The following is a 71,358-nucleotide window of genomic DNA, read 5'->3' as shown; positions in this document are numbered from 1 at the left end:
ATGACATGGCGGAACTCTTCCTTCTGCAGCAGCTCCAGGATGAAGTGCCACAGCTGGATCTGCCGGGAGCCTGGGGAGGACTCTGTTTTATAGGCCCAATCAGGAAACTGATACCCTTTAATGTGAAAAGGGCAAGATCAAAGTTGTCAGGAGCTAGGTACATGCATTCCAGTATCTCTGACTTCACATTCCAAAGCTCAGAATCTCTAGAGTGCTGTGCAAATATGCTATCAACACCCTGGGGCTAACCACAACAGGGGAGAGGAAAGCACAGAGGTTACCTTCCCTTAAGACAATCACCAAATCTGATAAGAGTTTGGTAGCAGCTACCAGGTGTCCTAATCTCTTACCCTTCCATACAGTACTTAACCTCACCCCTCCTTTCTACGAAGGCAGGAAAGTTCCAAAAGGAACAAACAGGAAAGATAAATGAATGTTTTAGGAAAATACAGCTGAAAACCCTTACCCCCATGACTAGAACTGTCTCTCTAACAGAAGAGAGATTCTGAAGCCTGGGATAAAAATGTTGTGACCAGACATGTTAGATATACAAACATGGGAAACAAGCCTACAACTGTCCTAGCAGGATCCACCCAGTCAAGAGGCTGTCAGTCATGGGCTGGCATTTGTGAACAGAGCCCAAGTGGAGAGAGAAAAAGAACCATGGAGGGACATTCCAAGTAGACCATAGATGATTCACTTCTGCTCACCTCCACCTCCTTCTGGCTTTTCCACGATGCTACAGCCCGCTTTCATTTTCACCCTCCTGCTGAGAGAATATAAAGCCACATCAATTACCTTTTCATTACCTTCCTAGGATTTCTGGCACAGCCTTTCCCCAACTTCCTTTCTTTATCTTTTCCTCCTTATGTAACCCCTCTTTCTTTCCAACCTGTCACCTCCAAATTGCTAATCCTCAAGTCATCAAATGATGGTCCTCAGGTCATCGGCTTCAAAGGTCATAATTATCTTTCACCTGACTTGAAACTACGTAGGGGGAATCACTATCTTTAAAATTTGCTGTCTTCTTCCCCATCAGCCCTTTGGAAAGTAAGGGTACCAGTTAAATGGGTCCAAAGAGGCAGCCAAAATAAGCCAGTTTGTCTTCCATTACTAGACAGGTCCAGATGCCAAGATATATATGCTTGAGCTCACCCAGATGTACCAGTTTAAAGAAGAGGGGCGGGGGGAATCTAAATACAACTGATTGCCATTCAGGAAAGAACATCTGATTTTGATTTATTTTACTGAATTATGTGAGACGGGAGAAGGAAAACTCTCAGTCAGAAACTGCCCCCTCCTCCTTGAAAAACATTCTGGGATACCGAGAGTAAACATATTGTGTGTACAGTTACTCTATACAAGAAGCACACACATTACCAAAATCTTTTTGAGAAAAAATTTACATTTCCTTCCTTTAATAGGGGGGAGGGGGAGAGAAAGGCAAGCATTTCTGAAAGCCTTTGTCCAAAAGGTGGAGGGAGTCTTAGTGTGATCTGAATTCACTCCGTCCAGATTTACAGCACCTCTATCCATTTCCCATTCCCGGCAGCGAGTAGCTTTGTATCAGTCCATCCTTGAGAGAGAGAGGTGGGCAGGAGAGGCAGATCTACCCTCCCTGCTCCCCAGGGTGGATGACAGGCCCTCGGCACCCACCTTTCCGGGGATCTGGAGGAAATGGAGGTGCCTCGATGGCCTCAGGGTGGAGTGGAGACAAATTCCTAGCCTTGGAAATTTCATCTAACCTAGGATTCCTCTATCCTTTGAATCGCGGCCTCCCCACCCCCCCCCACCTCAGCACACACATTAAGAAAACCAGCACGTTTTCTCCTGTTAGACAAGGGACAGAGGATGAGATAAACACCCCAGAGGAAGAGAACACTGACACACAGCCGCACACACACAAGACACACAATAACAAGGCCTCAGAAGCTGAGGCAGAAGCTTCCTCTCCAGCTGCTTCCATCTCCGTGTGACAATGAGGGAGGAAAAACACTCATTTCCCCGCGGCTCCAGGAAGCTGCCCTGGACGCCGACTCCTGGGTGGGAGGCTCCGTCCGATCGCAGGGCCTTTATCCGGCCGCAGGAATGGCCTTCCACCTCCGAGGCTCGGCCAAACCCCGCTGCCACAATAACTTGACCGGGAAGCTCTCTCCCCTGACAGCCCAGCTCCCGATCCCTAGGGGGTCGGTTCCCCCCCCCCCCCCTTAAAGATTCCCCTCCCAGGAGCCCGGAGGCGCCTCTGCAGAGGTTCATACATTCCCTTGGAGGACGCTGTCCAAGGAGGGCCACTCACCCCGACTCTGCACACCCCACCGAGGCCCCTTGCGCCCTGCCTCCGGCGCCGACCACCCCCGAGGAGTGAAGCAAGCACAAGCACAGAGTCTGGCTGGGCTGCGGCTCCCGGCTCGGCTCGCGGCCCGCACAGCCTCGTTTCCGCTTGCTTCCCGGGAGAGTCTCCCCAGCCCCGTGGCACGATCGCTGCCCTGGGTCCCCGCCGCCGCACAGACACCCGGGCGCCCTCCCTCCCTCCCCGATCCTCCTCCCCGCCCTGGGTGAGGCCAGCGAGGCTGGGACGTGGCCCGCCGGGCATCCCCGGCCCCAGGGATGCCGATCCCGCCGAGGTTCAGGGGGGCCCATCGGAGGGGGGTCGGGCGGCGAGGCCAGGACTCACCTCTCCCCGGCAAGGTCCGTCTTCGGTCCGGTCTCCTCCGCGGCGGCGTCTCCGGCTCCTCCTCATCCACCCCAGCAGGAAGTGACCTCCGCGGCTGCTGTCGTCACTTCCATCCTCCGCAGACGGGGCGGGGAGGGGGCGGCGCCCTCCCCGCGGGTGTCCCGGCCGCGCCTCCCTCCCTTCCCGACGGCGGTCGGGCGGACGCCGACTTCCGCCCGCACTCCGCCCCCCGGCGCCGCTCCGGCCCCGAAGCCCACGTCGCCGCCCGGCGCACGATGCTGCCCGAGAGGGGCGCGTGCGTCACGCTGCGGGGGCACGTTACGCACGCTCACGTCGCGGCCCCGCCCGGCCGGCCGCGGGCAAGTGTGTGAGGCGGCGGCGCGGAGGGTGTGTGGCCGTGACGGCTAACCCCGCACCGGCGAGGCGCGGCCCCGAGAGCCCCCCGGGGCCGCGGGAGGGGGCGTCGCCGATCTCCCGGGAAGGGTCCTGGTGCCGGGAGAAAGCCTGCCCCGACCGCGGTGACCTCCCAGAGGAGAGTGTGCACAAGGACCCCAGGCTTGGGGGGCGGGGGGGGGGGGGGCGTCCTCTTCACTCCTACCCCCTTTCATTTACCCCAACCCACTTTTCACTTACCCCCACCCCCTTTCATTTACTCCCACCCCCCTTCCATTCACTGAGGAAAGAAGCCGCGGAGCTTTCTCTGCGGAAGGAAGTGTGGCCAATTCCCCTCGTATCCCCATATCTCTGCATTTAGGTTTTAAAAGATATATCTTACTGATTTTTACAGAGAGGAAGGGAGAGGGATAGAGTTAGAAACTGATCAGCTGCCTCCTGCACCCGCCCCCCCCCCCGCCCCCAACCCCACAGGGAATGTGCCCGCATCCAAGGTACATGCCCTTGACCAGAATCGAACCTGGGACCCTTCAGTCCGCAGGCTGATACTCTATTCACTGAGCCAAACCGGTTTCGGCTGCATTTAGTTTTAATGTGTCCACATCTAAGCAATTTGAAAGTCTCCCTCGGTCATTCACAGACCTCTACCCTTTCTCTCCCCTCTACCTGTCGTCCCTGCGGGAGCAATGACAAGTAACTTGTCCAGAGCGTGTCTGTTCTCCCAGTCCGGCTCAGGGCTCAGTGGTTACAAGGCTCCCAAGCACTTCGGTTTCATCTCCATCCCCAGCCCCATGGGGCTGAGTGGTGTCCAGGCTTAGTCTTGCCAGAGGCAGGAAAAAGGGAGGGTGAAGGTCATGAAAGGTTAAATAAATTAGGATAAAGAATACAAATGAGAAGTGAAGAAGAGAGATGGGATTGAAGAAATCTGAACAGCCATTTGGGATAAAGCAGTCCACTTTGTCCTGTTACCGTTGTTCTGCTAACTCCTGAATGCCACCAAGACCATGGAAACGTTATCATGGTAAGTTATTAGAAAAATTCCAGTTTGGGATTTGCTCCCAGCTATTCTCTAGTTCAGTATTTTTCAACCTTTTTTGGGCAAAGGCACACTTGTTTCATGAAAAAAATCACGAGGCACACCACCATTAGAAAATGTTAAAAAATTTAACTCTGTGCCTATATTGACTATATATAAAGTAATTCTCTTGAATAGGAATCAAATAAACACAAAGAAAGTATTTTATAATTACTTTATTATGAAATATTAAGTAAACAAAATAGTGAAAAATTATAAAATTCTTGTCTTGTCTGTACCTACGGCACACTAGTGTGCCGCGGAACAGCGGTTGAAAAACGCTGCTCTAGTTGTTGATAAATGAACTAGCATCCTGGGCCCTTCTGAGCTTAACATTGCTCATTTAAAAAGAAAGGATAATAACATTGGTGATATGAGGTCTTTTCTAGTTAGAAAATCCTACCGTGGAGTTGAATAAAATGACCAAAAATTTTAGCGCCGTAGAATGGACTATCAATGCCTGCAACTACACCAAGAGCTCCTTGCATCTATTGTAGTAGGAACTGTCTATCCTTTGTATCTTCCCAACAGCACCCAGAGCTATGTCAGATGTTTGGTTGAACAGTCTTTTTTCAGTTATTGGGGTTTAGCTCAGTGACATCAATTGTAGTCAGGTCCTAGTGCCTTCATCAGCTAGCTGTGTGACTGGTTAAGTTACCTAACCTCTCTGTGTCAACTTCTCATCTTGGGTGAGCATAATATGTATAGTATCTACTCAGGCGGTGGTATGAAATGTGTTTGTGTTTTTTTTTTGAAATGTGTTAATACATGTAGAGTGGTTAGAGCATGTAGAATGGCATGTGGTGAATATGGCAGATGAACAAATGTTGGCAAAAATCATAATTAAAAATCATTGCGTTAAAAATCCTCACATTTTCATACCACCCATGCAAGTCTTAGGAATTGTGTCAACTTGGAAGCCAAGGTGAGCAGCTTCTTCTGAAAGTCTGAGGTGACCAGCCTTTGGCTCAGGGTTCACATTGTCATGGTTAGAGCCAGCATGTAACCTCCAAGGGCCCTGTGTTTTCCAAAGAGCCAGAATTCTTCACCCGGGCTCCCCGTGGTTCTCCGCTGCGCCTTCTCTGACTAATTAGAGTCAGTGAGGACAACTTGAGTAAACACAATTAACAGAGACAAACAGGTCTCCCTACCTGGCTGGAGTCTGAGTTGATGTACGGAGAAATGTGGCTGTGCCAAGAAGAGCTCAACATAATTTCTACATTAGGAATCTCATCTCTGACCTGAAACTCAACAGGCGAATTGGAGTTTGATAAAGCAAACTGGAAATTCCTTCACCACTAGTGGGTTCAGATAAACGAGTTTTGCACCAGGAACTTCTTCTTTTTTAAATAAAGATATATATAAATTTTTTACCGAGAGGAAGGGAAAGAGACTGAGAGTTAGGAACATTGACGGAAGAGAAACATGGATCAGCTGCCTCCTGCACACCTCCCACTGGGGACGTGCTCGCAACCAAGGCACATGCCCCCGACCAGGATCAAACCTGGGACCCTCCAGTCCACAGGCCGACGCTCCATCTCCTGAGCCAAACGGGTTAGGACTGCACTAGGACCTTCTGTGATGGCAGTATCTGGGGAGATTTGGGTGGCTAGGGACTTCTTGCCCCCTGAATCCAAGGTTCCTATCCACTATCTCCTTCACCGCAGCACTGCCTGCCTTCTTGTCTGCCGCCGACTGGCTTTCACAATGTGGAGATTCTTCTGTTGCTGAAACAGGGAGAGCGTGAGCTTTCTGAAAGCATGGGGGTGGAAACACTTAGGCACAGTCTAGGAGTCAAGACAGGTTGTAATCTCTCTTGAATTTCCACTTGCTCAAAGCCTTCTTTGTCCACTGACACTGGCCTCTGCCCCACTTCCAACCCATCTTTATAATTGTCCCATAGGTCTAGGATAAGTTTCTGTTCTAAATCTCCCTTTCCCAACTCGGCTCCCGATGCAACAACGCTACTCCATTGCTTCTAAAATTTAAAAGAGAGAGAGAGAGAGAGAAAAAAAAGAACATCTAAAATTAATTTTACTTTAAAAACTCTTCCTGTCTTGGTGTGTGTGTGTGTATTGTGTATGTTTCTTCCCTGGCTCGCTTTTCTGTATGGCTTCTCTTTTTTATTTAAGAACTTAATATTTTCCACATTCCAAACTTTCCTGGCCATATACAGAGGGTGGCAGAAGTAGGCTTACAGTTGTTCATAAGAAAAGATTACAAATTGGTAAAGAATAATACAAGAATAAACTCTGTGTTTCACATACTTACAACTGTAAACCTGCTCCTGCCCACCCCTGTGTGATGTAAATGCCTTCCTTTCTCCTCCCCTGGTAGATCACTGTGGTTGATTTACTGGAGCAGATACTATCTGTGTGTTATGTATGTATTTGTTCTTCTAAGTGTGTTTGTCTTAGATTGCAGGCTCTCAGGGCTGTCTCTAGATCCCTGTAAGTGCCCAGGGCAGTTCTGTGTCATCATTTGAAATGCCTAATGATGATGATTTCCTTTTCTGTGCCATACGGGCTTATGTGCGACTGGCACTGGTTACTTCCCACCTCCCTCAGTGTTCTCTAAGTCTCCCAGCAAAAAGCCAGTAGCCTCTTTTCCCTAAACTGTGTTCTCTTTGAACTTGGATTCAGCAAATCTGAGTTTCATTCCTACTTCTGCCCTTTGCCACCTGTGCTTTCGACAAGTTGCTAAATGTCTCTGAGTGTGGCCTCCTCACCTTCATCTGTAAAACAGGGGACACTGTTGATGTCCTTGATGAGGACAGAGTATAGTAGCGGTTGAGGAACGCTTATAAAGGATGAAACCCTTTTACAGAGGTCAAGGATCATGATTACTCTGGCTGTCACTCCAGACCTTACACTGTGTTTGTTATCAAGAACTCAAAACTTGACAGCAGTTATCACCTCATTTCATAAACTTTGAGTGGATTTAATGTTTCAAACTTGGGTAGGAATCTAATGGAAAAGAATTTTGCCTTGAAAAATAGGGTTCTTGAGTTTTTCATCTAGGCACTGTTTTATAAAGCCTACCAAGAGGCAATACATTTCAGTCACTCTGTGCCTCAGTTTCCCTATTCATAAAATGCCTATGATAAGAACTCCCATAAAGAAAAATACTGTATGCCGAGACCGGTTTGGCTCAGTGGATAGAGCGTCGGCTTGGGGACTGAAGGGTCCCGGGTTCGATTCTGGTCAAGGGCATGTACCTTGGTTGCGGGCACATCCCCAGTAGGGGGTGTGCAAGAGGCAGCTGATGGATGACTCTCTCTCATCGATGTTTCTTACTTGCTATCTCTCTCCCTTTCTCTCTGTACAAAATCAATAAAATATATATATATAAAAAAAGAAAAATACTGTAACATTAAAACATTATATTGATAAAGTAAAAACTGAAGAGTGTATTAAAACTGACTAATTTCTGCCCTTCTGGTGTACTCAGTGGTTAGAGTGTTGGCCCTCACACTGAAGGGTCACGGGTTCAATTCCTGATCAAGGGCAGGTACCTGTGTTGCAGGTTCAATCCCCCAGATTTGGTTGGGCCCCTGTGGAAGGCAACCAATTGATGTGCTTCTCTCACATTGATGTCTATCTCTCTTCCTCCCTCTCTCCCTCTCTCTTTAAAGATGGACAGGAAAAAGCCCTAGCCGGTTTGGCTCAGTGGATAGATCGTTGGCCTGTGGAATGCAGGGTCCCAAATATAATTCTGGTCCAGGGCACATACTGGGTTGCAGGCTCTGCCCCAGCCCCCACCCTGGTTGGGGACTGTGTGGGTTGGGGCATGTGTTTCTCTCACATCAATATTGCTCTCTGTCTTTCCCTCTCTCTTCCCCTTTCTCTAAAAATCAATGGAAAAATATCCTTGGGTGAGAATTAAAAAAAAAAAAAAAAAAAAAAGGATGGATTAACACATACAAAAACTGAACTTATTTCTATGCTTTGTGACTCAATTTCCCCTAAAGTGAAGGTAAATTATAATAAGAGAATAAACTTTTACTAAGTATTAATTGCATTTTACCACATTGGACTTGAGAAGCTCATTAGATTTTGTGTTTTGGTTTATTTTTCCCATCAGTTCAAGGTTGCTGTGAGGGTAAAGGACTTAATGTCAGTAACGTGTGGGGATCCCCAGATTAAAGGTTAAGTGAGTCCAAAGCAGAAGTAACTTTGTCCAAAGTCACCGCTCCAGCAGAAGGAGCCGAGAGGCTGCTGTTTATTCACCAGTGACTTGGGGATTCGAGGACTCTCCGGGATTCCACGTCCATTACAGTCCACAAATACCCCTTCCTCTCATTTCCCTTTTTTAGGTCTTGGTTCCCCCATCTCACATTGGCGCAGTGGAGAGGGTAGTGGAGAGATCACGAAGGAACAGCATGGGACAGTATTTACTGAGGAAATGACCACGTAAGTTAGTTGGCCTTTTTTTTTTTTTTTTTTCCCCGGGCAGCCTACGAGCAAGATTCCCCTAACCAAATGTTTGACTGCTAGAATTTATATATTTCTGAAGGCTCACTTCTTCCAGGAAGCCTGCTAAAGTTCATTGGAACAGGGGGCGAGCTTCTATCAACCTATGTAGGATGTGTTTTTCAAGGCCCTGTCTTTGTTCCTTCCTCCCGGAAGACATGAAACCTTGACCTGTTTGCCACGTAAACTTTTTGCTGTCTTTTGTATTTATTTACTGTTCATATCTGGCTTTCACTGTGTTCTCTTTATGACTATCTACGTCATTTATAATCCTAAGAGGTCAGATACTGTGTCTATCTAATTCTCATTATATAATAGCCAATAAAATGATAATCACTGTAATAGAGACTTGATAATCATAGACTAACAAATGCTAGTAATGGTTGTAGTGAGTAATGGAGTAAGGTCTTGAATAAGATTAATTAAAAGCCAATCACCTTAAAATATTTAAAAACTTTTTTTCTTTAATAATTACATTTTTTTTTTGGACTGGTAGAATTTTAGAGTTGGAATGAATGTCAGAGGTCATCTATCCTATGCTCTCACTAAGTGCCTCCAGTCTCTTTATATATATTCATATATATATTTTAAATTTATTCCAGAGAGGAAGGGAGAGAAATGTGGAAATATCAATGATAAGAGAGAATCATTGATTGGCTGCCTTCTGCTGGGGATTGAGCCTGCAACCCCGGGCATGTGTCCTTGACCAGAATCGAACCTGGGACTTTGGTCTGCAGGCCGATACTCTATCCACTGAGCCAAACCAGCTATTGTGCCACGAGCCTCTTGAACCCTCACAATGACAAGGAGTTCACTACTTTGCCCAACACCTACTCAACCTAGTTTTGCCTTGTAAAACATATCATGCCTACAAAAATATATGAAAATATATGTGTTGAAGAGCAATAATAAAACAAAATACTTAAGTACCTATCACCCAGGCAAAGTTGAGAAATTACCATACCTCAGAAGTCTTCTTTGCCCCTCCTGATTTCATCCAAGTTAAATGTTTAGATCATCCTAATTGTTCTTCCTTATATGGAGCTGAAATGTGTTCCATTGACACATCTACCCATGATTCCTAGTTCTGGGCACTGGGGCTGTACAGATTCAATGTAATGCTGCTTACACGTGACAACCCATCGGCTATTTGGTGGCATCTATCATAAGGAATTGCTAGAAGAAACATCTTTAATTCTGTTCTTATTCAAATGTGTCTTCAATAATTGTACTTCAATAATTGTCTACAGACCTGGTCTGACTGGCAAAATTATCTCGAAGATGGCCTCAGATAGGATTGACTATTTCAGAGGCCATTGCACACTGCTGAGTAGATAATAAAAAGTCTCATAGTTTTCGTATAATACAAAGACTAAATATTAACCCAGGTCTCTTCTGTTAAGTAGTTTTGAAATCTAAATGCCAGACTTTACATTGATTATGTTAATTCTTGTCAATTTTATTTGGTTGGTTTTGGCCTGTGATTCATGCTAGCCTGTCTATACAATAATGCATTCTAACTTATTAGAATGCATTATTATATAATTTATTAATAGGAAGACTCTTTTTTTAAAATATATTTTTATTGATTTTTCACAGAGAGGAAGAGAGAGGGATAGAGAGTTAGAAACATCGATCAGCCGCCTCCTGCACACCCCCACTGGGGATGTACCCGCAACCAATGTACATGCCCTTGACCAGAATCGAACCCAGGATCCTTCAGTCCACAGGCCGACGCTCTATCCACTGAGCCAAACCGGACCCGGCAATAGGGAGACTCTCATTGGCGCAAGCATGAATAACATTTCTGCAGAATACATTAAAATGCCAATGTTAAACTATTCTGATCATAATATTTCCTAAATGGTTCAGAAATCACTGCAGGATCTTGCAGTGTCTCCTCAATTATTGTGCCTTTGATCTGTGGGATGCCAGTTAGTGGAGTTGCAGGTAATGATATTCCAAATAGCAGTGTGCTTTAGTGCATGAGACTCTGGCAGAGAGTTAAAGCTACTGTGGAAAGCAGAGAGCATCAAAGTAAAGCTAGTCATTATGCTGGCAGCAGGGAGAGAGGAGTGGGAGTTCATGTACAGTAGTTGGACATCATAAGGAACTGAGAATCTATCATATTTTGGCATCAATTCAGAGGGTGGAATGTCTAGATACATGTACCGCCAGGATATTTTTCTCTGAACAATAAATTATTGTAACGAGCTTCGTTAATGTGCTTGCAATAATGTTTTAAGGCCAGGTTTATTGACACAATTTAAAAAATAACTATCATTATAATAACAGGTCTTGATTTTGTAGCAAAAATCTGGGCTGCTAATATTTTAGGAGAAGAAAAAACTCAAAGCTTGGAAGAAAAACACCCTAACATGTACCTCCTCTTGGCTGTCCTGAAACACCTGGGGCACAGAGAACATGTACTACAGAAGCATGCGCGCGCGCGCGCGCGCACACACACACACACACACACACACACACACGCCATCTTGTCCAGCTTCTACATTATATAGATGCTGGTTACAGACCAAGTCCTCATCTGCCCCTACATGCCAGTCTGGTCCCGAACAGTGCTAGTTACTCATGGGAGATATTTTGCCCTGACACTGCCTCTGAAGCCCTGAAACACTAATTTGAACCTGAACATTTGAATTGAACCTCATTACTTGGACTGTGTCGAGGGAAGTGTGGGTCCCGTGGGTCTGAAATAGGATGAGAGGAGACTCAGCTCTCGGTTACACTGTCTCCTGGTGCCAAAATACACTGCCTCTGGGAAACAGTTATAATACTTGCGACAACTTTGATTATTTTTTGCCTTTCCTGCTCCTCATTTACTCTGTATAATTCACACTGTAACTTTCTGAGTCCTCTCACCTTGATGCAGAGAGGGAAGTAGGCATCATATGAGAATCACAAGAGTCTCTCTAGTATATGGGGTGGTCAGAATTTGGGGAACCATCACCCAATCAGTCACTTACCCGCACAACTAACGCCATTCGTTAGGTAAGCATTTTGCTTTTCCCTATTCTGTAGAACATGAAAGGTCAGATAAGTGGGGTTTTGTGGAGCAAAAGTGACATGCTGAAGTCCAGCAGTGCTTTGTGTGGGTTTGTTACCTGTGCCTTGAAACTCCACAGAACCAAAATCAAACACCCTTTCAAACACTTTATACTTATGAATATATCTTTACTTTTAGATTAAATTTCTTTACTATGGGCCCATTGGCCAAGTTTGTCAGGATTGTTCTTCTTCTTCTTCTAGAAAAAATATTTTTATTGATTTCAGAGGGAAAGGGAGAAGGAGAGATAGAAACATCAGTGATGAGAGAGAATCATTGATTGGCTATCTCCTGCATGCCCCCTACAGGGAATCAAGCCTACAACCCAGGCTTGTACACTTAATTGGAATCAAACCCAGGACTCTTCAGTCCCCAGGCTGAGGCTCTTTCCACTGAGCCAAACTGGCTAGGGCATGATCATTCTTTATTAAAATATAATACTATAGAAATCAATGATATATCACTAATTATATACCTGGTGACATTCCACCTTTACAAGTACCAACAGAGCAGAATGGTTGCCCAGTTCTGGAAGGGTTTTCTAGAAAACATAGTAACTCCTTAAGTTTATGTAATATTTTTAAAAACATTTAAATATTATAATTATTCATTCATCCATTATTTATTTCCTAACACTTCATGTAGCCGTTGCTAAATACCATGCACTATGCCAGACTTTGGGGAGACAAATCTCAGGGAGCTAGGTCTCCTCTGACTGTAATAACAGTTCCATTAGCAACATTCCCTACAATTATTTAAAGCTGTGAGCCACAGACTAAGCCAAACATATGAACAGAGCTTAATGTTGTAATCCAACTTAACATAAACAGGTTTATCCAGTTCATTAAATTCTGTACTTTCGTTTCTTTAATAGATATTGGCTGAGAACCTTCTCTGAGCCAGGGACAGTGCTAGTCACTAAGGGTACACAGAGGATTGAGATGCTGGTCTCCTCTTCAGAGAGCTGGGAATCTAATGGGAGAAGTAGATGCATAAGCAGACAACCTTGACAGGATATGAAACGTAGTGCAGCAGCAGACAGTTTGGTAACCTACCTAATTATTCTCAGCCCTTTCTTTCCAGCTGGCAGGACCCTTCCCCAGTAAATAGGTGAAAATGCTTTCTTAGTTTCCCTTGTAAACTAGAAAAAGGACATTTTACTAAATCCTGCTCTGTAAGTCTACTGGAAGGGTGCTGGGAAAAATTTTTCACCTGAAAAGAGAGATTCCCAGAGCAGAACGCCTATTCCTGTGTCTTTTGTTGTGAACTAAATTGTGTCACCCCTAATATTCATGTTGAAGTCCTAACTTCCAGTACCTCAGAATGTGACTGTATTTGGAGATAGGGATATTTAAAGAGGTAATTAAAATAGGCCATTAGAATGGACCCTAATTCAACATGACTGGTGTTCTTATAAAGAAAAAGAAATTTGGACGCAGACACATACACAGAGGAAAGACCATGTAAGGACACAGGGAGACGATGGTCATCTAAGCTATGAGAAAAGGCCTCAGAAGAAACCAACTTGCCAACACCTTGATCTTGAACTTCTAACCTCCAGAATTATGAGAAAATAAAGTCCTATTGTTTAAGACAGTCTATAGTACTTTATTATGAAAGCCCTAGCAAACAAAATATATCTTCCCTGATTTTGGATGTCATCATATGAGTTTGGAGATGCTGTAACCATTGTGGAAGAGCCAAGAGAATTGTAGAATTGCTAGCTTAGAACCCTGACATCACTGAGCCAACTTTGAAACCATCTACTTCAAGATTACTGGTAAAGAGATAATAAGCTCCTACTCTTTAAAGCTGCTTTAGGTGTGGAATTTTGTTACCCCAAACCACAAGCATCCTAATTGATACCTTCAAGGATAGGTGCATTGTGGTATGGAGATAGGGTATTATCGCAGGGACACCAAGAAGAGGTGTCTAGGTGACAACTAAGCTTGACCTTGAAAGATGTGCAGAAATTAATCAAGCAGATGACCGAACAAAGGGCATTTCAGAAAGCGAGGATCATAAACAAGAGCAGCAGCCACCAGATATGTGAGAGAAACTTAGTAGCTACAAGGTTTTGGTGTTATGGGAGTCCAAGTGGGAGTTGGGAGGGGCAAGAAGAAGGATGTGGAGGCTGTCGGGTTGAATCATGGAGAGAGGCCTTGATTGCTGCTAAGATCTGTGACCTTTTTCCCCCTCCAATCTGTGACTTTTTTCTATTGGCTAGGTCAAAATGTTGAGTAGAGGATAAAGTGGAGGGGTCAGAACTGAAGGCAGGAATCCTAATCGGGAGATTTATTAAAGTTCAGGAGAGAAAGGAGGGAACAGAATTAGAAATGGAGGTTGAATAGAGGTGGAGGTTGACCTGGCTCCCAGCCCTTGGCCCTTAGAGGACAAATACCAGAAAGTTCAGCAGACACACTTGAATGATGTACATCAACATTATTGTGCCGAAACCGGTTTGGCTCAATGGATAGAGCGTCGGCTTGGGGACTGAAAGGTCCCGGGTTCGATTCCGGGCAAGGGCATGTACCTTGGTTGCGAGCATATCCCCAGTAGGGGGTGTGCAGGAGGCAGGTGATCGATGACTCTCTCTCATCGATGTTTCTAATTCTTTATCTCTCTCCCTTCCTCTCTGTGTAAAATCAATAAAATATATTAAAAAAACAACATTATTTTGCTGTCTGGCAATTAGGCATAAAAAGGAAATGACTATAATTTATAATGTAACTGAGAATAGAAAACTGAACTTTATCCTAAATGCCAAACTTTGTCTCTTTGTATCATTTTTATGAAAAATTTTTCTAAAATGTACTACCTACTTCCCTGTTTTCTTCAACAGATTTTACTAGATGTAAACTGACCTTTTCTTGATAACTCATGGTCATCATTATGAAAAAGGAGGCATTCTGGTGCAGAGGGAAAGGGCTGTGTGTTAGATATAATAAGATGTGGATTTATTCCCAACGCTACTCACAAATCTGTGTGATCATAGAAAAGTGACTAAGCCTCTCTGAATATTTGTCTTCTCCTTGGCTGCCTACTTCATAGGCTTGCTGTGGAGATGAAGTGAGATAATGTGTGTGGAAGGGCTTGATAAACCATCAGGCACCATACAATGAGGCGTTATAATCCTCCTTCTAGAGTGAAGTGACATACAACACAATACTGTATCTACTCTTGAGTCCTGTTGTCCTTCCCTCTTAGGTTGTTTTCTGTCTCTGCTCAAAAATGCTTCCATCTCAAGGCCTTTTACCCACACCCATCTGTCCTCCAAGAGCCAAGGGCTGGGAAGCCAGGTCAACCTCAAAATACTTGGTTCAGTGTAACTAGGAAGAGTCTTCATGGAAGCCTAAAGATCTGACTTTGATTCAGGAGATTCATGTCAGCTATTTTGAGTGCTCAGAAGCCTCTTTCACTTCTGGATTTGGTGCTGCATTCCACAGAATTGAGGTAGTCAGAGCGTGACCTCAAGTTAAGAGAGGTGTAACTAGTGCTTTTATACTGCCAAACGAACTGTTTTGTTTTCCCTTTTCCTGCTTAGTTCTCTTTTATCTCTCGGTAACCAGTTTTCGATAATACTGTGTATAGATTTATTCTCATCACTGACCCACAAAGCATGACATAAGATTAAAAAAAAAAAAAAAATCTTGCCGAGACTGGTTTGGCTCAGCGGTAGAGCATCGGTCTGTGGACTGAAAGGTCCCAGGTTCGATTCCGGTTAAGGGCATGTACATTGGTTGCGGGCACATCCCTGGAAGGGGGTGTGCAAGAGGCAGCTGGTCAATGTTGCTCTCTCATTGACATTTCTAACTCTCTATCTCTCTCCCTTCCTCTCTGTAAAAAGTCAATAAAATATATTTAAAATAATAATAATAAAAAAAAAATCTTGACTCTAACTTTTCAATAGAGATATTCCTTGCATTCCCTCCTTTAAGGATTTAGGGGCCCTTCTAGGAAGGTCCTTAATTAGCATGTTGGGAGGCTTTTAGCCCCTCAAAATGACTGTGGGAGCCTAGAATATAAGATCCACGTATAAGGATATGGGATGGCTTATTTTATTATTTTATTTTTTATTATGATGATTAAAAACATATACAATTTTCCATCTTTTTTCCCATTATAGTTCACATTCAGTGTTATTCTGTATTAGTTTCAGGTGCACAACATAGTGGTTAGACAATCATATACTTTACAGAGTGGTCCCCATAATATTTCAAGTAACTCCTGGCCCATACATAGCTAGTACAATATTATTTTTTTCTTTCACTGACCTCTTTCTGGCCACTCCCAGCAAGTGCCCTCTCATGGGGTGGTTTATATAAACAGTAGATAGTGATGAGGAGATGTTTAGCATTGTGCTTAAAGCCTGCATTTTAAGTTGGACCACTTGAACTTAAGTGTGTTGCATAATTTCTTTGGATCTTAATTTAATCATCTGTAACATAAGAGCAAACCTGATGTAAGGAGTCAATGTAATAATGCATATAAAGAACTCAGCACAGACTCTGGCACAAAGTAAGTATCCATGAAATGGAGGATGGTGTTACTGGTTAGACGAACCAATCCTGTAAGATAGTAAGACTAAGGGGTGCAGGGTCTGAATTCATTAAGACAAAGGAAAAGACAGGGTTGTTAGGAGATGGGGAGTAGAGGATCCTAGAAGAGGATTGGGTGTTTGGGTAGAGTGGGCTCTAGATTACAGGCTGGATTTTGAATTATCCAGTGAGAACAACTCTTGGGATCTGATCAGTCTTGGCTGAGTTTAGGGTGGAGAGAGGGCAGATATCTGGAGGCTGAGATGTTTACTACCTTCTTCAGGGAACCCAGCCAACTGTGAAACTTTAACTTTCATATAAAGCAATTCTCCTAGCCTTTTTCATCTCAGGTCTCCTTTCCCACACATCTTTGTGATGAATTAAACATGGCCACAAATTCTTTAAAACTCCTTCCCTGGACAGGTGGGGTCTTTTTCCTCTTCCCCTTTTCCTTTGTTTTTGGTTGGGCTTTGACTGATTTGACCGAGAAAGTACAGCAAAAATTACACTGGGCGCTCCGTGGAGCTCTTTACATGCATATTCTTATATGTCCCTCCTGGAAACACGACGACGGAACCTGCACTTTATAGCTGAGGAAACTGTGGAGCTGTGACACGGAGCTGGGAGCCGGTTGAGAAAGGTCTGGCCACTTGCCCCAGGAGTTTCTTGTCACTCATCAGTAGCAGAGCCAGGAAGGAGTGCAGGCTGTTGGCCCAGTCTGTGTTTCCACCTTCATCTGCTTGGGTTGTGGAAGGGATTACATGCAGGACTGGCTGCATCATTTGCCGGGCCCAGGGCAAAATGAAAATGCTCAAATATGATGAAGAATTTCAAGATGACGACAGCAAGCGCAGGGATCCCTCTGAATGCCCCTGTGTGGATTGTCTCCCTAAGAAATCTGGCCTGAGTATGTGGTTACTGCAGGGACACAGGAGGGTGAGAGAGACTGGGCTTGAGTGCTGTAGCAGCTCCTATATGCCCTCCCTGCCCTATCATTATTATGCCTCTCCTCCCCTTAGGTAAATCTCTCAGCACTGTCATTCAGAGAGAACAAAGAAGGGGGTGGCGGGGACGATGAATTGGCACCGTCAGTGGGTAAAGCTGTCTTTTGGCTGATCTGTCCTCAAAGGACCCCTAGCTCCCAGAAGCCCTCGGGAAAGCTGCCTTAGGTGAGGTTTTTGCTGCATCCAGCCCGGGTAACATTCTGTGTAGATACACAGCCATATAACAAGATACGAAGGTGATTAGTAACTTAGGAATTCTTGCCTCTTCAGTGCTCTTTAAGTGTCCGTTTATTGGAGGAGCTCTTTCCGTGTGTCCAGCACTCTGCAAGCTGATGAGGGGAGAAGACAGATTAAGTGAAGGGAAAGTCAAGATTCTTGCCCTCAAGGAATTTTTGCACTCTGGTTGGGGATCTGAGATTTGTAAACACTAAATAATTAGAAGACAATGCCAAATTACATATAAGTACGCTGGCAATTAAATGTGAGCAAGGGCCAACATAGATATCACGGATCGTGCTATGTGCTGTCTGGAAGAGGAGAGGCCAGGGTGGCTTGAATGAATTAGCAGGCAGAGCTTCCCGAGAGAGTTGTGTTTGAGTTGGGCCTTGAGCAGTGCGTAGGAATCTGAAGCAGGGAAGAGGCAAGTCAGAGGTGATGTGGAGGGTGGGTGGGAATGTTAACAAGGTCAGAAGGGAGAACAAGCACAATGACTGTGTGAGTCTGGGAGGTGACAGGACAGGCTGAGCCACACAGGTGAGTGCTGGCAGACTCAGATTTCAGTCTGGCTCTTTAGGGAACTAGTTGTGTTATTTTAGACATTGCTTAACCTTTCCAGTCCTCAACTGTCTCACAATATGATGATATCTGCCATTCAGGGTTACGCTAAGGATTAAATTCAAGTAAAGAAATTGACACAGAGCCTGGCACAGAGTAGAGCTAAAAAAAAAAAGTTAGCTATTATTACAATTATTTTGAAGACAAACTTGCATGCGTGAGTAGGATTAGATTATGAAACACTGTCTTGCATCAACTCCATTTTTTTAAATTTTATTTGTTTTTTTAGTTGGGCTGAACAATTTACCTAACCTCCCCAAGTTTCTATAGGGATGATAATGTCACCAACCTCATAGGGGGGGTTGCCAGGATAAAATGACAAACTACGTAAACGTAAAACACGCAGGGCAGAGCTTGGTACCTAAGAAGAACTTTAAAAATGCTAGCTATTGTTATAGTTGATCCTACCCAAATCCTGCAAAGGTTTTTATCATTCACTTATTGTTGTTAAGGAAACAAAGACTCAGAGCTCAAGGCCACCCAGCCAGTCCCTTGTGAGCCAGAACTTCATCCTTTCTATGAAAGAAAAACAGAAACAGTCCAGACTATTTTCCTCACCCAGGTGGAAATTAGTCTCTCTCTGCTTCCAAAGCTCTCTGTGCTTCTAGTATACACGTGGTATAGTCTGATTTAGACCGTGCTGACTGCCTCTAAGGCTGGTGTCTGTCCCACCTTTTGTGTACCCGCACCTGACATCAGCCAGCCTCTGGAAGGTGCTCAAGAATACTTGTCGACTTGAAATGAGGTGATTGGGATGAGAGCCCCGGAAAAGGCAGGGCTTGGCATGGGCCTGTATCCGGGGTATCGGAGGAAAGAGTGAAAGACAACTCCAGGTTCCTAGTCTGGGTGAGTGGGAGAAGGGCTGGACTGTTGGCAAAGAACAGAAAGTTAGGAAAGTTGATGGCTTGGGATTAAGAAGAAAGTGGGGGAAGGGAGGGATGCCAAGGTTAGGTTTAGCTAGGTAGAATGGAAAGATGGGGGCCATTTAAACAGGATTGTGTACTGTGAACATGTACTGGCAGCTCTCCAAGCCCCTTCCTGAGGACTGGCTTGTGACCAGTCCAGGGCCCTGCTCTGGAGTTGCTTCTAATGGGAGAGGCCTGAGACACACCCAGGAAACCACAGTGCTCAGACCACTTACCTGACCACTTATCAACGTCCAGAACTGAAAAAGGCGTTTGTTCATTGTGGTGAGGATGAGGAGCCTTGGAGTGAGCGGGGTGTGGAGGGGTCGGCCCAGGAGAGCTTCTTGGAAGGGGAGGAGGTGAGAGGCCAGTAGGCTGCAAAGCAGGGAGAGAGAATGGGGAGCTGGGGTGGTGCTCACTGCCAGGAAGACGAGGCTTCCTGCCTCTGATGGGATTCTGGGCACGGGCCCCTAATCCATCTGCGGGAGAGCCGAGGCACAGCACAGCACAGCTGTTGTGAGGGGGCCCAGAAAGACATCTCTAGGGAAACAGGACAAGAATAATCCTTCTAATGCCCAGCACCACTCCACACTCTGCTGCCTGCTCTCCCTGTGGGGATTTTGCTTTCGATGTCGTGGACACCTCTCTGCCTGCTCCCTCTTTTCCCCATTCCCCATCTTTCTACCCCAGCAGACTGTGGGGGAGAGGGGCCACCACCTCCCAGCATGTGGGGGGAGAGTGGGCTTTGCCAGTTGTCTTCACTCTCACCTCAGCCCATCATGATCCCTTTCTTTGGGCTGGCAGCACCCACTCAGGTCCTGACAGACAAATCTGGCATACTGCCTTATTTCTCAGCCTCCACTCCTCCCTCCACTCTCCCCCTCAGCCCTCACCCCCTCCTTCTGCATTCCCCCAGCCCCCACCTCTCCTTCCACTCTTCCCCACATCCCCCATACCCTCCCTTGAGCTGGCAGACAATGATAAGACCTCTGTACACAAGAATGCCCCATCTTGGGCTTTATTCCCTGGTTTCTCCCCAATACCCTCTCTCATCCCCTAGTCCCTCTTCCTTGGTATGCCATAGCCCAGCCCTCAGCCTTTTCTCCTAGGGCTGAGAGCCCCAGTACCTGCTACCCCCTCTGCCTGCAGGAGGGCACAGAGATCCCTGCCCCGGCCTGGCTGTGAGGTCAGCTTCTGGGATTTCCCGTTCACAGCCAGCAGGAAGTCTGCCTTGGGGAGGGGAAACCTTATTCTTGGCCTTCGGCCAGATACTAAGCAAGACCAAAGTTCAGGGGAGGAGCCTGTTTCCCTGGTCAGCTGGGGACTCCCACTGACCTCTGCTATTCAGGTCCAGGGGTTTGGGCCTCAGAGGCCCAGAGAGCAAGGTCAGATGGAGGCAGAGGGAGGAGGGCTGGAGAGCAGTGGGGTGAGAGAGACTTTATGCTGACCTGCCTGTGGTTGCCTGTCCCGTGGCTTGTCCAGCAGTAGACTGGGAGGGGGAATGTCTCAGGACGGTCTGCCCTATCCCAGTAGGGATTGTGTGCCAGGGGGGCATGGCCTGGGCACACACATGGTTGGTAAGGGGCCTGTAGCAGCAGTACCACCCTCTCCAGCCCCCAGGGGAACCAAGATATGGCCCTAGGGTAGAGCTGCTATGGGGGTGGAGTCCACACAGGTCTCATCCTGAGACATCCAGGAATTAGGTGCAAGAAGGGAGGGTGTCTGGGAGCTAGCCTTGTTCTCTGGTGCCTCAGTTTCCCCTGCCCTTGAGCTGTTGCTGTTGGAAGCTGATAAGCTCTGTGGATGAGGCTGTGGGGAGTGGCCTCCTTTTCCAGTGGCTCTGGCCCAGAAAAAGGCCTCCCAGGCCCTGCAGACTCTTCTCTGAATCTCATCTCTGCCCTTACCCAGTTTGCCCTATTCCCTGGCTCCAAATGAGCCCCTTGGGGCCCCTCGACAGCAAACACATCAGGAAAAGAGCAAGAGTCAGCCCCCAGGGAGCAGAGCAGACCACACTGGTGACTGTCACATTGCACACTGCCCATGCCAGCCCCTCAGGCCTTCCCTACCTCATCTCCCACTCCGCTCCTCAAATTCAGGCCGGGGTCCCCTTTTCAGGGCTCTTGGGCTGGCATGGGGCGGTGGGAAGAAAAAGAAACTGAGACAAAGGGGCAAGTACGTGGGAAGGAACCACTGGATGGCTGAGGTCAGGGTCAGACGTGGTGGGGGTAGCATTTGTGGAGCCAAGAACGGAGTTTTCAGGGGTAGAGGGAGCAGTTGTGCATTGGGCCAGCGCCCCCTGGTGGAAAGTGTTGCAGCTGCTACCTACCCAGAGCCAGGTCTCGCAGCCCTGCTGCCGTGGCTACCTGGGCATTCTTCCCTGGACATTTGGAGAGAGTGGAGGGCCCAGAAACGGTCTGCTTTCGTAAAAGCTGGGTTTGAGGGAAAAAACAAAACAAAAACAAAAACACACTGTCCAGGGATCAAGTTCCATCCCAGTGCCCCTTGGAGAAGTGCTTCCAAAGGAAACACTGTTGGGGCAGCCAGGGTAAAGACCTGGATCACTGGAGGCTCCTGCCCGGAGGCAGAATTCCTGCCTGAATAAAAAGTATGCCTTTCCTTTCCTTTCCTTTGCGGTTGTCCTCCTCCCACTGCCCTGCGTGCTCTCACGTCTTCAGAACAGGATGTGGGACTTCCTGGGACTCCTCTCCTCATTCCCCGCCCGCACCTCTCCCAGCCTTCCTTTTCCTTCCCGCTTCCTTACTCTCCTTTCCTACCCCACCCTCCTCGTCCCTGCTACCCCGACTCAGCTCGGGCTCTCAGGACACAGGAAGGACTGCGCGACCCCTCCAATGGCTCCAAACCCTGCTTCTCAGGTCGGGACCCTTAGGGGATCTTTATGGGAGAGACAGAGGCAGAGCATCCACAGCCAGAGCTCGAGGTCTGGGCAGTGTGGACCTCTTGCCGGCCCAGGACCTCCCTGAGTCATGGGTGACCCCAACGTAAGGAACATGGGCATCCGCGATGCGTGTCATCCCGGGAAACCGAACCGCTTGCCAGGCGCTCCTTCACAGCATCCACTGAGGAAAGACAGCGCCCCTCGTGGCCAAGTCTGTACGGCACACGGTGATCTGCTCAGTACGCTGGGTGATTGGCTGCTTCCTACATGCCCCCCACCATGGATTGAGCCTGCAATCCACACATGTGCCCTTGACTAGAATTGAACCCAGGACCCTTCAGTCTTCAGGCCAATGCTCTATCCACTGAGCCAAACTGGCTAGGGCAGTAGGTTTATTAGTGGAATTAGTATAATTGTGAAGCTGTTTTGTGTGTTTTGATGGATAGAGCTATTAGTAAAAAAGGTTGATATTGCCAGGAATCAAGGTTATCCTCTTGGAAAAAGGGAAAAGTTGAGGAAGAACCCTATGGTGTTGGACTGGAATTGGACATATCCATATCAACTCATGATACCCACTGATAGAGTCTAAAAAACAGCCAGGCATGGCACAGTGGTTGAGCGTCGACCTCTGAAATAGGAAATTAGGGTTCGATTCCCAAACAGGGCATATGCCTGGGTTTTGGGCTTGTACCTCAGTGTGGGGCATGTAGAAGGCAGCCAATCAGTGATTCTTTCTCATCATTGATGTTTCTGTCCTTTTTCCTTCTCTGAAATCAATAAAAATATATTAAAATAATTTTTAAAACAGCACTTTTAGTTCTTGGTTTATGAATACCATTTCCCATGAAAAAATTATGATTCATTGTAGAAATGCTTGCTTTGGGATTGGGGGACTAAAAATACAAGGTGAGCCTGGAATATCTTATTGTGCCCGAAGATTAGTAGGTCCATGGTCTGCAAACTGCGGCTCGCAAGCCACATGCGGCTCTTTGGCCCCTTGAGGGTGGCTCTTCCACAAAATACCATGGCCTGGGAGAGTCTATTTTGAAGAAGTGGCATTAGAAGAAGTTTAAGTTTAAAAAACTTGGCTCTCAAAAGAAATTTCAATCGTTGTACTGTTGATATTTGGCTCTGCTGACTAATGAGTTTGCCGACCACTGAGTTAGAACATGTCAAAAGGTCACAGAAATCAGTTTGAAGAGGTTGCCTGGTCAAATTAGAGACCATTGGAACGTCAAAAAGAATTCTGGTGACATTTGTTGTTTCCGTGACCAGGGTATATGAAGTGTAGACCATTCTGCCACAGGCCGAGTCACATGACATCTGCCACTCTCTACCTAAAGCCTGTTAAGGTTTGAGATGAACTGTTTCGGCCTGTTTCCTTCACGTGTCTTCATTACCTGTCCTACTATATGTCTCCACTTCTTTCAACTCACCCTGTTCTCACCCTCTAGTTATTCCCACAAGGTCCTTCTCCTATCTCCCTTAACGGAGTTTAATTCAGTTAAATCTTTAGAGCAGCAAATACAAAGGAGACCAGCTATGTTGTTTTTGGAAAAGTCCAGAGGCCAACTATGAAAAACCGAGGGAAATAAAGCGATACAAAACAAAAATTAGCCCTAGCCGGTTTGGCTCAGTGGCTAGAGCGTCAGACTGTGAACTGCAGGGTCCCAGGCTTGATCCCCTGTAGGAGGCATGTAGGAGGCAGTCGGTCAATGATTCATCACCATTGATGTTTCTATCTCTCCCTCACCCTTCCTCTCTGGATCAATAAAAATATATTAAAAAGAAAAAGAAAACAAAAATTACCCTGTTATAATTATGGCCCCAAACAAAGTCATCTGAGGAGTGATTTGCTGTATATAATGAATAACGTATATAATCTGTTTTCATATATGATGAACTATATGTCTGACAGAAAGGTCAGTGGTGCTTATCCCTGGATATATATTAGAATAATCTGGGGACCTTAAATACAGATGCCTGAACCCCATACCAGAGATTTTCATTTAATTGAGGTAAAGGTAGTAGACCGGACATCAATATTTTTATGAAATCTGCATAGGTTACATGCATGTGTAGCCAGGGGTAAAAAAACTAGTGTAGGACTTAAGCTAATTCACCCCAGGATGGCTAAGTGTACAGTTTACAGAAAGTGCTGAAAATTAAATCATAGGGTTTGCACTTCTCTAGTTAATGTCAGCATACCCTGGAACAAGAAGAAAAGAAAAAGTGGCAGATGTAAAGACGACATCACTTGTGTTCTACCCCTATAAATTCTCATTTAAATGTGCCTGCGTGGCAATTTACATTCTTTAGGTCCTGAGACTAACAAGGCAGGTAGATCGCTTTTTTAAAAAATGTATTTTTAAAATATACATTTTATTGATTTCAGAGAATAAGGGAGATGGAGATATAGAAACATCAATGATGAGAGAAAATCATCAATTGGCTGCCTCTTGCACATCCACTACTGGGGATTGAGCCTCAAACCCCAGCATGTGCCCTGACCAGGAATCAAAACCTGACCTCCTGATTCATGGGTCAACACTCAACTACTGAGCCACACCGTCCAGGCTTAAGATTTTTAAAAATTGAATTTTAGAGAGTGGGAGAGGGAGAAACACTGATGTGAGAAACCGCAATCAACTATTTTCTGCACACCCCCATCAGGGATCGAGCCCACAACTCAGGCGTGTGCCCTGACTGGGCATAGAACCAGCAATCTTTCAGTACTAGTTTGGGTGATGCCCAAGCAACTGAGCCACATTGTCCAGGGCAGCAGACAGATCTTGATAATATAATCAGTAGTCAATGAACAATTCAAATATTGCTGCATAATACTTTTATTCAACAGTGTTATGGAGAAAAACAATTTCTGCATTGTTACATCATAATTTCAGACATATCAGAATCCAGTGACAAAATCCACTTGGAGAAAAGTTTTCAAACCCATTCTTGTGTAGTACTACTCCTCTATGAAATACTGAAAGGCAGCTCTGCACCTCAGCACTAAAGGTTACAAAAAGCACCATTTAATGGACTCACATGTTTAATTCTTTTCAAATTATAGTATTATTTCCCCTTTATGACAGAGCTTCACTAATCTAAAATGCTTCAGTATAACAACAACCAACATCCTCCAATTTACCAATGTTCAAACAAGTCTCACATATGGGGCCCAGTGTGGAATTAGAATTAATAACATCAGTGAGCTTGGCTGTTCTAAAACCTGAACCTGGTTAAGGTTAGTGCTTTGTAGACGGAAACAGAAAAGTAAGATGATCAATACATATTACTATGGTAGGTACTCCTTGACCATTTAACCTGACTACAAAATCCAGTGTTTAGTATTTCATACCAATCTTAATGCAAAAGTACTGAACTACACATAATCCATTTCCAATAATGTTAAAACCAACAAAAATTTCAGTTTTTAACAAAACTTATTCACTTCAAAGCACAATTGAGAAAAGCAAATCAAGACAAAGCCCAAATATGAATCCTAGAGAGATTCCATTACTAGGAATTGGAGATCATAAGTAGCAGATTCGAGTTTTTCTTCTTCTTTTTGCTTATAATTTAAAATTTAAAAATAAAATCTTTTACTCCAAAATTTTGAGTTAATTGCAGAAATCATAGCCCTTCAAGCTCCAATTGCCTAGATCCAGACAAATGCCTAGATCCAGACTTTTAAAAGACAGACTGTAACCCCTCCCCTGCCCTGGTCTACCATCCCATTGGTAACTGGAATCAGCAGTCCCTGGTAAAGATAGCAGGAACTTGGCCTTCAGGATGAGTCAGAATAATGTAGGAACAAACTGTATCTGTGAGTAAACCCATGCCCCAAATCATTAGAACATGGAGATTTAGAAACCTTTGAGAACAGAATGTATTTCAAACACACACAAACATAGACTATTGCATATCATTTTTAGTTGAGGTCAAAAATTTAAAAGCCCTGTTTCCCCAGTTAAAAGCAGGAAATTCTATCATTAGTACGTTACCTTCATTTACAGCCCACATTAATATAAGCCCAGTCTGGAGGTAACACTTCTTTCAAAATTTAACTTCATTTTAGCAGCATACATGGATTACCAATACTTTTCAAAGGTTTTATCTCAGATTCAGTAGGTCTACAAGAGACTAGAACTAATTGAAGGGAAGTAAGTGGGCCAGGATTTGTAGGATTCTCTCAGAAACTTCTCTTAGACTCTTCTTTTATAGGATTTCTTTATCATGTAAGCATTGTTTAAAAAAGCCAAACTAGTAAGGCCAAGTATGTCCTTCGTGGGTGTTGCTTATAGTGGTTGAATCCCATTCAACTCTAAGTGTGACTGAAAGTTCTCCATACCAGCAAGATGCCTAACATTTATTTTAGGTAATGTTTGACTTGAGACCCTGATAAAGTCTATTTGTCAAATGAAATTGCGTCAGAATGTAGAAAAAAGGGTAGAGAACAGGAACAAGAGTTGGAGGAATGATGTCTTTTATAGTAAATTCTGTACAGTGAAATCCAAGGACACCAATATGTTATGTCTGATTTAATTTTTTTTTTTTTAAAAAAGGGTAGTTCTCAGTTATTCAAGTCTTTATTTTCCTAGTATTACTCCTCAACTCAGTCATTCTCTTTTTCTCTTAATCCCAAAACCATGATGAAGTTCTTGAACGGTTAATCCTCCTGAGAGCCATTTTCTTATTCTTCTGACTCTTGTGAAATTGCTATAGTCCCTCCCAAAAGAGCTAAAAATATTTTTCTTGCTTTTATTCATTTCTCAAATCTGCTAACCTCTAAAGAAAGTAAACTATTCCGTTAACCAATGCAAAAGAATGAGTGGTTAAACGTGGGGCTACCTTCTTCCCCCCCTATCTACACTCCTCCCTCCCATCTACCTTCTGAAACAGTTTCTTGGGGACAAAATGTGACAGGGCTACTCAGGGCCATGGGACATATTAGCAGTATAAAAAAGGAACAATACTGAAGGAGTCATCCAGTTCCTCACCTTCCTTACCGGCTGTTAGGCTCCCATTTCACATCTAGCTGAGAGATGACCTCAGAATTTGGGAAACTGAGCTCTCTGCATCTTTCCTGATTAGAAAGACATAAAGGTCAGCAACACCAAAATCTATTGTCACTGAAGCCAGACCCAATTCAACAAAGACTTTGGCCTGAAAGAAATTGAAGGGGTCTCTTTTCCTGTCCTCTCTACTGACATACCTGTGCGGAATAAAAATCTCAATACATGAACATATAGGCAACTACATTTCAATACTGTTGATCAGAAATATGAGTGCAACAAAATCCTTTATTCAAAACCAAGATTTTGAATCCTCCTAAGTGGCCCACTTATTTAATGGATATTAGAAAAAAAACAAAAGTCTAGAATTAACTGAAGATGACATAGATCCTAAGAGTTGGTTAAAATAGGATTTGGCCTGGATTTTTAAAATGGCACTCTATTCAAAAAGTGGTTGGGAGTATAAGAGTTCTCCACAAAAGCCTTTTGCTGCAGAAGGTGGCCTTAAGTGGCTAAAGCAGTATTTATTCTCAGCAATTAACCATCAAAGCACTTAGCAATTTGCATTCCCAGCAAAACACCACCACCATAGCCTACTGCCGCATACGGGGACCTAAGAGGTCTACATGCCCAAAGACAACTGCCTCCAGCTTTGCATGGGAAAGCAGGAGGTAACGAAACTGACCTATGGATGTCCTCAGTGTGGCTGAGCTCATCTGAGCAGTCAAGGAGTCTCTCAAGCATCAAGTTTGGACTCCTTAAGTGTTGAATGTTTAACGTGCATTTACCTGTAATGGAAGAGCCAGATACCTGGAAAATATGTCTTATCTTTCTACCCCAAGAATAGATTGAATGCTAGTTTCATTTCCCAAATGGAAATCACTGACCCCACCTCATTATCAAATATGTTTTTTAAAAAGAGGCAGAAGAACAAAATGATGGTTGAGAACACCAAGGGTCCTTTCTTGATTTTCACCCTAACAAACCTTAAGTTGAGGAAACCTTTTAGGTGCATCAAATGAGCCTGAATATATCTGTACCAGGAGCAATATTTAGTGTAATGATGTGCACAGGGTCAGCTACATTACTTACTCTAAGATTAAGAACTAGACTAGGGAAGAAAATCTTGGGAACCAATTCTCCAATGAAGTCTCATAAGACCAATAAAAAGGCATTTTTAATTAAAGAAAAATGTAGGCACATAAAAATCTTTCAAGGATGAAAGACATGAAAGTTTTCCCTGGCTCACTCCCACCTTCAAGGTTCATTTCAATACTGTTGATCAGAATTATCTGATCAGAAATTTCTGCTCTGAGAAAGAGTACTTGAAGCAGGCCAGGCCAGGTAGGAAAACCTATAGGGATGTGCCAATACAGCCTAAGCGGTGGCATCAAACCACTAGTAAAACAAAAAAGTAGACCTGCATTTATTCTTGCATTTATTATTATTATGTTTGGTTAATCCTCACCCAGTGACACTTTTTCTATTGATTTTTATAGAGTGAAGGGAAGGGGAGAGAAAGATCGATGTGAGAGAGACACATTGATTGGTTGCCTTTCACATGCACCCTAACTGGGGCCAGGGATTGAACAAGCAACCCAGGTATGTGCCCTTGGCAGAAAATAAAACCCACAACCCTTCGGGTGTAGAATAATGCTCCAACTACTTAGAACACTGGCCAGGGCTTCCTGCCTTATAATGCTGAGCCATTTTCCTTAGTAGAAGTTAGAACAATTGGTAACAAAGTGGCATAGGCCTGTGCTGGGCTAAAAAGGACTTTCTGGCGGCCCTGGTCTCTGAGGTGGGTCAGATATCCCGAAGACTTTGAAAGGAGTCATTTACCAATGAGTTTTTGTGTTGGGGGGGGGGGGGGGGTCATGTATAGGATCTGAAAGAGGTTATCAAAGCAAGTATATATAATGAGAGGGGAAAAAAGGATTTTTGTGGGATATCTGGTATTATATAAAAAACCCAGAGTGTATCCTCAGCTGAGGATTAAAAAAAAAAAAAAAAAAAAAGACCACCACAAAACTAACTGACCAACCAAACAACCAGCAACGAGGTTGTGCCACATACTCTGGGAATACAGAAAACCCATGCAAGAAAAGCTGTCCTAAAAGGAGGCAGCTGTGAGTAGGGCCAGAGTATGGCACAAGACCATCCCTTGGAGAGCCAAGGTAGCAGTGATAGACTCTCCACCCAACAAGGATACTGAGTTTGCTCTTCATTTTAGTAAAAAAAGCTTCCTATAGCGAAGGTTCTCCTACAGCATCTCCAAACAGTTCTTGGTGCGTCCCTATAGGCAGAGAGATTACATCTAGCTAGTAGGCTTCCATGAACCTTCTTCTCATATGTATACATATATGTGTTATTTTTCTTAGAATGAACACCATGAATTCATAAAACCCACATCTTCAATCAAATGCAAAAGCAGAGCATCCTACTCAGAGGCTCTGAAACACACACATCAGCCTCAAAGCAAATCAAGCCTTCCAGTCTCAGGTAAGACTATTCTAGTCCAGAAAGGCAAGGAAACTGCTTCTGAAGCCTGGGAGGCAGAAGGGGATCCCCTCAGATGGGCTTGTACAGCAGAGTAGTGACATACTTCTTCTTGTAGCGATGGGTTGCACTAAGAACCATCACGCTGTCCTGTAAGGAAAAGAAACATGCAGCTAATTCATTAGTTCAGGTGGTACACAGTTGCTAACTTTTAAGAGACATTATAAAAGGAGTTTGGTTTTAGAGTCAAATCAACTTAAATCTGATCCTGAATCCTACTGTTACTCTTTTTGTGACCTTGAATAATCTACTTCATGTCTGTAAGTCTTCTTTCTTTTAAAAAAAATACATATTTTATTAATTTTTCACAGAGAGGAAGGGAGAGGAAGAGAGAGTTAGAAACATAGATGAGAGAGAAACATTGATCAGCTGCCTCCTGCACACCCCCTGCTGGGGATGTGCCCAAAACCAAGGTACATGCCCTTGACAAGGATCAAACCTGTGACCCTTGTGTCTGCAGACTGAGCCAAACCGGTTAGGGCTGTGAGTCTTTTTTTCCTCACCATCGAAAGGATAATACCTATCATTACGTGGCTCTGATGTTTACATCAGAATACCTGGCATAGTCCCCGACACCTAATTGGTGCGGAAGAAAGATTAATCTCCTATTTCATTCCTTCCCTATTTTAAATTTGAATATTGGTTTAAACCTAGCAAGTAAAAAAAGAAAGAAACACCCTGGCAATCCATTTATAGACGGAATCTTAAATGCAATGAGAAGAAAGGGCATTTTCAAGCCCTGAAGCAGGTCTAATTTTCATTTAAAAAGTCTTCTTTGATCAAGAGGGGACTCAGGAATCCCCTTCTATCTTTAAATAAAGTAGACCCCAGAATCTTCCTAGGAAAGACACTCAATCCAATTGATTAATTCCAAACAGCCTAAACAATCTGAGTCAAGGCCAAGGTGAATCACAATACTTAAGACCAGTTTGAAAAGTAAAAATGTACAATTTCTCAGGCTGTGTTACAGGTTATGTATGTACCACAAGAGAAGATAGCAGGCCTGTGGACATCCATTGATAGTTAAGGAGCAGTAACAGGAGGCAAAAGTTCAGTCAGATACCAAAGAACCCAAGCAGATCCAATTGAGAAACCAGTGCATTTTCCTATTTTCCCCTATACTGTTTGTCCACAATCATTGCTTCCCAGATTAACATTCCATGACCAGAGAAGGCTGGTCACGGCCTAAATATGACAGAAGCAAGGCAGGTAAAAAGTTCAACTCCAAGAAGGGTTTGGTAGAAATGAGAGAAATACCTACTGGGAAAGTGAGAGAAATACCTACTGGGAAAGACCTGGCCCAGTAATATCTGGGAAAGAATATGGAATGAGAATAGGAGGACTGGACTTCAGTCCTTTCTCTGGTACTTACTGGCAATATGACCTTCTCTGAGCCTTAGTTTCTTTATCTATAAAACAGGGGTTAAAAATAATACTTACCACACAAGGTTATTATAAAAAATAAATTCAAGGTAGTTAAAGAAGTTATTTGTTAAAGAAGCTGTATCAGTGATTGCCCTTATCTAAGAAATATAAGCAGCTTAAACAGATGATTAGGGCCCATCCTAGATGCACTTATTCAAAATCCCTGGGATATAGCTTCTGAATCTGTATTTTTACAAACTCTTCAGGTGATGATCATCTGGTAACTGTAGGACATAACTTTATTCCAATAGCCAAACCACAAAGACATGACTAGACTGAATGACTATTTTCAATCTAGACTCTAAAGCAGCAGAGAAATCGAGAAGGACTATAAGAATTGGAGGGGACACTGCAAATATGGTCACATTTCTTCCAATATAGGAGAGATGCAACCACCTGGGTATATATGAATGAGTCACCTGAAAGTAGTTGTGTCTATCTTTAAAAAGTGAGAGTTTTAATACCACATTTATGTATTCTTTGAATTGAAGATTAACTTGCTTTCTGTGCAAGTGGAATTTTAGTGCTATGTACTAAAATTAAGTAGGTAGTACAGTGATTATAGCTACCCACAGGGTAAGCTAAGAACACATATGTCTGTATCTATGAGTTTCAGTTTTATATCCCACGCATAAGAATTATATGGTTCTTAGCTTTTTCTGACTGATTTATTTTGCTTAGCAAAATATTCTCAAGGTCCATCCATGTTATCACATTGGCAATATTTCATCTTTTCTTATGGCTCAGTAGTATTCCATTGTATACCAGCATATATATGTACCACATCTTCTTTATCCAATAATCCATCAAAGCACACTTGGGTTGTTTCCATGTCTTGGCCTCTGTGTATAATGCTGCAAAAAAACATTCATTTGCAAATATATATATATATATATATATATATATATATATATATATATATATATTTGCAAATGAATGTTTTCAAATTTTTCAGGTAGAAACTCAGAAGTACTGCTGGGTCATATGGCAACTCTATTCTTAATTTTTTGAGGAGCCACTGTACTGTTTTCCATAGTGGCTGTACCAGTTTACATTCCCACTAGCAGTGAATGAGGGTTCCTTTTTCCCCCACAACCTCTCCAATACTTGTCTTGTTGATAATAGCCATTCTAACAGGCATGAGGTGGTATCTCATTGTAGTTTTGATTTGCATTTCCCTAATAGCTAGTGAAGTTGAACATCTTTCCATATATCTGTTGGCCATTTGTATATTTTCTTTTGAGAAGTGTCTGTTCAGGTCCTCTGCCCATTTTTAAATGGATTATATGTTTGTTTGGTGTTGAGTTGCTTGAGTTCTTTATGTTTTTGGTTATTAACCCCTTATTGGAGCTGTTTGCAAACATCATCTCCTACTCGATTGGTTGCCTTTTAGTTTTATTGGTGGTTTCTTTCGCTGTGCAATTTTTTGAAACTAAGATAAAAATACACACAAACCACCCACTAGTTTAAAAAAAAGTTCTTTCTCTCTCTCTCTCTCTCTCTCTCTCTCTCTCCCCCCCTCCCCCCCAATTTTTTTGAGGGAAGGTAATCAAAATTTTTGGTGCTCTAAAAAAAAATAATAATAAGTTCTTTATATGACTGGTCAGTGTTGCTCAGTGGTTGAGTGTTGACTTAGGAACCAAGAGGTCACCCATTCAATTCCTGATCAGGACACATTGCAGGCTCAATCCCCAGTATGGGCCAATGGATGACGTTTCTCTCTCACTGATATTTCTCTCTGTGTGTCCTCCTCCGTTCCTCTCTTTCTAAAAAATCAATAAAAACTTAAGTTCCTTATAATTTGACCATTCCCGACAGTCTCAGCTTCAGTGAAGGAGCAGAGCAAGTAATCACTGGAAAACATGTTACCCTTATGTGTGGGATATAAAAGTGAAATCCACTTGGGGGAGCTCTGTGAAGAGCCAGCCACACCACTTACCTTTATGGACAATGCATAGAGATGGTTCAGCATAACGTGATTTGGTTCAGGGAGCAAGGCTGGATCACACTAAGAGAAAAGCACACAACACTAATTGGGGTTAAATGCAGTTTTAAACCAGGAAGTTTATTCTTTGGGATTGTTGAGAAACTCTAAACTAGTATATATTGTTCCTTTTATATACTGCACTCATCCTTGTATATATCAATACAGTCTCATTACAGGAAATCAGGAAAATTCTGAGTCCAGGACTGAAATGCTAAGCCTCAGCATCAATTCATCTTCCTTAACAGAGCTAAGACAAAAATATTGCCCACATCAGACATAGAAGGCACAGGCTTAAGAGGCAACAGTAATCTTAATGGGAATCACGTGAATTGACCAGAGATGTAAATTATATGAAAACCACACACAAAAAAGGGCCACTTTATACTTCTTTTCTATATCCTCAAGTGACAAATGCGCCCTATCTTGTGTTGGAATATAAGCTCCTGAAACTGATTCTAGTAATTCATAGCTCTGGGCCTGAATTACTTGGAGCAGAAGACAACTATGAATTTTGGAAAAGTCACAACTCAGCCCTAAAAAAAAAGAAAGAAATTATAATAATATATGTATCTATATATTATATCTATATATAGGTATATGTAGGATAACAATATGAAAAGATTAGAATTCTTTTTTCCATATACCGTATGTGATGAATACATATGTAACAATCACCTTTGTAATAATCCCAACCTCTACGATTACTAAACTTTAGCTCAAATGGTCCCAGTGACCTCAAGATGCCCCAGCAATACTCTCAGGATACTCACAGAAATATTAGTGTCCTTGTTAAGAATAACTTGGAGAAGGTGAGGAGGCAAGATGGGTGGGGATTTGAATCTCTCCTCAGATCGAAACACATACATTTCTTGACTATAAGGGCCTGGGGGTGAGCTGGAAAGGTCTGAAAGACATTTATCCAAATATAAGGGAAAGTTAGAGAACTAGTAAAAATGCATGAAAAAATATCATCATGGCATCTAATAATAAATACATAGAAATCATGAATCATAAACTTGTGACATGTTGGGTCTACAAGTGTAAGGCAGACAAGAAACAGTCTGAGTTATCCTGAACATAAACTAAAGTTCCTCAACCTGGCAACATGATATGGTGGATAAAGGAGGAGAAGAGGGGTAAAAGAGATAGATTTTGGGAAGAAGTACTCCATTTATCCATTTCCTATTCATACAAGATGGTCAGTTTCCTTACTCATAAAATAAAAAGAATCTCTATCCAATTTCACAATGTTTTTAAAGGAATCATATAAGAAAACAAATGTGACAGTGCCTTGGCATGTATAACAGTATAAAAAGATTACATTTCTTTTTTTCCCACCCAGGAAACAGACAAGGTTATAAACTATAAGATTACTTATACTACCATGATTGCAACAATGAGGACAAAATTACGAATAATAGTCATTAGGGAAATGCAAAGAAAAACCACAATAAAATACCACTTAACATACGTTTAGAGGACTGTGATAAAAAAGACTGACAAGAACAATAATTGTTGGCAAGTATGTGGAGAAATTGGCACCTTTGTACTATTCCCATTGCTGGAGGGTATGTAAAAGGTGCAGCTGCTCTGAACAGTTTGGCAGTTTCTTCAAAAGTTAAACATAAAGTTACCATATGACCCAGAAATTATATTCCTGAGCATATACCTAAGAGAAATGAAAACATGTCTACACAAAAACTTGAACAAAACAGCATTATTTATAATAGACTAATAGCAGTAACAAATCCAAATGTCCATCAGCTAATGGATGGATAAACAAAATAGTATATTCATACAGTAGAATTTTATTTGGCTATAAAAGGAATAAAATACTGTTATACATTACAACATGGATGAACACATTAAGTGAAAGAAGCCTAACATAAAATACCACATATTGTATAATCCCATTTACATGAAATGTCCCAAATAGGCAAATCCATAGACACAAAGTAGATTTGTGGTTGCTAAGGACTGCTGATGGTTATGGGATTTCTTTCTGGGGTGATAAAAATACTCCGCTATTAGACAGTGGTGATGGTTACACAACTCTGTGAATATACCAAAAATTACTGAATTTTACACTTTAAAATGGTAAATTTTATGTATGTGGAGGGAAGAAATAAAAGAAAAATGGCCCTGGCCGGTTTGGCACAGTGGATAGAGTATCTGCCTGGGCACTGAAGGGTCCCAGGTCAATTTTGGTCAAGTACTATGTCACCTTGATTGGGAATCTAAGCCTCCAATTTTATTCATAAGGAACCGAGAACCAAAAAGGTTGAAGGGCTTGTCCCTGATGGCAAAGCTAGTTAGTAGCAGAGGCAGGCTCTGAGCCTACAGGGGAGAGGTATGCTCACTAGAAACACAGTGCACACCGTTCTGTAGACAGTCATAGCCTTTACTGTAAAGTAACAAAATGGTAACTGTGAGTGTGGTTAGCCAGTCACTCATCTGGCGCTGCAGCAAATGCACATAGAGATGAAGGCCTTCCTTAGAAAAAATGATATGGGGAGAAACAAAAGGATACAGCCTTTTACTCTTCCAAGGCATTAAAAGAAAAGAAAAGAAACACAAAACTTCAGTTAATATACACACACAAGAATTGTGGGGTTTTGTAACCCCTCTTTCCCCAAAGACTGCCATTCCTAAGGGTCCTATAACACTGTATGCAAACCAGACAACATCTAGCCCCCGGACAGTGGGGGGAGGGTGATACCACCAAAGGTCAATGGAAAAACTTGAAATATGGTTAGAAATAGATTTTTAAATATAGGCCATAGCCTATTAATTGCCAAAAAGGAAAGGATAAAATAGAAAATAGAGTACATAATATGTAATAAAGGCAAATACTGTTCTGCAAGACTTGTGTTATAGGGTGTGTGTGTGTGTGTGTGCAGATCCTGGTTAAAGTTTGAAATCAAATACTCTAAACTGATATTTTTTTTGTCTCAGAGCATGGGACTAAAATGCTTACAGAATTACAGAGGTGGGGCAAAAAGTAGGTTTACACTTGTTTGTATGGAAAATAATAAAAAACGATAAATAATAATACAAGCATAAACTCTGTGTTTCACATATCCACAACTATAAATCTACCTTTGCCTTACCCCATGTATAATTTAAAAGATTCCTAAAGAGAAAAATGAAAATAAAACACACAAATAATCTCAAATAAACACAACAAAAATTTTTACAAAAATAAATAAATAAATAAAAACCACTCCTGGGAAGGAGCATGCATTAAAAGAAAAACATCAAGAAAGAGCAAAGACTACAAAATTACCTCGACAAGATGTCTCCGAGCTTTCCATTGAATCTAGTTTTAAAGCATCAAACACCTCAAAATCGGATTTTTTGACATGGATCAAATTGTTAATCGTGCCAAGCTGACTGGTAACCACAGGCTGAAACAGTGAATGGGAAAATTTTATGAGTCTTTGTTTCAAATCCATCTCTTCCATTCAACTCTCCTTTTTTTAAAAATGATCCCACCTCCATCTTTTATCAAGAGATAAATCCTCCAGTGCAGGAGGGCTGCTGCCAATCAATCCTAACAGCAGTGAAGTTTGACACCCAGGAGAATAATAGCCAGGAGGAGACTAAGTCAGTGGTTACCTTGGAGGTCAAGGCCTTACCTCTGATGGATCATGAACCCACTGTCCATCCACAAAGAACTTGTACTGATGCTCTCCCTCAGGGAGGTCCAGAATGGCCACAAAGTCATTATGGCTACAGAAGAAAACAGAAAGTTAAATAGGCCAAGTTCTTATCAGAAGACAGAAAGTAAATGTAAAAACCATGAGGCAATCAAAATAGCATGCCCATTATCCTCTATACTGCTAAGTGATTGTAACCTCTGAAGTAATTTATAAACCCAGTTTCCTTTCCTATATCATGTTCAGCATGTACTTGTCAACTCCTCCCAATAACTTTAGTTCTTAACTAATGTCTGGAAAAGATTAATAAAAATGTTAATCTCCCAAAATGGTCCATCTTAGTACAACTATGTTGTTTGGCAGAACAGACCCTTCACAAGTGTAAATAAGATAGCAGGTAGGTTCAGGACACAGAGTGGCTCATGGTACCCTTTCCATAATTTGGTGAGCGTCTTCTGGAAAATTACATACTGGCTGTTCTGATAACCAGTTAAATAATTCATTATTGCCCAGGAGGTAACAGATAACATTAGGACTTCACAGTGTGTTTTGTTTTAGTGCAGCAGTCAGAGCAACTAGACTCAGCGAGTTATAAAACCTTTCCTACAAGCATAGTAAGGAGTTGGATTAATACAGTCCTAAAGAATGTGCCCACAATGCTATAAATCCCTCCGAGTAGTAAAACACCTCTGACTCACTATGAGATTAAAAAAAAAAAAAAAAAAAAGTCACAGATTAGTCGCTGGTCACGGAAAATGTGCAAGAGTCCCTAGCTGGTGGAGAGTAGCCCAGCCAGGTCTCTACTCCTGGACTCTGTGGACTCAATCAAGACACTAGTCTCACCTCTTAATCAGTGGAATCTTGGCGCTCCAATTGTTGAAGGACCCGGAGATGAAGACCTCCTTGCCTCCTTCAGACCAGCGGATCACAGTGGGCCGGGCCTGCTGGGTGGGCTTTACGGAGTCGTCCAGATCCTGCTGCCATGACACAAACTCCTTGTCCCCAGGGAGCTGAAAGAAGGATCAGGTCATCCCTAAGTTGTGACCCAGAAATTCTTTAACACTCTCCTCCCTAGGGCAGAGAAGGGTGCTATGTTTCTGCTAAGGTTTAATAAGCCCTGAAATTAGCAAGTTTGGTTTTGAACACACTATAGATAAATAACTCATCTGGGACCAATACGGTCAAATAAATGACTTAACGGTCACAGGCTGCCCAAATCACATCCTAACTTCTAAGTCTGTTTCCTGTTATCACATTAACTCACAGGCAGGCAACTACTATGATATGCTTCTGAGTGCCTCTTAAGAGGAAAAATGTGAAAATGAAGTATCTATATATATAAAAGCCTAAGTGATGAAATGACGGGTTGACTGGTCGCTATGATGAGCACTGACCACCAGGGGTCAGATGCTCAATGCAGGAGCTGCCCCCTGGTGGTCAGTGCACTTCCACAGCCAACCTCCCATGGCCGACCTCCTGTGGTCCCTCCCCTAGGCCAGCCGGCATCAATTGCCAGCCAGGCCAAGGGACCCCCATCCCTGCATGGATTCGTGCACCAGCCTGTAGTCTTATATAATAAGAAGACTAATTTGCAGAATGTCCAGTGGAATGACTGGTTGCTATGATGCACACTGACCACTGGGGGCAGACAATCAAAACAGGAGCTGCCCCCAGCCCGCAGGCCCCAGGCAAGCCAAGGAGGGTGCCAGCAAGAGCCTCCCCTCCTTTCCCCAGATCAGCCCATAGATCAGCCCTGATTGCTGGCCAGGCCTAGGAACCCTACCTGTGCATGAATTTTGTGCACCGGGCCTCTAGTGGTTTATAAAAAATAATTACATTAGCCATGTATTTTTCATGTGCAAGTATGAACAGCTCTCAATTATCAGTTGCAATGGAAGATAGAGATACTAAAATTCATAAACTCTATTTTAGCTAATAGGTTACAAATTAAAAATATAAAAACCAGATCATTGGTTTCTTAAATTTTGAGAATTGGTTATGAACTCTTTATTTGCTCACCATACTAATTATTTCAGGAGTAGGAGTGAAAATTCTGGAGTCTCAAGAAACATCAGATAAAAAACACAGCTTCCTTTAACAAAAGCAGTTCCACTATCAAATGAGGTCTGTAGGATTCTGAAAAATATTGACTCCTTACTTAGTTTCTTTTCATGACCATATTGGGAAATTTCCTGGGGCTGAGAGACCGAAGAAAGGGGTTGACAATGCCATCATTACATCAGAGTTTATTAAGGGAACTTACATGAGGTTCATCTTGGGCTTCAGCAAGATAATGTGGATAAACTCCAAGCCCTGCAGCAGGCACTGAAGAAATATATAGAACAGAGCAAAATGGACAGGAGTACTGGGGCAGGCGCTGCCCTAAATAAGGGGGAATAGTCTTAGTGCCTGCCCAGGGCAGGACAAGGGCTTGTTCTAGGAAGCAACACACCTGGGACACACGGGAGAGGTCAAACAATCTCCGAGGGGATTTACAGGAAGCACTCTCTGTTCCGGCAGGGGTCTAGCTGGATGTAGGTAGAGGAAGTGTCTTAGAACAGTCTCTCTACATACCATCCTTTAGAAGAAGAGTTGGCAAACTGGCCAGTAAGCCAGATGGTTTATAAAGTTTTATTGGAAAATAGCACGCTCATTCATTTACTTAGTATCTCAGCTGTTTTCATGCTACAGTGGCAGAAATGGGTAGTTGTGAGAGACTGACTATATGGTCTGCAAAGTCTAAAATGTTCACTATCTGGCCCTTTACAGGAATACGTTTGCCGAGCCCCACTTTCCATAGGCTTAAATGACGTTGGTATATAGAGAAATAAGACTTTACAGTATCGAGTGAAAAGATTACCAAATAGCCCCGGCCAGGTGACTCAGTTGGTTGGGCATCATCCCATGCACTGAAAGGCTGCCTGATGGATTCCTGGTCAGGGCACATGCCCAGGCTGCAGGCTCCATCTCTAGTTGGGGTTTGTGCAGGAGGCAGCCAATCAATATTTTTCTCTCACACTGATGTTTCTCTATCTCTCCCTCTTCCTTCCTTTCTCTTTAGAATCAATAAAACACACACATATATATATGGCTACCAATAATGTTTTTTTTTTTTTTTAAAGGGCTAGCTTATTTATTTGGGCTTTATTTTCAAATGGCTGGTGGTCTACCCTCCATATTGCCTCTCGATCTTCCTCAAAACTGCACTGAGACACCAGTAGCAGTATAATCTGAAGTAAACAGAGAAAGAGAAATGAAGGCACTTTCACATTATATAACTGGTCTAAGAGAAAATCTGGTCTCCATATTCTTAAAGCAATGCACTCTTGTCTGACAAGCTGCAATTAGAATTACAAAATGTCTATATATGTCTAAGAATTATCCTCAGATTCTGATTCAGATAGAGGGCCTGGGAATCTTTAAGTTTCCCATATAATAATGTTAAACAAAGAAAAAATCCCTCATTTTCTAAAATAAATAAAATACCATATGACATGTCTGGAATTTGCTTCAAAATAATTGGTGGGGAGAGTGAATGGGTATAGTTATATAAATTCATTCACGATCTGACCATTGTTTAAACTGGGTGACAGGTATTTAGGAATTCATTACACTATTCTTCCTAAACTTCAAAACATGGAAAATGTTTCCATAAAGTGTTTAAACAAATGTCAGGCGATTTTAATGTGCAAACAGAATTGAGAACTGGCATTCAAAGCAATGTAGGCCCCACTGCCACTGTTTCTATCAGTTCCTTTTAGGATTTTCGATTTAGAATTTGAAAGCTACAAACTATTAATATGCCCAGCTTTGGAAGAAAGCTCTTCCATGTATGACATGACATTTCTGTGGGAGATATGAGTACTGCTGACTATCAGGAAGACTGTTTACGCCAAGTTGAATTGTCAGCACAGGCACCAGGGAAAGAGACAATTAGAATTACAGTATGAAATGTTCAAGTAAAACATTGGGGGAAGAAGACAGTAATTTGAGAACGATAAAACTTTAGATCTGGAAGAGATCTGAGGAATGATCTGAACCAATTTTCTCATTTCACAAATGGCAAGACTGAGGGAAGGGAAAGAATGATCCAAAACAAGGCTCCATTTTCAGACAGAGCAACCTGGCTTCCATCCAGGACACCGATTACCGCAGTCACAGTTTGACAAAAACACTATTCTTAATTCCTGAGTCATCAATGTAGGAAAATGGAAAAAAACACAGTGAGGTAGTTCACCTTGAGAAACCTTGAATAAGTAAATTCAGATGGCTGGAGGGGCAGCCCCAATGATGAGGAAGGAGTCCGGAAGTGGGGAAAGAAAGGATCAGAAAAGAAACCCCAAGAAATGGTCCCTCCTTTAATCATCCTCAGTCCTCCTTTCTCTGATTACGTTCTCAGTTGGGATCCGAGGAAACAACCAAATTCTATGTGATACCAACGAGGCAAATCATTCTCTATTCCTTTGTTGAAGAAATAAGAAACATCAAACACACTCCAATCTCCTCAATTCCTCCATTTTTAAATTTTTATTATTTTTTTTTTACTTCATCCAGTTGGCCTTAATGCATTTAACTCTGACAGCTCTAAAAGTGATTAGAAGCATTCGGATGGTAATCCTATTGCTGACAGCTCCATCTGTCCTGTCTGTAGAGCGAACACAAGTTACTGCTTTCCTGAAAGACCTTGGGAACTGAGAGCAAGTTCTCCGGAGCAGCCGTGGGTGGTCCTTGTTAGCCATGCCAGCCTTAGGAAGTATTACCGGGAAATGGGAGAAATCCTGGCATTATTTGCTCTGCCACTTGAGGAGCAGCTGGGCATGAGAGCAGCACAGCCTCAGTCACTGCAGAGAGCCGGAGCATGGGGCTTCTTTTGATCCCCACTGCCAGGAGAAAGTATTCGCACCAGCCAGCGGCTGCCACGCACAGCCAAGCCGAAGGGACAGGGATCGGGAAGTGCTGAGCTCCTAGAAGCGTAAACACGATACGGATACACACAAGCTGTCAGGGGAAACATCCATTTACCCTCCTCGGGGCACATGTGAGGAACGGAAGTTTTCCACCAGCGCTTTTCAACCTATACCAGTATTCATCAATACTTTGGAAGAGGACCCCTTCCTGCTAGGAGAACCAAAGATAAGGGGGTGGGGGTGGGGGTGTCCCCCAATCATCCTGAACATGTGGCCGACAACAGACTGGTCGGAAAACAAGCATTCTCGCTTCTAGTTGGAGGCAGCACTGCAATTGCCATCAACATCTCCATCCCCGAAAAATCCCGTGAATTCACAAAAGCCCCGTAACCTGGATCCGTGGGATAAGAGCCAAGAAAGGGAGGAGGAGGAGGAGCCCTGACGCCCAGGCCGCCGCAGTCCGCTCACCTTGGAGTCGGGCAGGCTGAAGACGCTGGGGTCGTCGGTGCTGCCCACCATGATCTTGTGCTCCTTGCCGGGGCCCGGGCCGCCGGCGCCCTCCGCGCGCGCCGCCTTGGCGCCGTGGCGCTCGCCGGCCGCCCGGTCGCTGGCGGTGTTGCCCATGGCTGCGGCTCGCGCCGGGGCCACCTGCCGTGGGAACCACACGGAGCGGGGGGAACCCCCCGCCGGCGGCGGCGCGTCAGGGGCACCTCCGGCCCCGCCCCTGCGCCGGGGGTTCCGGTTCAGGGAATCCCCGCCGCCCGCCGCGGGGAAGCCGCCGGGAGGAGGTCGCTCCCCTCCGGGGCCTCCGGGAACGCCCGGACCCCGCCCGTGCGCCTCCGCCGCGCGCCGATCGGGAATCCCGCGTCCGGGAACTCCCAGGCGTCCCCGCGCTCACGCCAGCACCCCGACCATCACCTCCCGCCCGCGCGACGGGGGGGTGTTCTTGAGGATGAGGCCACCAATAAAGTTATTGAAAATTGAAGCCGCGCCCGGGTAGCAATCCGGGTTTCCTCCTAAAATGGACACTGCCCGCCCGCCCCGCGCGCGTTCCCTGCGGCCGCGCGGTGCCCGGGCCCGCCGGCCTCTCTAGCGCCGCCTCCTCGATGGTGACAGCCCCGCGCGCAGCCTCCAGTGCCGGGCGGGGCCGCCGTCCGCTGTCCACCGGGGCCGGGCCGGGCCGGGCCTCCGCCCGCAGGATCGCCCCGGGGAACGGCTCGCTGAGTCCGGGCCCCGCGTGCGGGGGGTCCGGTCCCCAAATGACACTCGGGCTGCCACCCGATCTCCCGTGTTCTGTACCCGGAGGAACGGTGCTTTCTTCCCGCCCCCCCCCCCCCCCCCCCGGGCCTCAGTTTCGCCAAATAACGGTTTCTTGTTCGTAGGCGACCCTAGAGGGAATAGGAGCCAGGGCTTCCCACTGACGGCAAGAGGACATGAAGTTGAAATTAAGTGCTGCAGGGAGCATGGGGGCCCGGGGAAGGAGTGATGAGGAGATAACCTTAAGTTAGTGAATTGCCTTGCCGGTCTAAAAAGAAGGGGGAAGAAGCTATTCCAAGCTAAGAAACAGTGTATGCAATGAGCAAACCCCAGAAGAAATGAAATCCAAGAAAGAGAGCAACAACAAAAACAACCGAGGAATAAAATAGTGGGCAGAAGAGGGCAAAGACAATCCTGGGTTTGGGACACATCCAGGCTTTCACTGATAATGAATGGTATTTAACAGTTCTTACTTTGCATTATAATGCTATGGGTGTCTCATTCCCTACTAGCAATCCTTGTCGCTCAACACGTGTTACAGAGACCACCTAAGCTAAGAGATTGTTCCAAATGCAAAATCTGGACTCCATCCCGTAGAATTGGAATTAATACACCTTAGGGGACAGGGGTTGGGCAGGCTCTAAAGAACTGCCACAAGGCTCCTATTAATCCTCCATATATCTTGTAGGTTCAGGTAAAGAACAAAGAACTAAATTATCCAACCCAAATTCCTAACTTTCCCCAGGCCTGGATTGGGCACTCTTCCCAGTAAATTTTATTGGGGTCTCATGTCCTCTGTCCACTCTGTCCAATATGATTACCTTTTTTATTGTTCCCAGGCTAGCTTTTAGTATCCTGTTCCGAGAATTATGTCTCCTGGTTGGGGCGGGGGGGGGGGGGGGGGGGGGGGGGGGAGGGAAGTGGCAGTTCTCTGGAGTGTGTGAATGAATGTTTACAACTAAACTAGATGGAATTCTGCTCTGTTACCTGCTTCTGCTTCCCAGTTTATTAAGATATTTTAGTTCCCCTTTGCATTTCTCCGTGTATTAATAACTAGCTATCTTCCTCATATCAATAACTGGCTACCTACACTGACAATGCGAGCCAGAAACACAGCGCAGCAGCCAGGACCTCATCCAGGGAGGGAGGAGTCTGGTTGTCGCTGACACACCATTCATCTGGGAGGAGCACAGACTGCATGGACACTCCTGCAGGAATGTGCAGCAGTAGCTGCAGCTGAGCACAGAGGCCTGGGCAAAAACACAGCAAAGGAGAGCGGCCACAGTCGTCGGGCTGTTGGCAATTCAGACAGTGAAGCAAGGCCACAAAGCCTGGCCGCCTGCCCTTAGCCTCCCAGAAATTGCCTCCCTTTGCCCTTGATGTCGGGCTGTAGACCACATTAACTGGTGCCCAAGGAAACGTGCCCAAGGTCCAACACTGCAGAATCACATTTCTCCCTAGCACAGGTACACTCTTTAACCAGAACACAGGGAGGACCCGGGCAGAGGACCGAGGTCTCCTTTACTGAGTGTAAAACAACAACAAAAAAGAGAGTATAAAACAACAAAGAATGAGTGTAGGGATTCCCCTGCCCACCCCAAAGCATCCTGGCTACACTGACCAGAGGTCAAGGGAGCCGATGCTGAGATCTCAGAGCTAAAAACCTTGTGATTCAGCTCCACCTGCTGGAAACTAATAGAAATATGCCTGTGTGTTAATCAGCTAGAGATATTGGATGCTTCAAGAAGGTGGGCATTTGCCTTAACCAGTTTGGCTCAGTGGATAGACTGTCAGCCTGCAGACTCAAGGGTCCCAGGTTTAATTCTAGTCAAGGGCATATACCTTGGTTTCAGGCACATACCCAGTGGGGAGTGTGCAGGAGGCAGCTGATGGATGTTTCTAACTCTCTATCCCTCTCTCTTCCTCTGTAAAAAAATCAGTAAAATATATGTTGTTTTTTTTAAAGGTGGAAATTTGAAAAAGCAGGGATAAACAGCTGTGAGGACCAAGGAAGATGTCTACCACTCCTCCTTTCTTGTGCTAAGATACCGACTTTCACAGACAAGGAGGAGTGGTAGATGTGTGCTTTAGAATTTATGGAATACTTCATTTTATTGTGCTTTGCTTGACTGCGTCTCAGAGGTGTTGCATTTTTAATTGAAGGCAAGACCCTCCACCAGCAAAATGACTAAAACTCGCTTTATTGCAGTACTTGTTTTATTATGGTGGTCTGGAACTGAAATCACAATATCTCTAAGGTATGCCTGTAAATTACAGACAGGATATACATTTGTGTTTCAAACCAAACAGGACATTAGAGATGACATTCTGAGTCTGGTCAATGATCTATTCCAGAGTATTTTCTAGAACAGGCTTGCCCTGTTTTCTAGAACATTTCAAAATGTTAAGCACTCCTTTCCTTAATAATACTTTTGTATGTATGTGTATATTTATGTTGAGATACATTCACTATATTATTTGATCCTTTAAAAATACATTCATACTTTTACATCTTATGTCAAATTTACTTATGCAATTAAGTAATCATTAACGTACTCAGGTCATATGTTTTAGGCAGCACTAACAACAAACAGATTACTTACAAAGTATCTTCCTCCACGGAATTTACTAGTTCAAGAAGGAAACAGGTGAGAGAATCAAGTGATATATATAGTCTGACAAAGGCAGAGTGTCTACATAAGTTATTCGGAATTCTGGGTTGGAGATTTGTGTATTCTTCCCCTCTTATTAATTTATTAAAACACTAGAGGCCTGATGCATGAAATTCATGCACCGGTAGGATCCCTAGGCCTAGCTAGAGATCAGGGCCAATTGGGGCCTTCTGCCTGCCAGCCAGGGCCTTCCCCCCTGCTGCTGGCTGCTGGCTCCGGCCTTCCTTCATTCTGCACTTCCCCCTGGTGGTTAGCGCACATCATAGAGAGCAATAGAACTTCCGGTCTCCTGGTTGAACTTTCTGCAAATGTTAGATTATTAGAATGACCCATGATCCTAGAAAGTTTAAGGTAGTTCCTTCATTGAGATAATAAAGACCTTTTGCTGAGGGAAAAAGAATCAGAATGACCAGATATCAGATACACTAGTGAACAGCTAATGAGACAAAATAAGTATGTATATATCTTAGGTATACACAACTGTTATAAGACCGTTATTTCTTTTTATCCCTCAGGAAACACACTTAATTTCAATATTAAAAACTAAAAGTTGAGCTTCTAATAGAAAACTAAATCCTATCAGAAACTTAGTTACATGGAATCACCCATTTCTTATACAGATATTGACTTCTGCTCCCTACCATAATATTTGATAACAACAAACATTTATTAAGCACCTATCATGTAATAACTCTGCTAAGGGCATAAAAAGACTAACAGAGTATCAGAGCTTACAGACCAGGGATTGCTGGAAGGAAAACATGATGGGTCTTAAGAAGAAGGGAGATAAGTCAATATGAATGAAAGGCTGGAATTGCCTTGTAGGGGAAAGAGGATTAATGCTTTGGAAAGGGAAATAAAAGATTTTTGGTGAAACTCAAGAGGAATTCAATCTTGTCAGAGTCTAAAGGCATCTCTAGATCCAGCTAAAAATAGGTTATCATTACAGCAAAGATAACAATGGCTAGCATAAACCTGGCCATTGTTATTGTTGAAGTCATGGAATCACTGCTTTCAACCTCTCTTGTCATCATAGGCTTCCTGATACGATCTTCTGTGGTGAGGATGGCTTTCCGAGCTCCTTCCCACTTTCCAGGACCCTGTAGACGATACTGGATTGGAGTGCAGGGTCCTGTTAATAAGTGCCATGCCAATTTGGGGTCGGCGAAAGCTAGAGACAGCAGATTGGGCCTGACGCCCACCAGATCAGCAAGCTCTTCCGTGGTGTCTACATAGTCTGCCTGAATGGTATGGCGCTGGCTCTCCACATACCTGAAGCAGAGAAGACAAAAGTCATGGCCTATCAATAATTTAGTCAGTCAACCAATCAATCAGTCAACTAATCAGCGCTTTCTAAATGTCTGTTATCAGCTCAATATTGGTCTAGGACAGTGGTCGGCAAACTGCGGCTTGCGAGCCATCTGCGGCTCTTTGGCCTACTGGTGGTTGGCAAACTCATTATTCAACAGAGCCAAATATCAACAGTACAACTATTGAAATTTCTTTTGAGAGCCAAGTTTTTTTAACTTAAACTTCTCCTAACGCCACTTCTTCAAAACAGCCTCTCCCAGGCCGTGGTATTTTGTGGAAGAGCCACATTCAAGGGGCCAAAGAGCTACATGTGGCTCTAGAGCCACGGTTTGTTGACCACTGGTCTAGGAGGTATGGAAAATAGAGAAGAAAGATAAGATATTGTCTCTATCCTTAAGGAGAAGAATAGAAGATAGATACACGTGAAACATAGAAGAGTTTTGGAAAATCATGTGATCTTAGACTGCTAAGTAGAAATGTAGAAGAGGGTAGTTAAAATAGAGCTATAATATGTCCTTGAAGGATGTGGAAGACACAAACAAGCTGACAACAAAGAAGAAAGTATTGCAAATCAGGGGGGCAGCAGAGTGAAGGAATTAAGCAGGAATGAGAGTAGGATGTGAGTATAAAATATCTGTAGGCATTACCTACAGTAGAGGAGGAATGTTGTGGAAAACAAGGATGGATAGAGAGAGGCAAGTATAGCAGTTCCAGATGCAGGGGACTCTGATCTTATCAGAAAGAGAGAACCCATCATAAACATTCTGAAGCTTGGGACTCACAACTGTTTTACCAGGGCAGTGGTAATGGGGTCCACAGAGCGCAACTTTGGATGGCCCATGTTAATTCAGAATCTTGAAAGGGGAGGAGGGGGATGACTTATTCCACAAGAGGAAGTAACGCTCCAAATGGAGATTGGTGGGATGATTACACCAAATGCAGATTTGAAAAGCTACAAGGGATTTTTAGAGGGGAAATGTGGTAATCATGATACCTGTGTGGTAGGATTGAGATTTAGAGAGCTAACTGGTAACTTTCTTTCTTTCTTTTTTTTTTTTCCTTTCTAGAATAAAAATAAAACAAAAAACAGTGGGACAGAAAGGAAGTAAGAGAAAAGGCCATGTCAAATTAATTGAAATTAGATGGGCTTATTAGGAGAATCCAAAACAAGGACAGGAAAAAAAAAAAAGAAGATAAATCTGAAGTAGAACTGATGAAATAAAATTCCACAGGAACCGGCAGATTCTAAAGTTTAGAAGAGAAGAAGGTAAGACAGGACAGAATTTGGGAGCTCTCCTTTATGGATGCCATGTTTGCTCAAGGATTTATAGACATACATTTATCCTATCCTGGGTTGCAAGCTGTAGTATTCATGCATCTTTCACAGAGAGATTCACTAGTACCTGCCTTGTAGGGTTGTTATGAGGAATAAATAAATTCATACATATAAACCATCTAGTGTATGTACCTAATGGACTCTCAATAAAGGGTGAATTATATCCATAGGGACTGCTCAGTCAGGTGGCCAGACAAAAATAAGCCAAAGTAAAGGGAACAGGAACGTTGAAATAAGGTATATTAGTCCCAGAAAAACAAGGAAAGAAAGCACTCCAAGAAGGATGAGATGTTTAAAAGTGTCAAACTCCAGGAGGAAAATGAAGATGGGCATGGATGACTATCAGGAGAGCCGTAGCAAGGAGTTACAATACAGGGGCCTTCAGAGAGAGAAAAGGATGAGAATTGAGCATATCATGCAGAATATTTACGGCAGACATTTGGCAGTGAAAGGAAAGAGGAAACTAGAGGACCTGGAAAGGGTACCAGGGTTAAATAAAAACTCTCTCCTCCTCCAGGATAGGGAAGAGGAACGCTAGTATAACCAATTCCACAAAAACTACATCTTTAGGCTTGGATGATTGTGCCTCTGACTTTAGCACACAATTTTAGGAACTTACCATCAACTTCCACTTGGTCCAAATCACAATAAGCTCAGTTCTGAAATTCAGGTTGCTAAATTACTGTGTCCACCCAAGCACTGAGCAGCTGGTTGATGCTACCACCTTTTCATATCACACAGACTATTCACACCAGGAGCCAGTGTGAACAATGACCTCTGCAGATTTGTAACCCTACCAGTGGATTTGGAATTCGACCATATTTATCACTCAGTTTTTTGTCATTCTTCCTGTCTCTGGTGGCTCTGCTAGCATTTCAAATAATAGTGCCAGAAACCATAGGCCTGATTTTCTCTTCAAGTGTCTTTTCCTACTTGAAAATTTCTTTCAGGCCCTACATACAGGATTTTAAACACTTTTCGTAAGCTTGTCTCTTCTTTCCCCTCCATATCTGAACCACTTGGTACTATTTCTTCAGTCTGTTGTCACAAACTCTTATTTCCTTTTCCTGCGCAATACAATCTCAATCCTTAAACTAACACAATTGAAGATTACTATAGTACAATATTGTTCTTATTAAATAGAAAAATGAAGCACGTATTTTCCTGGGAGAATTTCTCACCTTTTTTCCATTTGTCCTTGAGCCTTAGCTATTTCTGTCATCATTTCATTTTTTGAGGGCAATGTCTTTAGCCCTAAAGAGAAAAAAACAAAAATATAAGTGTAAAGCTACCTCAGTAGGAACAATAATCCTATTAACAATTACTGTGTCCTGGAGAATTCAAAGAAATACAGGGTAGTTTTCTTTACTCCAGGAGGTTAAACCTTTATCCTACCACCGCCATAATATAATAATATAAACTAACAACAGTAGCTTTCTATATTCTCCTTTGTCTTTGGAAGATACTTGCTTAACTCTGCCTTCCAACCGGTTCCTGGTTCCTCCCTAGCATAGTCCTTTATTAGAGAAATAAAGTATGGACACAAGGAAATAATAAATGGCCTTAAAGTATATGGAAAATAAAGTACAAAGTAAAAGAGCAGGGGAACACAACCACAGTTGTACTCTTAATAACAAAGAGGTTTTATAACCCAGGAGAAGGAAGTAAAAAATAATGTTCAATCCCATTTCATGCCTATAGTCCTATGGAAGATAAGCCTCACCTTCTAAACTTTATTTGGTCAGGATGGGGGTAAGGCTAAGGGCAACTCATAATGTCCAACCTTGACAGATAAATTTAAACACTGATGCACAGTTCCGATAGTAGGAATTTGACATCAAGGACCTGGCTAGAAAGGTAGAATAGTATTTAAGCCAATATAACCAACTCTTAAGTTTAAAGAATTAGCGTTATGCCCAGATTTATAGGCACTATGCCATGCAGATAATTTTTTAAAAATATATATTTTATTGATTTTTTACAGAGAGGAAGGGATAGGGATAGAGAGTTAGAAACATCAATGAGTGGGACACATCGGTCAGCTTCCTCCTGCAACACCCCCTACTGGGGATGTACCCGAAACCAAGGTACATGCCCTTGACCGCAATCGAACCTGGGACCCTTCAGTCCGCAGGCGACGCTCCAGCCACTGAGCCAAACCTGTTAGGGCATGCATGCAGATAAATTTTGTCACACCCAGCCATAAGGTGTTACTCCTTAAAATTCTGGATGGTAATATATTTTACTGTACACAAGCCTTCTCTTTACAAATACACTCATCAAATGGTTATCTCTTTCCTCCTTCAACCTCAATGCTGACATCATTACCTTCTGAGGAGATGATTTAATTATGTGGCTGCTCTAGTTGCTGGAACATATTCTCTTTATTTGATCCCCAAATCTACTTCCATGCAACTTGCACTGTTGGACTTAGCTCTGCCTTTTGAAGCCACAGAGTCTAATCTTATATGACAGGCCTTCAAATATTTGAAAACAACGGTCATAACTTCTTCAAATCTTATCGTCAGCAGCAGAGCACAAGGTCCCCACACCACAGGCTTCACGTGCTATCCCATGTCGGTTGCCTTCCTCTGGGCACAGGCCCGTTCTTATCCTGGTGTCCCCCTTACACTGTGAGACTCAGAAACTCCCCACTCAAGAAATAGACTTCTGTATTTCACCATGTGGTTTCTCATTTGGGAATTATTACTTATATTCATAAGTCAATGAGGAAATGCTGAAATGCTTCATTTGAGATTAAGCAGAGGTCCCTTATGATGCTTGAGAAACATATTTTGAGAGTTGATTTCCAAATTGCTTCTTATAGTACAACCATACCTTTTACTTCTATTAACTAGAAACATTATGGGGGAAGGAAGTATATTTCTTGCCTTGGAGAGGCAGCCAATTTATCAAAAGCAAAAAATTAAAATTAAAAATAAAAACTTCTATGTACATATACAATATTCTGTGGTACAATTCTTTCTTAATTCATTGATACTGATCTTGCAGTATTTACTTATTCAGATACGTATTATATTTTTACCACATTTTTTATCTTCCTCTTCTTATCTTAGGTTTTCAGTTTACTATTATTACTACTACTACTACTACTACTATTTTCTTTAATCTTTACTTGAGGATTTTTTCCCATTGCTTAGGGAGGATGGGAAGAAGGAAGGATAAGAGGAAAGGAGGGGTGGGAAAGGGGTGGGTGGAAATGAGTGAAGGGTGGTGAAAAGGGGGATCCCTGCAATTATGACAACCTTGAAAATTTTAATTAAAAAATAAAATAAAGCAAGAACATAAGTATAATTAAACATACTACAAGAAATTAAGTCGTCAAGTTGCATGATTACTTACCTTTAAATACTTGAGTGACCCAGCGGCCTTGGAGCTCTGAAATGGGCATAATGGCACCCAAGGGCTGGATCAAGCCTATGAATGCAAGAGTTGGCTTTTCCAGGTTAGGAGGGAAGACTTTTTTATACAGGGATATCTTGTTTTTTACTACTCTGACAGAATCTTCAAGGAAAGGAAAAGCAAAGCTATAGCCGGTGGCAAAGATAACGGCATCAATGTCATCCTCCCTGGAGCCGTCTTCAAATATGGCAGCTGTCTCTGTGAATTCCTTGACATTTCCTTTCACCTTCACCCTCCCAGAAATTATACGATTTGGCAGATCATCATTGACTGTCGGATGCTGGCTCAGAGCCCTGTGAGTAGTGAGAAAGACCAAAAATAAAGAAAGGAGAGTGATCATGGGGGCAGGGAGGGAGAGAAAAATCAGTTAACACGAAAGTAAAATTCCATTTTGATGGAGGTGGTTAAACAATATGCCAATGGCCTCCATCTTGGTCTATCCATGGGATTTGGGAAAGGTCTAATGTATACTGGCACAGTTCAGGATCTCAGAGCAGAAGTTGTACCCTGGATGTCACTGAAAGGAAAGATGTTAGAGAAGTGAAGGAAGAATGGTTTCATTTGGAGAGTGCATGTATGGTTTCTCAAAAAACCATACAGACTTTCTGCAGAACAATTGGCTTGGGTCTTTTTAAAAAAGGAGAATTATTTCAAATTAAGAGAAATTAAAGAGACAGGACAGCTAAATGCAATGGTGTAATACCTGATAGGATTTTATATTTGAAAAAAGAAAGCTATAAATATATATTATTGGGACAACAGTAAATTTGAATATATTAGATAATGATATTTTATCAATGTTAAATTTTCCAAGTATGGTCATTGTATTATGCTTATGTAGGAGAATGCCCTTTTTCTCAGGTAATGCATGTTGAACAATTTAGGGTAAAGTGTCTTGATGATAGCACCTTCTATTTAAATGGTTCAGAAAATGTATGTATGTATTATGTATGATATAATTGAGAGAGAGAGAGAGAGAGAGAGAGAGAGAGAGAGAGAGAGAGAGAGAGAGAAAGCAAATTTAGTGAATCTAAGTGAAAGGTATTGGTGCTCATTATCCTTACTATATTGTCTGAAGTAAATCTGAACATTTAAAAAATAAAATGTTGAAGGGGGGAAAAAGTTGGATTTAAAATCAGCTTCTAAAAAATGTTTTCAGGAGCTGTGTGAGGATTCCCATCCTTCATGCTCCCATAGCATGCCATGCATTTCTCTATCTTATCCTATTGTCAGTCTCATCATTAGAGTTCTTAAGGTAAAATCCACTTCTCGACTCTGCCATTTATTGCTTGTGTGCTCTTGGGATAGTTCCTCTAAGTATCAATGTTTGTAAAATGGAGGGGAAAAACCCATCTATAGGACTGTTGTGTGAGGGCTAAATGAGATAATGCATAGAACTCATTTAGTACTGTGCTTGTCATGTTAAGTCCTCAAAAAGGTAAGGTACTATTGTTTGTATTAGTATTACTATTAGGTCTTTAATATCTGCATGCTCATTCCCAGTATAATGCTTGGCTTGTAAGAGGTGCTCAATGTTTGTTGGATGAATGAATGATTCATGTACTGCCCTCTGCCACCATTTTGTTGTTGTTGGACATCACATAAAAAGAACTAGTACTGCTCTGGCTGGCATGGCTCAATCTGTTGGAGTGTTGTCCCATATACCAAAAGGTGGCAGGTTTGACTCCTGGTCAGGGCACAGACCAGGTTGTGAGTTTGATCCCATCCTGAGAACATACCTGTGTTTAGGCTTTAGGCCATACATTTTGTGGTCAAACCTTTGGTTCATCCTTCTTTCCATATATGTGTTTGCTAATGATTGACCAACAATCTTCGAAAATAAATGTGTAAGCCGAGAGTTGAACAACATATCAAACGGATATCCTTGGTCCCCTACACGATTCAGGATCCAAGCCCCTCTCCTGGTGCTGAGGAAAACCTAGGGCACAGAAAAAAATTGTTTGCTTTTACCATTCTTTGGTTCATCATCCTTTAACAGTACCCTGTTTTCCTCAAGAGTAAGTTTAAACTCATTAGTCTGGCTTTTCAGTGCCTGCACAATCTTTTTTTATTTCCTGCTATTTTCCTTCTCAGATACTAAGCTTACAATTAAATTGATATAGTCACTGACCAAGAATATGTCTTGCTCTTCACCACCACTGCATTTTACTGTCATCATGCCTCCTTGAAAAGCCCCTATTCACTTAATTCTCTAAAACCTATTCACTTTTAAGATCCTTATCAAGCCCTAACCAGTAAGAGGAATGCAGGAGGGGGAATGGATGATTCTCTTATCATTGAAATTTCTATCTTTCTCTTCCTCTCCCTTCCTCTCTCTAAAATCAATAGAAACCTATTTTACAAAAAATAAATTAGAAAAAAAAAGAAAGGAATGTTTCCTCTTCACAAAAGCATTATAGCACAAAAATTCTTATAACAAACTGTCCTTGATACTCTTGACATTTATAGTTTTATTTAAAACTAGAGGCCTGGTGCACAAAATTTGTGCCCATGTAGAGTCCCTAGCCCTGGCCTGAGATCAGGGCCAATTTGTGGGGCAACCGGTGGGGCAGTCCCAGGGCCCCTGCTGGCACCCACCTTGGCCGGCCTAGGGCCTGTGGGCTGTGGGCAGCTCCTGTGTTAAGCATCTGCCCCCTGGTGGTCAGTGTGCATCATAGCGACCAATCGATTTGCATATTAGACTTTTATTATATAGGATGTTTGATTTACAAACCATCTCTCATAAGTACAATTTAATATGTAAAGCAAAGAGTCATATCCAGCAATTGAGTTTCTTTGACTTCCTTTACTGGTGTGACAGTGCTGTCCCTGCTAAGCAGACATTGTTTTGCCATTTGTTTTCCCAGGCTCTCTCAGACACAACTACCTTATCTCCATCAAAGTGGGATGCTTTGTTCCTCGGCAATTTACTGTTTCTCATTGCATGTAAGGCCCCTAGTTCCCTTATAACTGACCATTGGACAAGTCAATGATATTAAAGAAGGCTCATGCTTTGGATCCCCACTACATACCTTGTAAATTCTTTTTATCATAATACCCACACACATTTTTACCCTTTCTTGTTTATATAACAATTTCTTGATAGATGCTGTTGAATTAATTCATGGAGCATCTGAAATCACTTTTGTGGTGATAAATGGAGATAGGACTGAGAATGGAGTTTCTGAGTATAGGTCATGTAACCAAGTTGTAGCATTAAACTTCTGTTTAAAAAATAATTTAAGCCCAGTTGGGCTTGAGCATTGACCCATGAACCAAGAGATCGCCAGTTCAATTACCATTAGGACACATGTCTGGGTTGCAGGCTTGGGGCATGCAGGAGGCAGCTGATTGGCGTTCCTCTCTCTCTCTTCCTCTCCCTTTCTCTCTGAAATCAATAAAAAATATACATATATTAAAAATTTTTTAAACATATTTGTGGGGAAGCACACCTTAATTAAAGTTATTGGAAGAACAACCAGATATTTAACTATCGCTGACAGTTATGATTCAATAAAGACAAAATATAAAAATGACATGTCTTTTTCTAGGAATTTATAATAATGACACTTCCTTCCCAGTTCAAAATCTGATGAAAACAAACAAACAAAAAAGAAAATCTATGATGAAAACAAACAAATAAGAAAACCTCAAGGACACAGAAATTGCTTGCAGTGTTTCCCAAACTTGACATATGTGTACCCCTTCTATAATTTCTCATGAGTACCCCTCGTACTCATGAGAACGTAGAATTAGGCACAGCTAAGCACGGTGCAGTGCATATTCCCACGTGTACCCCCACCAAACTCTTCCCGTACCCCTGGGGGTATACGTACCACACTTTGGGAAACACTGCTTTAGAGAAAATAGCATTCCATGTTGCCTAATTGTATGCAAAGGCTGGGGCAAGCTGCCTTCAGGTGCCACAGTGTGGACACTTTCATACTGATAAGCATGTTGTCTTTTTTTTTTTTTTTAATATATTTCATTGATATTTTACAGAGAGGAGGAAGGGAAAGAGATAGAGAGCTAGAAACGTCAATGAGAGAGAACCATCGACCAGCTGCCTCTTGCACACCCCCCACCGGGGATGTGCCCGCAACCAATGTACATGCCCTTGACCAGAATCGAACCTGGGACCTTTCAGTCCGCAGACCGACGCTCTACCACTGAGCCAAACCGGTTTCGGCAGCATGTTGTCTTTTGAAAGATTTGAGTGCTTCTTTTTTTTCCAGTTAGGGAGTAAAGAGGAAAAGTCCCCCACCCTCCTCTGAGTGAAAAGCTCTCAGTGACCCAGTGTGCTTTCCTTCACATAAGAGCATGGCATTTCTGGCCAACCACAGATCCACACTTCTGGGTGCTGCCTCCTGACAAGCTCTCCCATCAATCATTTGGTCTTCTTCAATGCCAGAGGCACACTCTGAAGAGACAGCTAATTGGGATTAAGACTACAGTCGTTGTCATGAACTAATTCCTTAGTGTGAGGCCAATCGAATGATGGGAATCTAACTGGCAACCTTGGCTCCATCATATCATCAATCATAATGTTGCCAACCGAGGTGATGAAACCTTGCCATCGGCACTGATGGGCTATATACTCTGTTGAGTCCACCTGCAGCTTTCTTGGAGAAGCAAAGTAAATAATTTGCTGATTCAAACCTGCTTGGCTGTGTGGCTAATCTCCACAGCCAGGTCGCCTCCAGAATTCCCAATGCCAATTACAATGACTCTCTTTCCAGTGAAACTGTCTGGATTCTTATAATCTCGACTGTGGAAGTACTGTCCTTTGAACTTCTCAATTCCTGAAAGATAAGGGAAAATAATTATCAGGTGATAGTTTATCTGATATCATTTGACAATTTTTTTTTATATATATACTCTTTACACGTCCTCCCTTTACTCAGTTGCACACTTGCCTGTCTGAATATTTTTGTCTATCCCCCCCCCATAGCCTCAAGGCAGAACCTTGTGACTTCTGTATCATAAATAGTCTGCTTCCCTCGAGATGTTTATATTTTGGATTTGTAGACTCAGATATACAAATGGCTTCAGAAAACCTCCATTCTCTTTTGTTTTTTCATCCTCTTTAAATACCCACTCCTATTTCAATTCGACTATATATTTTTATAAACTCTAGAATATACATAGACTGCTCTTGAGCCTAAAAATCCAGGCCCCAAACGGTAATAAATTCTTTCCTTAAACTTTAGTTTCTTCCTTATTAACTCAGTATTTCTGTTTGTTTCCTTGGTTGCTGAAATCCTTATTCAACCTAATTAATACACATCAACTCCACCTTTTTTTCTTTGGATTCTTAGAAAAACTAAAGTCATTGTGGAACTTAATATACTGTATAGCACCTTTTAACTTTCCCCTAGTCTCCAAATTACCATTATCTCTACCTCCCAACATCTTTTAGGAGGATATACAGAATTAGGATAAGCCTTATTTCACCTCAAGGTCAGAATCACTCAGAACGAAATCCCCCCATTCCTCAGGGACAAGGTCACAGGTATGGTCCAAGGGTCTTTCTTCCTGGTAGGCTACTCACCAGGGAAGCTTCCCAAGGGTAAGTGAGCATTGGTATGATGGCCGGTGCAAACCATGACTCCATCGAAGACATTCATCTCCTTTTCCCCTTCACATTCCGTGACCACCTCCCACTGGCCTGAAGTGGAGAAATCAGGCCGCTTTTTCACACTGCACACAGCGGTCTGAAAAGGAAAGTGATAGCAACAGGGGATGGTAACCACAGCCTCTACAGCAGACATCTCTCCTTGTGGAGTGTGACACAAAGGGCTGATATCACACAAGAAGGCTCATGCAGGGATATTTGATGTCCATATTCCACCAGTGAGAACATTTTTGTGAGATGTGGCCAGAGTGAGAAAACTTCCACGAGAGAGGCTAAATAAAATAGAGTTGGCAGGCTAATGACGTACTCTTCTCCGCTTCTAGAAAAGTGCAGATTATTAGGTCTCTTGGATTATCCCCTAAGGCAGTGATTTTCAAGTGGTGTGCTGCAAGCATTTTTAAAACATGCAATACCTGACTATTTAGTCAGAGGCACTGACCTCTTTTCCCTGAGACTGTCAAGTAAAAATAAGTGACAACAGCCAACACAACAATAGCCATCTGGTGTAAATGAATTGAAATTATACCTACTTTTTTTCAGATTGGCAAAAAAAAAAAAAAAAAATGTTTTGTGTTTTTTTTGGTGTGCTGCAGAATTTTAGTAATTAGTACATGTGCCAGGAAGTGAAAAAGACTGAAAATCACTACCCTGAGGCAATGCAACACTTGACTAAAGCTTAGACTTCTCCTAAAATACTCTATGCAATAAATGCCTATTCCTCCCCTGACCCGCAAACATCCTAAGGCTCTCTGATGTCTTCTTACTCCACGTCTTGTTCTCATTGTCTAACTTTAAACCTGTGACTGAGCTAGAGGGCTCCCTAAGGAAACCTTAAGAATGTATTCCTATGTGCTTCTAGGGTCTAATAGAGACATGACATCTTTATGCTCTCGCCATCTTGCACTACTTATAGTTCTTGCTTTTACAAGTGCTGGTGCCTCTGTCTGGATCATCTTTTTTATACCTTCTTCATTTGACTGATTCCTGCTCACCCTTCAGCTTTTAATTATCTCCTCTAGGAAAACTTCCCTGGTGCCTGATGATTGATGCCCAGATGAGTTAAGCATCCCTCCTCTGAGGTGCCATATGTAGATCTCCATAGCATTTATCACTTAAAAAAAAAAAAAAAAAAAAGTAGCCGAAACCGGTTTGGCTCAGTGGTAGAGCGTAGGTCTGCGGACTGAAAGGTCCCGGGTTCGATTCCGGTCAAGGGCATGTGCATTGGTTTCGGGCACATCCCCAGTAGGGGGTGTGCAAGAGGCAGCCGGTCGATGGTCGATGTTTCTCTCTCATCAACGTTTCTAGCTCTCTATCCCTCTCTCCTCCTCTCTGTAAAAAATCAATAAAATATATTAAATAAATAAATAAATAAATAAATGAAATGTATTACATTTCCATATTTAAAAAAAAGTAAATAGAAGCCTCACTCAAAATGAAGTGGGAAGTGGGGGGAGGGGATCTGTCATGCCCTATGTCAATCATGAAGCATAAAAGGGAGAACTCTGCAACTGCCCTCCCAATTTCTTCTTTCCTCTATAAAAGAATTCTCTCTCTCTCTCTCTCTCTCTCTCTCTCTCTCTCTCTCTCTCTCAGTAGGCTTGCATGTGGCCCACATGGTTGCCTGTTCCAGATTGTAACTCTTTGTTGTATCTGAATAAACCCATTTTGCTGGAGAAATATCTGGCTAACTTTTTGTTTAAGGTCAATATTTTTTGTTTTTGTTTACTTATGTTTATAATAAAAATTTTCTTCGTTTTTTCTATTTCTTTAGGCTATGAAATTCTATTTCTTTAGACTATGAAATCACTGGGTTTTGTTTTATTTTTGTTTTTGTATCTTGACTACTGAGAATGGTAACAAACATGTTCAGTAAGTATTTAAACAAGTGAAGAGAAATGCCATTGGGCTGGAAACAACTTACTTTGGAAGATGTCACTGGATGTTACTATTTTATTACTGTTATTAAACAGAAAAAGGCATGATTCACCAGAATGATCAGAAAGTAGAAGAGAGGTGGGGATAGGGGAATTGAATTAAGGTGGTCAAAAGGTACAAACTTCCAGTTATAAGATAAATAAGTACAAGGGATATAATGTACTACATGTAACTATACCTAACATTGCTGTATGGTATACTAGCATTTGAAAGTTGTTAAGAGCATAGATCCTAAGGGTTTTTAAAAATACATATTTTATTGATTTTTTAAAAATATATTTTATTTATTTTTTTACAGAGAGGAAGGGAGAGAGATAGAGAGTTAGAAACATTGATGAGAGAGAGTCATCGATCAGCTGCCTCTTGCACACCCCCTACTGGGGATATGCCCGCAACCAAAGTACATGCCCTTGACCGTAATCGAACCCGGGATCCTTCAGTCCCCAAGCCGACACTCTATCCATTGAGCCAAACCGGTTTCGGCTATTTTATTGATTTTTTACAGAGAGGAAGGGAGAGGGGGAGAGAGAGTCAGAAACATCAATGAGAGAGAAATATCGATCAGCTGCCTCCTGCACACCTCCTACTGGGGATGTGCCCGAAACCAAGTTACATGCCCTTGACTGGAATCAAACCTGGGACCTTTCAGTCCGCAGACCGACATTCTATCCACTGAGCCAAACCAGTTTCGGCAATCCTAAGAGTTTCTGATACCGTTGTAATTACTTGGTTATTACAATATTTAACAGGAAAGAGGTGAAAGGGTTGACCAAAAGATATCGGCGTGCCATTTATACAGCTATGCCCAAAAGCTACATTTAACAGGTCCAAATCTGCTCCCCACTCATTGATGGGGGAAGGGACTAGACAAAGGCAGTTTAGAATGTGCCCAGTAGGGTCTGAGTGATGTGGGAAATGCTTGCCTATCAATCACACCTGGAAACAGGTAACTGGCCAGAATGAGCGTGGCCACTGAACTGTGCACAAAACCTAAAATATCTAAACTTCTAAACAAAGAACTGACACTTGGCTCACTCTGTGTGTTCGTGTTCTCTCTCTCTCTCTCTCTCTCTCTCTCTCTCTCTCTCTCTCTCTCTCTCTCTCTCTCTCTCTCTCTCTCTCTCGTAGCCTTAGCCCTCTTGGGACTCCTGCTGGTGTTGGGCTGAGCTACCTTTCACCCACATGGCCCAACTCCACACACAGACTAATTGACTGCAGTCTATTCTGGATGCTGAACCAGCTTGGCTGCAACACAGAAGGAAAACTCTGGACACTGACCCTCTTTCTAGCTCTGATCAACTTCCAGCTGCCCCTCTTCTGGGACTGGTTTTGGGAAAATGGGGCATTGGAACCAGAGGAATGTAATTCTATGCCAATACAATCTACTGCCACCATTCATCCTCCCACGCGGCTTCTGAAAATTTTTATTTCAGCCGAGCCCAACAAACCCGACAAACAGCGGATGGTTCCCACTCATGTTCTCCTCTGGCAGCATTTTCATCCAAGGGAAAAAAGGTGGGAGATTCAGGCTTGTTGTGCTAGCTGTCAGAAATATCTGTTCTTCTACGGTCATGGCTAAAAACTATAGAAAAGTATGGAAGACTTTATAGCAGGAAGAAATGATTTAAGTGACCTAGTAAAATCATCTTGTTTTACAGAAAAGAAAATTAAGACACGTGGAAGTTTAGGAACTTGTCTGAGGTCACAAGATGATTAATAATAGAACAAAGACTAGAATTCAAGTTTTTGTTGCCCAATTCAGTGGTTTTCCCTCTTCACCAGAGTTAACTTTTTTGCTTTCTTAGTAACTTCCCAATAATCACTTCACTTCCCTGCGTTGTTGTGATTGTATAAAATAATGCACTGGAAAATACTTCAGAAAAATATAAAAGAGCTAAGCACTAGTGGACAAGTTGTAGAACCAGAGGAATTTAAAGTTCCCATACCTGTCAATTTCCCTCTGTAACTAGAAAAACACCTCCCCTCATTTGTTTTATTGCAATCAAATAGTATAAAATACAGGCAATGAAAACATTTTGATAGGAGGGTTGCTAGAGCTGCAGCCAAAAATATATAAAAGAGGGACCTTTCTGTGAATATTTTTCAGGCACAGAGAAGACAAAGAGTGTAGTCTTTGTCCAGGTAGGATAGATACATTGATATCAAACCAATATTTATGTGTAAGCACTGGTGAATGAAACCACATTATTCATGTAATTGACAAACAACCTCAAACACAAAGGTACCCACAAAATTTCCTACCTTGAATCGGATATACTTTACAAGGTCAAATGCTTTGGCATACATCCTGAAATACTCCAGGACCTGGGAATTGTGCATGAAGTTAGGAAAATGATCTGGAATAGGATAGTCACTGAAGCACATCATCTCCTTAGAAGTATTGATGATCACTGATTTATAAATACTGGCTCTTCCTTCTTCAGGATTTTCCTGCAATAAATAAGAAGCATTCATAGCCACTTGAGAATTAACTTCATGGTTTATAAACAGTCAATAAACACTTCAAAAAGATTTTTTAAAAAGTTATGCACACCTCTACAACTCCTAGTATTGTGCCTTTCTGTAGTCTTTTCCTCTTGAATCTGAGCTGTATTTATGACTTGCTTTATACACACACACACACACACACACACACACACACACACACACACATATATATATATATATATATATATATTATTGATTTTTACAGAGAGGAAGAGAGTGAGAGAGAATCATCGATCAGTGCCTCCTGCACACTGGGGATGTGCCCACAACCAAGGTACATGGCCCTGACCAGAATCAAACCTGGGACCTTTCAGTCCGCAGGCCAACGCTCTATCCACTGAGCCAAACTGGTTTTGGCACAACTTGCTTTTGACCAACAGCATGCAGTTGGGATGATACTGAATGGCTTCCAAAACTGTCATAAATAGTCTTGCAGCCACTGCTTACGTCTCTTAGAAAGCTTGCTCTCATGGAAGTCAGCAGTCATGTAAAAAGTCCAACTACCCTGAGACTACCGTACTGTGAGGAAGCCCAAGCTATTCACATAAAGAGAATGTATGGTAGAGAGATACACAGCCAGTTCCCCAAAGTTCTAGAAATCCCAGTGGCGTTCTAAACACGTGAGCAAAGAGACCATAGCAGATGTCCAGTCCCAGTCACCTGACTGTAATGACCTGAAATTCCAAGTGAGAACTGCCCATCTGAGTAATAGTCTTCATATTTCAAAGCCTAGGTAAGTTGTGAGGGTTTTTGAGTGGCTTCCTAGCATTCCTTAGTTGAAGAGCAGTATAGTCCTTTGCATCTGGGCTCTGTCTTTGGGGACCAACTCTATTTAACAACAGCCCTTATTATACTAATGAGCCTGCTCTCCAGGAATCATTGTACTAACTGAAATTCCATCCAGTATATGTTCCCATTTTACCTCAATTTTATTCATTTAAAAGACGATTATTCAGTTTTCCAAAAAATGAGGTGAAATTGGAACTTATACCGGAGCGAGTGTAAGTTACCGTATTTTTCGGACCATAAGACGCTCTGGACCATAAGACGCACCACTTTTTAGAGAAGGGAAATGAAGAAAAAAAGATTCTGAAACAAATAGTGTCCTAAAATATTTTATGTGCATTAAAACCCAATATCACAGTCATAAACACATGTAATCAACCCTGTAAAGTAAACAGCAGCATTTAGAACCATTTTAGAGCCGGGCAAGCACACAGAGACCACACAGAGCTGGGCAAGTAAAAAAACTTTTTTTTTTAAAGTATATGTGTAGGCTATATTTGGACCATAAGACGCAGGGACTTCCCCCCCCCCACTTCTGGGGGGAAAAAAGTGTGTCTTATGGTCCGAAAAATACGGTAGTAGAATGTACTTTCCCACTATCAGTCTTAACATTAGTGATGAGATCAAGAATTGATTGAAATTAATATTTTGAGAATTTATATATGCAGTAGGCTTTCTGGGATTTTAGTTACTCGTTGTTTGAAAATATTAAATGGTAAATTCCAGAAATAAACAATTCCTAAGTTCTAAATTTTGGGCTGTTCTGAGCAGCATGATACAATGTCATTCTGTCCTTTCTAACCTGCCGACAGCATGAATCATCCCTTTGTCTAGCATATCCACGCTGTATATGCTCTCCACAAGTTAATCGCTGGTAAGTCATCCTAGTAATCAGATCGACTGTCAGCAATATCACAGTGCTTGTGTTCAAGGACACAAGAAACCCTATTTTACTTAATAATGGCCCCAAAGTACAGGAGTAGTGATGCTGGCAATTCTGACAAGCTGAAGAGAAACCATAAAGGGATTCTTGTAAGTATAAAGCTGAGTACAATACAATAAGATATTTTAAAAGAGAGACCACATTGATATAACTTTTTACAGTATAATTGCTCTACTTTATTCTTATTATTGTTAATCTCTTCTGTGCCTAATTTATAAATTAAACTTTACCAGAGGTATGTATGTATAGGAAAAAACATACTATATATAGGGTTTGGTACTATCTGTGGTTTCAGGCATCCACTGGGGATCCTGAAATGTATTCTCGATGGGTAAGAGGGGATAATTATTACTATAAAGCTTCAACAATAACAAGAAGGAGGCAAGTGGTAAATCCTCCTTCTGTTTGGCAGATGGACTAGAGAAAAGAAAACGCAAGTGATGGTATTTGAGAAGAAAAAAAAATTTATACTAAATCCCTGGGACCTGTCACAAAGAACAGATATTTGAATATGAATATGATACACAATCTATAATAGACACGTAGGTGGTCTGTCTTAACATAAGTTAGAGAGTTATGATGAGATGTAGCTTATTTATTTTCAAGGAAGTAGTTTATATGGTATTGAAATTTTGTCAAGAAGATAATCAGAAAAAATTCCAAGTCTTTAATAGAGAATAGGATTAAACCACTTTGGAGATAAAAATCAGTTACCTGGGCCCCACTCCAGGCCTACTGAATAATAACTGGCATGCAGCACTTACTGTACAACTGGCATTGTTATTAAAGAATGACACAATTATTCATGTACTTAATCCCCACAATAACTCTATGAAGTGGGTATGATTATAATCTTTTTTTTTTTTTTTTAATTTCTCCTTGTTAAAGATGAAGAAGCAGAGGTACAGAGAGATTTACCGATTTTCCCCAACAGCACACTGCTGGTAGGTGCCGATATAGGAGTTGAACCAAGACTATGCTGTTAACCTCTACACTAAGTTGTGCCTGGATTTCAAAAGTAGCATGTTCTGTTGATTATAAGTATTAATTAACAGCCTTTTCAGCCCATGCCCCAGACCGATTATGCTAGAGGCATGGGGATGTGGTTTTCCAAGGGGTATCCACTCATGAGCTAAAAAAGGACTATTGTTAATTAGAGTTGGTCCCCAAAGACAGAGCCCAGATGCAGAGGATTGTACTGCTCTTCAACTAAGGGATGCTATGAAGCTACTTTAAAAAACACACAAATGAACAGCATGTATTTAATAATGCTGGCAATATGGAGTGAGTAGTGGGCTTCATGTCCGGGGGGTGAGGGGGACTGCTTCTCCCCTTCTCCTGCCAGCTAGATGGTTACATAAGTGTAAGGGGAAATATCTGTGTGCCGTGTGGCAGGGTAAGGGGGCGGTTTAGGGTCTGCAGTCTGTGGGTCTGCCTCCGGGAGCTTGAAGTTGAATACCAAGGTGGCTGAACTTTTATGGCGTTAAAAACATCTCAACCTGTTCCAGAGACCAGAGAAGGGTCAAAACTGAAGCAAACTCCCAGAGAGGGTCAGGGTCCAGGCACAGCAACCAAATCAAAGCATGTCCTGCCTTTAGTCTGCTCTCCAAAAGTATTTTCTTTTCTGAGTGATGGGCCCATTTGGGCTTCGAGACTGTATTATCCTTACAGCCCTGTTCTTTTTTGCAACATTCCCTCCAGTTTCCCATGGTTTTCATAACATAGTTTCAAGATGTGATTAATCCCTGTCTTCAAAGTTTCCATCATTCTAGAAAGGTTTGAATGACAGTCGAAATGTTCAAGAGCTCCCACTTGCTCCTGGGATATGCATTCACCAGTGAACACAAAATTCCTGTGTGAACTCCCCCTGACGTAGTTCTGAAGACCAGGCATCTGACAGGGGTCTCACTGGACTAACACCCAGGAGCAGGCCGGGTTTCAGGCCTACAGAAACTGCTAGGCTCTTCCCCGGGCCTTTTGCACCTTCCAGAGGCTGGCTGCATTCCGTGGGCTCATGGCCTCTTCCTGCAATGGCATCACTCTGACCTCTGCTTCCAGTATCACCTCACCTTCTCTCTGAAGCCATCTTTTTTTTTTTTTTTTTTTTTTTTTTTACATAGTCAACACTATTAATTTTTATGAAATAGGAAACATATTTGGATACCCCAATACCATTCACTGGTTAAGAAAGTGAGTTTAAAAACAAACCCAATGAATGTTACTTTGGAGATCAGGAGAGGCAGTTAATATTCTTTGGCATAGAATAAGCTTAACTATCATTTAAGTAGGTGATAATTTTTGGTAACAAGTTGCAAGGTTGGGTGTGCATATTAAAGCAACTCAACTTTAAAACTGAATATTTGCAAAGACAAGAAAGTCCAGCCAAAACCGGTTTGGCTCAGTGGATAGAGCGTCGGCCTGCAGACTGAAGGGTCCCAGGTTTGATTCCGGTCAAGGGCATGTACCTTGGTTGCGGGCACATTCCCAGTGGGAGGTGTGCAAGAGGCAGCTGGTCGATATTTCTCTCTCATTGATGTTTCTAGCTCTCTATCCCTCTCTCTTCTCTGTGAAAAATCAATAAAAATATATTTAAAAAAGAAAAAAGAAAGAAAGAAAGTCCAGTGGTAGGAGTCCTCTGCCTTCTTCTGGAGACAAGGACTTTGACCCACTGGTTTGATTTCTCCAGTGAAGTAAAAGTTCAAAGGCTAGAAGGAGGCCAGATTTTATTTGCTACTCAAGGACTAGGATTTTGAGAGAATGATCTAAAGTGAACCGGGATTCAAAAGAGAGAGGGAGCAGGAGGAGGAGGAGGAGGAGGAGGAGGAGGAGGAGGAGGAGGAGGAGGAGGAGGAGGAGGAGGAGGAGGAGGAGGAGGAGGGGGTGGAGGAGGGAGAAAAGGAAGAGGAGGGGGAGAGGAAGGAGGAAGAGGGGGAAAGGGAGAAGGAGAAGGAGGAGGAGGAAGAGCTGTTGTTGTAAGCAGGTAATCTACAATCCTCTGTTAATATGGACTAGGAGCAAACCACTCTACATTTTCTCATCACTTCATATTTTGTTTGTTATTCTGTTCTCTCCTCACACCACCCTATTCTGGATAGCAGCACAACTCAGTCATTGAAAATGATCCCTGTGCCATTGTTCCGGACATCAGTAAAGAAAAGAAAAAAATTGATACCCACACTCTCCTCTGCTGCCAGCCTAGGGAAAGAGGGGCCCACACAGAGGTGATGGCTGCTACCAAGAGGTCAGCAGGCGGAACCGCAGCAGATTTAAATCACTGTCAAGGCCATCCTATCTCCTGACACCAGATAAGATGTCTAAGATAAAATATCTCAGGTACCAACTTACAGGGAGGGTCCCAGACACTATGAACCCCAGGAGATTCGTACCTGGAACCTCCAGAGCCCTCCGATGTCATCGGACCTTTCAAAGCAGACGGGCTCCAGGCCTTCGTCCAGGCAGCACTTGATGGATGTGAGCCCGCTCACGCCCGCCCCGATCACGGCGATTCTCTTGCTGGTCATGGTCTCCTGAGGACTTCACAGGGCTGGGTCTGCCCACTGTGCCCTGAAGGATGGGTGGCAAAAGACAAGAAAGCGCACGTCAGTGAACTGAACACGTTTCAAGAAGAGACCTTGACCAAGGCATCCAGACAAAACTTGCAACAGGTGTCTCTGGGGAAGCCAGAGTCTGCTGTCTCCTTAGCCACTGGGACTGGCTTTACTGGCGGGACTAGGAGCCCCATGCCTGCGAGCGCAGTTGTCAGACGCGATCTCACTACCTGTCCTTTCTGTAGCCCCGGGCAGGTCCGTCAGCTGCAAGTCTGGAGGCTCCACTGCACTTTAGACTGTTTTCAGAGAAATATAAAGCAACAAAGCGCAAACAACAGCAACAGCCAACTGGGCGGGGCTGGGCAGCACCACCCCTTTCAGCCAGCACCCCGCCCACTGGCCCGCCCCCGCTGCCTCTCTGGGGTGGGGTGGGGTGGGGGTGAGGATGTGGGGGTGGGCAGAGGGAGGCGGGGAATTAAACGTGGCGGAACCTTCTTTGGGCAGACAAAAATGAGTCCTCCAGACTTCTCAACTTTTCAGCGCCGTTGCCTGCACTCGTCTGGAGAGACCTAACTCCATCCTCCCCGCCCCTCTGCACCCACTGCGAACTTCCTGGTTTCCACCTTAAAGTGACAAACTCCTCCTGGTGAAGGGGCACTGTCACCCACCCCAGAGCAAGTCATGCTCCAGCAGCTGAAGGGGAGAAGCCCAATCTTTCTGATCTGTTCAGACAGGTCCGCCCCAGCACCCTAACCCCCACTCCACAGATGGGATCTTTGGTTCTGTGTCCTGAGAGACATTTACTCCGCAATGCCCAGGCCCTGACCCGGGCGCTGGCCCACAGTGCAGAGTGGATTATGGTTCTTACTTAAGGGGAGCTTATAGTTGGGTGGAGAAGACCAAAAACACAGGCTGAAAACTTCCATAAAATAAAAAATACATTTAAAAAAAAAGTGTTTTATGCCATTGCATGTGGACGTAAAGCCCACGAGATATCCGCTTTTTAAAATGTAACTTAATTTTTTTAAAAATATAATTTCACTGACTGGGTCACCATCGTCAGGGCCCACCCCAGGAATCTGCCCTGGTGGGTTGTTGGGGAGGTAAGCTGTGGCTGATGCAACCCACCTTTGCTCACCGTCTACTACTACCAGTCAACTTTACTCAAAATGGTTGGATGCCAATGACCGCCCTGGGTGTTGATCTACTGGTTTCACCTCAAAGGTATTGTTTGTGGAGTTAATCCTTATCATATCTCAAGGATATGGTTCAAAAGGCTAAATGGGAATGGGCAATATTTTCTCAGCAATGCTGTGAAGCAATACTATCATTATCCCCATTTCACAAGTAAGTGATATCTCCAATCTGGGACCCCTCTCACAATCCAGGAATGCTGACTCCCAACTACTCATCTGCCTGCCTTCCTGATTCCCCTAACTGCTTCTGCCTGCCAGCCTGATCACCCCCTAACCACTCTCATGCCAACTTGTTTGCCCCTAACTACCCTCCACTGTAGGCCTGGTTATCCCTAACTGCACTCCCCTGCAGGCTTGATTGCCCACAACTTCCCTTGCAGGCCTGGTCCCTCCCAACTGCCCTCCCCTGCTGGCCATCTTGTGGCAGCTATCTTGTGTCTACATGGGGGCAGCCATCTTGTGTGTTGGAGTGATGATCAATTTGCATATTACTCTTTTATTAGATAGGATAGAGGCCTGGTGCATGGGTAAGAGCCAGCTGGTTTGTCCTGAAAGGTGTCCTGGATGAGGGTGGGGGTTCCATTGGAGCATGGGTGGGGCGAGGGTCCTATGGTGGTTTGCAGGCCAGCCACACCCCCTGGCGACACAAGCAGAGGCCCTGGTATCTGGGACTTATTTATCTTCTATAATTGAAACTTTGTAGCCTTAAGTGGAGGCCTGGGCCAGCCAGGGTGTGCAGAGAACTTGGCTTTCTCCATTGCTGGGGAAACCCAAGGCTCCTGCTCGCTCTAAGGCTGTAGCCATCTTGGTTGGTTTAATTTGCATACTCACTGATTGGCTGGTGGGTGTGGTAGAGTGATGGTTAATTTGTATATTACTATTTTATTAGATAGGATTGGCAGAGGACCTGAGTAAACATTTCCAATAGACATATGAAAAGATGCTCAATGTCAATAATCAGAGAAATGTAAATCAAAACCACAATGAGCCCTAATTGGTTTGGCTCAGTGGATAGAGCCGTCGGCCTACAGATTTAAAGGTCCCAGGTTCGATTCTGGTCAAGGGCATGTACCTTGGTTGCAGGCACATTCCCAGTGGGGAGTGTGCAGGAGGCAGCTGATTGATGTTTCTTTCTCATCGATGTCTCTAACTCTCTATCCCTCTCCCTTCCTCTCTGAAAATAATATATATATATATATATATATATATATATATATATATACACACACACACATATATATATATATATAAAACAAACAAACACAATGAGATATCACCTCATACCTGTCAGAATAGCTATTAAAAAAAAGAATGAACTCTAACCATTTGTGAAAACATGAATGGACCTAGGTGATTTTTGCTAAGTGAAATAAGTCAGACAAAGGCAAATACCATATGGTTCACCTATATGTGGAATCTAAAAAATAAAATAAATGAACAAACAGAAACAAACTCATAGGTACAGTGGACCTGTAACGTTTGTTTTTTGGACCTGTAACTTTTAAAAGACTGGCATATTTCATAAAAGCTTTCAGTTACACATGTGAGCCTGTACTATAATAGTCTCTTTTAAAAATGAAATTCTGAAGAGCGTGTCTTAACATAATCATTTTACAGATGAGTTATTTGTAAATTGGAATATATGAGTGTACTAGAGATGTCTAGCTATAGGAAATAGCTAAGCATTTCCTTCGGGGAATCCTATATATAATTAAAGGCTAATATGGCTTTGGGATCTTGCCAACCAGAGAAGAAGAGAGATCTTAAATTCAGAGCCTCTGTGAGCAAGATCGCATTGTTTAACAACTTTCATTGTAGACTGAGTCAATAGAAACATTTAGCTTCATTTAGTTTTATTACTGAGATGTCCTGCTCCTTCTGTGGAAATATGTCACAAAAGTAACTGGCAAACTCAAAAGCTTGGGATTCACTAGGTGGATTCCTGGCAGGCGTGGCTTAGTGGATGAGTGCTGACCTATGAACCAGGAGGTCAGGATTTGATCCCCGGTCAAGGTACACGTCCAGGCTGCCTGTTCTGTGCCCAGGGTGGAGCGTGCAGGAGGCAGCCGATCAATGATTCTGTCTCATCATTGATGTTTCTATCTGTCTCTCCCTCTCCTTTTCTCTCTGAAATCAATAAAAATATATTTTCAAAAAACAGAAAGAATAAAATTGGGTGTCACTAACTTGGTGGCAAGGCATATTGATAGTCAAAAGGCACTAGTTAAGGAAAATAAACAGAACTGTGGGCAAAACTTGGTGCACAGCTGATAGTTTGCAATCTCTGGATTTTGTCCTCCAAGATTCCTTGATAATATCTTAGTGTTAAAGCATTACCTTTGTCATAAGAGGGAGTGGAAATTTTCTGATGAGCTTGAGTACGGTAAGAGTCCTATAAAGCAGACCTACCGTATTTTTCGGACCATAAGACGCACTTTTTCCCCCCCAGAAGTGGGGGGGAAAAAGTCCCTGCGTCTTATGGTCCAAATATAGCCTACACATATACTTTAAAAAAAAGTTTTTTTACTTGCCCGGCTCTGTGTGGTCTCTGTGTGCTTGCCCGGCTCTAAAATGGTTCTAAATGCTGCTGTTTACTTTACAGGGTTGATTACATGTGTTTATGACTGTGATGTTGGGTTTTAATGCACATAAAATATTTTAAGACACTATTTGTTTCAGAATCTTTTTTTCTTCATTTCCCTTCTCTAAAAACTGGTGCGTCTTATGGTCCGGAGCGTCTTATGGTCCGAAAAATACGGTACTTTGTTGATACATTTTAAACTAATGTGTGATTTGATGTTAAAAATGTATAGTTATGTCAAATGTCAAAATACGGTTTTTATTTTTTTTAGGAGAAAAAAACTCAACTCTCTTTCATTCCAGTGATTTCTCCACCACAGGGCAGTGACCTAATCCTAACCTGAACCCAAAGGTCTAAGTTCATGTACTCAAAAAGAGGTTTGTACAGATTTTCACCCATGGCCACAGCTTTTACTCAAGCTCCATATCTAACCTACCACTAGCAGATGTTGCCAGCTGGCATCCTGCTTTTACCTACCAGGTCAGGGACATAATGGATAGCAAACACACTTGTTTGCCAATCTGTGCTTCCTCATGCTTGCTTTGGTGGGATTTGGCAGAGACGAAGGTCTATCATTAGGGTGATAATGATTACCGTTAATCTTATTCAGTTGCCAGGGTTTCTACCCTCTCAGTGAAGTTATACAATAAAGAATTAATATTAACACCAAGATTACATAACCTGGACAAAGAATGGAAAGGAGTTGGGGTTAGACGCTCTTCCGGCAGTTAACATTGGCTAACTGGAAAAATTGGACAAGTTGCCTAAACTTTTGGTGCCTTGGTTTGTCCATCCCTGAAATGTCCTCTCTGTACAG

At 42.9% G+C, this 71,358-nt stretch overlaps 3 protein-coding genes across 14 annotated transcripts in view; all 3 read right to left on the bottom strand.

The window, feature by feature from the left end:
* ETV3 (ETS variant transcription factor 3) overlaps positions 1-2,927 on the bottom strand; it is a 13,496-nt gene extending 10,569 nt beyond the window's left edge. Inside the window, exons 1-3 of one of the 4 annotated variants that reach the window (XM_036442908.2) lie at positions 2,675-2,927; positions 711-769; positions 1-115 (exon numbers count right to left, since the gene is read on the bottom strand). The exon at positions 1-115 is cut by the window's left edge and continues 123 nt beyond it. In XM_036442908.2, the coding sequence (XP_036298801.1) occupies positions 1-115; positions 711-756 (161 nt within the window). In that variant the 5' untranslated portion in view covers positions 757-769; positions 2,675-2,927. The remainder of the gene's footprint in view (positions 116-710; positions 770-2,674) is intronic. The other 3 variants (XM_045583257.1, XM_036442909.2, XM_045583256.1) reach the window with 3 other exon arrangements.
* Positions 2,928-24,685: 21,758 nt separating this feature from the next.
* Positions 24,686-42,766, bottom strand: PRKAB2 (protein kinase AMP-activated non-catalytic subunit beta 2). 9 transcript variants are annotated; one of them, XM_036442913.2, is made up of 10 exons: positions 42,317-42,766; positions 41,879-42,058; positions 37,347-37,513; positions 36,483-36,576; positions 36,131-36,251; positions 33,615-33,748; positions 32,797-32,865; positions 30,805-30,841; positions 27,559-27,661; positions 24,686-24,867 (listed from the first exon to the last, which is right to left on the bottom strand). In XM_036442913.2, exons 1-10 carry the CDS (start codon positions 42,323-42,325, stop codon positions 24,747-24,749), a joined length of 1,035 nt encoding a protein of 344 aa, XP_036298806.2. In that variant the 5' UTR covers positions 42,326-42,766; the 3' UTR covers positions 24,686-24,746. The 9 variants fall into 9 exon arrangements, 8 of the variants coding, with proteins under 8 accessions (XP_036298806.2, XP_036298807.2, XP_036298810.2 ...); XM_036442920.2 differs by lacking the exon at positions 24,686-24,867 and adding an exon at positions 29,479-29,522 and having other exon boundaries at positions 27,540-27,661; positions 42,317-42,761; XR_004988799.2 differs by lacking the exon at positions 30,805-30,841 and having other exon boundaries at positions 42,317-42,760.
* Positions 42,767-44,866: 2,100 nt separating this feature from the next.
* On the bottom strand, positions 44,867-67,151 carry LOC118721714 (flavin-containing monooxygenase 5). Its single transcript, XM_036442907.2, has 9 exons — positions 66,995-67,151; positions 66,603-66,780; positions 61,242-61,430; positions 56,961-57,123; positions 56,069-56,211; positions 53,149-53,348; positions 51,350-51,702; positions 49,168-49,240; positions 44,867-46,611 (listed from the first exon to the last, which is right to left on the bottom strand). The coding sequence occupies exons 2-9, from the start codon at positions 66,735-66,737 to the stop codon at positions 46,266-46,268; spliced, it is 1,602 nt and encodes a 533-aa protein (XP_036298800.1). The 5' UTR covers positions 66,738-66,780; positions 66,995-67,151; the 3' UTR covers positions 44,867-46,265.
* Between the last annotated feature and the right edge of the window lie 4,207 nt (positions 67,152-71,358).

The sequence above is a fragment of the Pipistrellus kuhlii genome, unplaced genomic scaffold (assembly GCF_014108245.1).
Source record: "Pipistrellus kuhlii isolate mPipKuh1 unplaced genomic scaffold, mPipKuh1.p scaffold_m20_p_18, whole genome shotgun sequence".
In the NCBI taxonomy this organism is placed as follows: domain Eukaryota; kingdom Metazoa; phylum Chordata; class Mammalia; order Chiroptera; family Vespertilionidae; genus Pipistrellus; species Pipistrellus kuhlii.
This window is presented reverse-complemented; position numbering and strand designations above follow the sequence as displayed.

Excerpts from the sequence above, each read along its gene's own strand:
- LOC118721714 (XM_036442907.2), bottom strand. The coding sequence starts at position 66,737 with ATGACCAGCAAGAGAATCGCCGTGATCGGGGCGGGCGTGAGCGGGCTC. Across the intron at positions 56,212-56,960 it reads ACCCTTGGGAAGCTTCCCTG|GAATTGAGAAGTTCAAAGGA; the intron begins GTGAGTAGCCTA and ends CTTATCTTTCAG. Across the intron at positions 46,612-49,167 it reads CAAGGACAAATGGAAAAAAG|GTATGTGGAGAGCCAGCGCC; the intron begins GTGAGAAATTCT and ends TCTCTGCTTCAG.
- PRKAB2 (XM_036442914.2), bottom strand. Across the intron at positions 36,252-36,482 it reads GGGTTCATGATCCATCAGAG|CCTGTGGTTACCAGTCAGCT; the intron begins GTAAGGCCTTGA and ends TCACTGTTTCAG. Across the intron at positions 32,866-33,614 it reads ACAAGGACACTAATATTTCT|TGTGATCCAGCCTTGCTCCC; the intron begins GTGAGTATCCTG and ends CTTTTCTCTTAG.